Raw genomic sequence first — 72,089 nt, 5'->3', positions numbered from 1 at the left:
CGGAAATAAAAAAAACAATAACTGACTTGCAAATAGAAAAGACACATACAAAATCCAAGCTGAACTATTGGACAATTTATTCGGTCTCACTGCCCGCTGAACTCCGACATAAAGACAGTTTTGCCCTCTGTCACAACAAAATGCAAAATTATATATTTTTATAAACACAACCCAACACATACAAGGTAGTAGACTAGAAATAGATAGATAACCTTAAGAAAATGCAGGTGTCTCCTACCACAAGACTCTTTGCACTCACAAATTTACCCCAACCAGTAGTTAGTATATGTCGCTTTGGCACACCTGTAAAAGAAAATTATCCAAGAAAAAAGTATTAATGCAAACAAAATCATACTACTTTACTGCTAATGCTCATTAATTGTCAGATCAACTATAAATGGAAGTACTCTACAAAAAAATAGTTGCAATCACATAAGAAAGTAAAAGAAAAATGGAATCATATTCACAAATTGTATCAAAAAGTATTAATTACCACGACAGATGTGGTGAAAGTTCCATATTTTGCCATGAAGATCTTTGGCGAATAGTTCTTGAGATGGTGCATCCTGACTCATGTCCTACAACAACTAGAACAATGGGAAAATGTTGACCAACGAATAATATAAACTTTCAAAATTTATAAAATTTTACAATAAATAAAATATTAATTCTAGAAAAATACGATACTTTTCTATTTGCAAAAAATGTCAACATAATGATGTAACATGATGAAACACAGTATCTGGCAATTTTGCAAAACAATCCTTACTCTTTCCCGATACTTGCAGCAGTAGGAGCCCCACCAAATTACAGAGCCAATACTCGCGCCCAACCCATGCCTATGTTCAATGGCCCTTTCTATTCTTCTCAAATGATACACCCTTCCCAGATTCCACAACCACCACCACCCCAACAGGCCCCACATGCTCAACCTCAAAATCACCACCCTTCTCAGCCACAGGAAATCCTACAAACCCACCAGAACAGCAGCGGATCAACCTCCTCACATAAACATTGAATCGGAGCTTTTATTGTTGTTTCCCTATCATGAGTCAATACCCCTGTCGTTGTACCATGTTTTGCATCCTATAAATTAGTATTAGAAAAATACTATCAAAACATATAACTCAAAAATATAGATATAATTAGGTAGATTTTTGAAAAATGAATTATTGAACAAGATTACATACCACTGAGACTATGAATGTTGTGTAAAACTTCTCTTCATTATGAGTTACCATTAAAGGAAGTTGCAATCTTTCAAGATCTTCAGCTTTCATGCTTACACAAACAATGAAAGATGGCAGGCAATTCACTAAAAGACATGAATACTTCGTTTGGCAAATTGGAGAAATTTCAGGGCCAAGATTTCAGACGTTGGCAAAAGAAGATGCACTTCTGGTTGACCACTTTGAAAGTTGTATATGTTCTTTCTACTCTAAAACCTGAAGAGGTTGAAGATGCAAGTCTGGAACAGATCAGAAGGAGGAGCAAATGGGAGAATGACAACTATATCTGCCTTGGTCACATTCTGAATGGTATGTGTGATTCCCTCTTTGACACTCATCAAAATATTGAAACAGCAACTATATCTGCCTTGGTCACATTCTGAATCGATGTGGCATATGCCTAGGGCCTATGTTTATGTTATAAAGAAACTAATAATTAAAATTTTAGAAAATACCAAAACTACTTTGGTTACCAAGTGCATGCATACATGCATGAGTAATGTATAGAAGGTTATTATCGTAGTTTACCTTGGCATTTTGAATGAGGGATTGAAGGCTCTTAAGTTTTCTATGAGGCCATCTGTTTATGTTTAGCTCTCTGCATCTTTTCTTCAACAATGTTAACCCTATCCCTAGTTCCTTTGCTACCATGATTATCAGCATCTCAAAGTACTTCGCTATCTCTTCAAACTCCAATGGTCTCAATCTATTTGCCACCTTCCGGCCACCGTGATCAGTGGTGGCAGCACTAGAACTACCTGTAGCCTCACCACCGGATTTACAGTCTTCACTGAAACTAACCAATGGTAAATTACCATCCTCCCAACAATCCCATAAGCTTATGTCTTCAAGGGGATCAAGATCATGAAACTCATTTCTAGAAATGATTTTTTGATCTTTGTTAAGTACTGTGGAAACATTCTGATCGAGCACTTCATGCGATTTTTCCGACAACTCGAAATCCTGATGGTTGAGCAGGTCACCACTGTAAAAATCAAACCATGTTTTGATCAATATAAACAAAATCACTTTTCTGTGCGAAAGATGGTGTAATGAGTGACATTTATATATACCTGAACAGATACTGATGATCAAAGTACTGAAACCGATCGAGGTCATCTATGGGGTTTTGATGATCTGCAGGCGGATCCATTTGTGAGGGAGAAGTTAAAGAGTCGCGGTAAGAATGTGCTGATTTATATAAGGGAAGTGGGAGAAGTAACGAATAACAAATAAAGAGGAAATGAATGGTCTTTGAGCCGTAACCTTCTTCTGTGATGATTTATATAAGGTAAGTGGGAGGAGTAATAAATAAAAAATAAAGAGGAAATGAATGGTCTTTGAGCCGTAACCTTCTTCTTCAATTCACACACATATACGTATATATTGCTGCAAATTAGGACTTTTGTGCCTCATGCATTTAATGCATCACATGCCTACTGCATATTCTTGACTTTGAAGCTACGTACCAGTTTCGAATTTCCCCAGTAGCACACTTTTCATTAGAAAGTACTCCAAGTCTTCTCACATGCAAATTATGACTTGAGTGTCGCTATAGGTAACTAATAAAACTTTATTTTTTTTAACCCCTTAAATATCAGTACAAGCATCTAACATCGACATTTAAATTCTAAATTTCTTTTTATTACTAAAACTAGCATCTATTCAAGTCTATAAACCATGAATCTTGGGAACACGGCAAAACCCAAATAAGTCTTATCATCTATGTAAAAACTCAGGGTTTTTACCAGTGAATCTATCAGTAGCGGAGCTTGAACAATTAACTTGGGGGAGGGGGCCGAAAATATTATAAACTGAAATTAACAAAAAAAAAAAAAAAAAAATCAAAATCAAAATTTGAACAATAACCAATAACTCATTTAACAATAACCAAATCTATAAGTTCATAACTTGTAAATCAAATTGGAAAATCGCCAAATCACAAATGACAGCCAAATTAAAAAGAAACTCAGTAAGACAGTAGTAACGCATAAATAGGCAACTGATTGACTGAAAACAGCAGCAGCAGTGCAATACGCCAACACCAACAATCAACAATCTTGCAATCAGAAAAGAAAGAACAGCTGAACAGGATATGTGTCTCGGGATTACATACCTGATTTCTGTGAAGTGTGAATAGGGATTTGGGCATTAGGCGATGGCGATTGGCGAGAGTGAGACCAGGCGACTGACTTAGCGAGACAGCGAGAAACGAACAGCAGGCGAGATAGGCAGCGAATTGGGCAAATAGGGATGAATCGATTTTGATTTCTTGATATCGGGCTTGGTAACACTTGCCTATAACCCAAGTGGGGTAACAAAATGGATGTTCATTTGAGTTGGCCCAGTAGGCAATGTGGGCCTGAAGAGCCGAGGCATGTTATCTATCCACTGTCGAGAGAGAAGAGTTTTTGCAGCTTTGTGAAGCCAGCCTGACGCATTGCCTCTTTCTCTAAGACCCAAGCCTAAGCTCAAGCCACATGAATCAACTCTCGACTTGGAGCGGGCAAGAGTATTGGACCATTCTGATTAGGAATCGGGAGGGGCCAAAGCCCAAGTTTGAAGATAGCAGGCTTATAACAATTTTATTTTGAACTACAATTCCTACTCCTGGCCCCAATAATACTACGCCCCTGGAATCTATGATGGCTAGTGTAAACGTTATGGTCATATATCATTAAGATTCTATGGACTTAGAATGTGTGATTCCGCCTCATTCCCTGTTCCTTGTTTGGTTGTGGGCTTAAGGCGGGGTCACCCATCCAAAATGCCCTTGCAATCTTAATGATATACGACTAGTTTACGCCAATCGACTATAAAAGAACTAGTAGGACTTATAATGCAAATTTCGTCAAAATTTGTTGAAACATTCGTAATGATGGAACTCGCTAACTATAAAATATTCATAGTGGTAATACCAAGGATAAAATAGGGAGTATAAAAGCACACATAGAATACTCTATCATCCTAAAACAATAAACTCCTTTTAAATTGACTCAGCTCAAGTTACAATAAGAAATTTCCAAGGTCGTCATGTGACATCAGGCAGGTTGTTCCTCGCCATAATCAATTTCTTGTACTACGAGAAGTTTTCCACATCTTTTTCCAAACTCTTGAAGTCCCAGTCAAAATGCAAATTTCGGGACGAAATTCCCTCTAACGGGGGGATGATGTGACAACCGTCAAATTTCGCTCAAGTCAAAGTCAAACAAAGTCAACAAGTCAAACCGGTCAACTCTATTAACCCTTGTATGTTAGGGTTTACATTATACAATTCGCTATTTCAATGAGAAAACATCATTTGAAAAATTCATGTGTTTGATTTTCCTTAGCCTTAACAGTGCTAAACAACAAACCAAAGCGATAAAACACTATTGCACAATCATCGGGATTGTGTAAGACACTAAATCATGGCTTAACGGGGTTTATGGACCTTTCGTTGCGAAACCGGACACTCAAAAAGATCACAAACGAAACCTCTCACAATCTCTTTCACTCAACCTCTCTCTATTAAAATCTCTCCCAAATCTCTCCCGAATCTCTCCCAAATCTCTCTCAAAAGTTCCTTTAATTTTTTTTGTAATCATTCGGGCCATCCCGACCCTTAACTGGGTCAAAAACCACTTGAAACGGGGTAAAAACGGGTAAAATAGGCTTAAGGACCCAAAACTGAAGCTTCAGGACCGAAGTCCCTGTCATAAAGGAAGACGACACACATTTGTCTGTCGTAACCTTACGACTCGCGTGTTGATGACATGCAATGAGTATCAAAGAAGCCCCTGTCATAAAAGAAGACGACATGCATGTTTGCGTGTCATAATTTTTCCGGTTTTTCGACTACGACTTCGTTTTAACTCCGTTTTTCATTATTTTAACGTGGGATTTTCACCCAAAACTTTATTTTATAAACTAAGGCCCCAAAATATATAAATATCCAGGGTTTTTATAAAAATGTATTAAAAGAATTGGTGGTTGGACTAATTATTGAGGGAATATTTGTTTTTCCTTATTTTATGACAAAAGCAAGCCACCACCACCTCACTCTATGATCATCCACTCTTTCCCACTACTCCTTGTCACCTTAGTGGACCTTTACACCCAATCTCCAGCTCTTCCCATGTTCTAAGAGCTGGAGGATTGATCCTCTCTCCTCATTCTCCATAAAGTTCTTTCATTCTACACTTAGCAACCAAAGGACACTCTCCAAAATTCTCTCATCTTTTCTCTCAATTTCAAGAACTTCAAGGCTTTCTCCAGGGATTTCTTCCTTTAATTAGTAAGTATCTTCATCATTCACATAATTATTAAACTCCATTCTACTCAAATTATTGATATCTTACACAAATTCCATCTTATTCGGTGTTAGATTCTCGAATCATCAAGACATCTTCTTAGTGTTCTTGGGTTGAACACTTCCTCTATCTCACTTTCATCTACTAAAATCACATAAGGTGAGTTCATACCCCTACATTTACATGTTTTTCTTAAGTTTTAAGGGGGGAATACAAGTAAAATCATCAAGAACACAATTAAACTTTTTCTAACAGATTACATCAGAAAAGATGGACGTTAATCACGGACTGTTTTGGTCAACTTAAATATTTTAGTTTTCAAAACTGTTCCAGGTGCACGTAGTTCAAACTCTTAGCTTTAAAATGGCTACTTGCACATCTCCATATGATTTTTCTACAATTTATGGTGATTTTTACAAAACTGTCTGTCATTTCAGAGGCAAACCCGGACCAGTCTGTGATTATGAACATTTTCACCTCTGTTAGAGATCACTAAAAATCATGGTAAAATTTACAAACAAACTAGACTCATATTCCAAACTCTCAAAATTTGCGGATTTGGATTTAGAGCTTTGATGATTTTTTTATAAATTTTCTAAGAACAGTAACAGAAACTGTTTTTCAACGAAAAGTTGCTGTTAATTTCATTTCACCTTGTAATATGTTGAGCAAGGTGTATATCTTTATGTGATTATATGTTATTGCAATATATGACATTTTATCTTAATATTTAGACACACATCAGTTTACAAATGGATTTGGTCATATAAAATATAAAGAATAACAAGTGATTATAATCAAAGTACAATCGATACATTCAAACATTTAATAAACTATTTTGAATATAGTTTGCATACATTACCACGTACTACCCTTGGTTGATAAACTATAATAGGTATAGTTTATGATACATTACATAACAAATACATTTAAAAAGGGTACATTTATACAAAGGATATTTTCATTAAGCAAGGTACGGCCATACGGTACCAAGTTTTCATAACACGTAATTCCGTTAATGACTTTGTGAGACATTTACTTCAAATTACCATTAAGTCCTGTATTGTAACCAGAGTCTCCTTGAGGGAGAGCGTGATACTTGTGTATAGATCTATATTGGGTTTGACAAACCCACACCTAAGCTGCATGCAACAGCTAGACCGGCAGGTCTGGGGTGACAAATGTCATAACATTTCCGACGCCTGAAGAACGTCGTTTCAGGCCAACTAGGTCATAGCATGGTTATAATAACTCACATAAAGTATTAATAAACGTTGGAATTTATGGGAACTTCATTAAAATTTAACGAGTTTATGTCGATTTAAACTTGCATTGTTTTACTATAAATATGACAAATTACTTGTACATTTCGGTCTTTGGGTTTTAAGACTACATTTACACATTAAGGAAAATATTGGATTTTCTAACACAAATACTACTTTCACAAACGAAAGGCTTTTAATAATACCAAACAAAAGCTTATGAACTCACCAACCTTTGTGTTGACACTTTTTCAAACAACTTGTATTCTCAGGAAATCATTAAACAGGTAATCAAGTGCTTTTGAGGATGGGACGCTAAGGCGTCTACTATTTCATATTTTGTCAACATATTGTAATTGATTCGTAAACATGTAATTCATACAATGATGTAACTTTTTTAATTATATATATGTTGGTTGTGTTTGCTTGAATTACTATTACAATTGTTGTTATGATACTATACATGAAGTCCTCCACCCCCGGACGTTTCCGCCATCCTTGGTTTGGGGGTGTGACAGATTGGTATCAGAGCACATTTTATAGTGAATTAAGTATATCAAACCACATAAGATATACAAACTATAAACACAATTGGGACTAATAGTCTCTGATTTGTGCATTTTTCAAATAAATATACTTTTAGAAAATAAATGATTTTTTATTAAAAGTATAAATACATGCATACATGCTCATATAGTGTCATAACTAGAAGAACATAAAATAAAAGAAGAGGAGTTGTACATTATGGGTATGCCTTGGTATATGTAAATCAAGTCTGGGAAGGATATAGCCTGATCAACTATATCTGTCCGAAGAGTGACTTACATATACTGGGTGATAGTCATAATGGGCAACAAATCTATCAACCTAACTACACCCTACAGAGAATACTTTAAGAATCGAATCTAAACAGCTAAAAATACTATATGAGTATTTGGTGATACTATAACCAACTTATGTGAAAACTAAAGACCTCTATTAGTACGCCTATGATAACTGAGTGCATACGCCAAGGTTATACATAATTAAAGATATTATAGACTCAGAATCTATGACTATTGCTCTACTTCCTGTTCCTTGTTTGGTTGTGGACTTAGAGTAGAGTCATTTATTCGAAAGTCTATTCTATCTCAAATTATGTATAACTGATATGCACTACGTGATTATAGACGTAACTAATAAGGATCACCCCTATAAGTAATTATAGGATTAGGCGTCTATTAATTATCTCTTCTACCCCTATTCTCGCAGGAGCAACATGATGTGTAAATTTTAACGCCCGTACAAAACCTACTTCTACCCACTACCATAACTCCATCTCCAAGACGTTAACAGAAACACCAAGAATAGTTCACTAAAGTGCGAAAATATACATGTGTATATAAATGGTAAGGATATTTACTAAAAGGTTTATCAATGAAATAGGCATGCATTTTATTTCATTGAATCTCACTACTTGGTATTACAAACAATTTACAACTGGTAACTCTAAGATTCTTTAGGTGTACCTCGAAGTTATGTGTAATTAAGGAATGATTGACCTAGAAATGGTGAGTCCGCCTTAGGACCTGTTCCTTGTTTGGTTATGGACTTAGGGTAGACTCATTAGGATCAACAGTCTAATAAAATTTTAATTACACATAAATGGGGGCATGTCAAGAGAATCTTAGGAGTGGATCAGACATGGAACAAATCACAAGATTATAATCAAGTTATTCCTACTAAATTCATAAGTCTATTTATATAGACCTCTGGTATAGAGTCGTCGGCGTAGTCGTGTCGGCAATCTAAAATATGGCTAAATACATAATACAAACTATAATACCCAAATTATACAAAATTTTCTGCATTAAAAATCAATAGACAAATACATAAAATGAAACTAAAAAAAAAAGAGTATCAAACTATCAAGAGAAAAACACATACAATGTAGATTAAAATCCACTAATGATAACAAAATGGCTAAAAGAAAAGGTAAGGACTAAGGATTGTTAAGTCCTCTCTTCTTATAAATAGCTATGAAGCAAGCTAGCCTAAGCTTCTTTGTTCTTTCTGTCAGTTCCATACCTGGCAATTTCTCCATCATCTTCTTGTGCCCTGCTAACGTCTCTACCTCCTCCTTTAATCCCAACTCCTAGTTTTTTTAGGTAGATGCAATATATTTTTCGTGTGAGTTCATCAAATTTACAATGAGTTAAGTTTATGTAAATATAAATCAGAAATCGTAGTAAAACAATTGATTCGATGTGGCATATGCCTAGGGCCTATGTTTATGTTATAAAGAAACTAATAATTAAAATTTTAGAAAATACCAAAACTACTTTGGTTACCAAGTGCATGCATACATGCATGAGTAATGTATAGAAGGTTATTATCGTAGTTTACCTTGGCATTTTGAATGAGGGATTGAAGGCTCTTAAGTTTTCTATGAGGCCATCTGTTTATGTTTAGCTCTCTGCATCTTTTCTTCAACAATGTTAACCCTATCCCTAGTTCCTTTGCTACCATGATTATCAGCATCTCAAAGTACTTCGCTATCTCTTCAAACTCCAATGGTCTCAATCTATTTGCCACCTTCCGGCCACCGTGATCAGTGGTGGCAGCACTAGAACTACCTGTAGCCTCACCACCGGATTTACAGTCTTCACTGAAACTAACCAATGGTAAATTACCATCCTCCCAACAATCCCATAAGCTTATGTCTTCAAGGGGATCAAGATCATGAAACTCATTTCTAGAAATGATTTTTTGATCTTTGTTAAGTACTGTGGAAACATTCTGATCGAGCACTTCATGCGATTTTTCCGACAACTCGAAATCCTGATGGTTGAGCAGGTCACCACTGTAAAAATCAAACCATGTTTTGATCAATATAAACAAAATCACTTTTCTGTGCGAAAGATGGTGTAATGAGTGACATTTATATATACCTGAACAGATACTGATGATCAAAGTACTGAAACCGATCGAGGTCATCTATGGGGTTTTGATGATCTGCAGGCGGATCCATTTGTGAGGGAGAAGTTAAAGAGTCGCGGTAAGAATGTGCTGATTTATATAAGGGAAGTGGGAGAAGTAACGAATAACAAATAAAGAGGAAATGAATGGTCTTTGAGCCGTAACCTTCTTCTGTGATGATTTATATAAGGTAAGTGGGAGGAGTAATAAATAAAAAATAAAGAGGAAATGAATGGTCTTTGAGCCGTAACCTTCTTCTTCAATTCACACACATATACGTATATATTGCTGCAAATTAGGACTTTTGTGCCTCATGCATTTAATGCATCACATGCCTACTGCATATTCTTGACTTTGAAGCTACGTACCAGTTTCGAATTTCCCCAGTAGCACACTTTTCATTAGAAAGTACTCCAAGTCTTCTCACATGCAAATTATGACTTGAGTGTCGCTATAGGTAACTAATAAAACTTTATTTTTTTTTAACCCCTTAAATATCAGTACAAGCATCTAACATCGACATTTAAATTCTAAATTTCTTTTTATTACTAAAACTAGCATCTATTCAAGTCTATAAACCATGAATCTTGGGAACACGGCAAAACCCAAATAAGTCTTATCATCTATGTAAAAACTCAGGGTTTTTACCAGTGAATCTATCAGTAGCGGAGCTTGAACAATTAACTTGGGGGAGGGGGCCGAAAATATTATAAACTGAAATTAACAAAAAAAAAAAAAAAAAATCAAAATCAAAATTTGAACAATAACCAATAACTCATTTAACAATAACCAAATCTATAAGTTCATAACTTGTAAATCAAATTGGAAAATCGCCAAATCACAAATGACAGCCAAATTAAAAAGAAACTCAGTAAGACAGTAGTAACGCATAAATAGGCAACTGATTGACTGAAAACAGCAGCAGCAGTGCAATACGCCAACACCAACAATCAACAATCTTGCAATCAGAAAAGAAAGAACAGCTGAACAGGATATGTGTCTCGGGATTACATACCTGATTTCTGTGAAGTGTGAATAGGGATTTGGGCATTAGGCGATGGCGATTGGCGAGAGTGAGACCAGGCGACTGACTTAGCGAGACAGCGAGAAACGAACAGCAGGCGAGATAGGCAGCGAATTGGGCAAATAGGGATGAATCGATTTTGATTTCTTGATATCGGGCTTGGTAACACTTGCCTATAACCCAAGTGGGGTAACAAAGTGGATGTTCATTTGAGTTGGCCCAGTAGGCAATGTGGGCCTGAAGAGCCGAGGCATGTTATCTATCCACTGTCGAGAGAGAAGAGTTTTTGCAGCTTTGTGAAGCCAGCCTGACGCATTGCCTCTTTCTCTAAGACCCAAGCCTAAGCTCAAGCCACATGAATCAACTCTCGACTTGGAGCGGGCAAGAGTATTGGACCATTCTGATTAGGAATCGGGAGGGGCCAAAGCCCAAGTTTGAAGATAGCAGGCTTATAACAATTTTATTTTGAACTACAATTCCTACTCCTGGCCCCAATAATACTACGCCCCTGGAATCTATGATGGCTAGTGTAAACGTTATGGTCATATATCATTAAGATTCTATGGACTTAGAATGTGTGATTCCGCCTCATTCCCTGTTCCTTGTTTGGTTGTGGGCTTAAGGCGGGGTCACCCATCCAAAATGCCCTTGCAATCTTAATGATATACGACTAGTTTACGCCAATCGACTATAAAAGAACTAGTAGGACTTATAATGCAAATTTCGTCAAAATTTGTTGAAACATTCGTAATGATGGAACTCGCTAACTATAAAATATTCATAGTGGTAATACCAAGGATAAAATAGGGAGTATAAAAGCACACATAGAATACTCTATCATCCTAAAACAATAAACTCCTTTTAAATTGACTCAGCTCAAGTTACAATAAGAAATTTCCAAGGTCGTCATGTGACATCAGGCAGGTTGTTCCTCGCCATAATCAATTTCTTGTACTACGAGAAGTTTTCCACATCTTTTTCCAAACTCTTGAAGTCCCAGTCAAAATGCAAATTTCGGGACGAAATTCCCTCTAACGGGGGGATGATGTGACAACCGTCAAATTTCGCTCAAGTCAAAATCAAACAAAGTCAACAAGTCAAACCGGTCAACTCCATTAACCCTTGTATGTTAGGGTTTACATTATACAATTCGCTATTTCAATGAGAAAACATCATTTGAAAAATTCATGTGTTTGATTTTCCTTAGCCTTAACAGTGCTAAACAACAAACCAAAGCGATAAAACACTATTGCACAATCATCGGGATTGTGTAAGACACTAAATCATGGCTTAACGGGGTTTATGGACCTTTCGTTGCGAAGCCGGACACTCAAAAAGATCACAAACGAAACCTCTCACAATCTCTTTCACTCAACCTCTCTCTATTAAAATCTCTCCCAAATCTCTCCCGAATCTCTCCCAAATCTCTCTCAAAAGTTCCTTTAATTTTTTTTGTAATCATTCGGGCCATCCCGACCCTTAACTGGGTCAAAAACCACTTGAAACGGGGTAAAAACGGGTAAAATAGGCTTAAGGACCCAAAACTGAAGCTTCAGGACCGAAGTCCCTGTCATAAAGGAAGACGACACACATTTGTCTGTCGTAACCTTACGACTCGCGTGTTGATGACACGCAATGAGTATCAAAGAAGCCCCTGTCATAAAAGAAGACGACATGCATGTTTGCGTGTCATAATTTTTCCGGTTTTTCGACTACGACTTCGTTTTAACTCCGTTTTTCATTATTTTAACGTGGGATTTTCACCCAAAACTTTATTTTATAAACTAAGGCCCCAAAATATATAAATATCCAGGGTTTTTATAAAAATGTATTAAAAGAATTGGTGGTTGGACTAATTATTGAGGGAATATTTGCTTTTCCTTATTTTATGACAAAAGCAAGCCACCACCACCTCACTCTATGATCATCCACTCTTTCCCACTACTCCTTGTCACCTTAGTGGACCTTTACACCCAATCTCCAGCTCTTCCCATGTTCTAAGAGCTGGAGGATTGATCCTCTCTCCTCATTCTCCATAAAGTTCTTTCATTCTACACTTAGCAACCAAAGGGCACTCTCCAAAATTCTCTCATCTTTTCTCTCAATTTCAAGAACTTCAAGGCTTTCTCCAGGGATTTCTTCCTTCAATTAGTAAGTATCTTCATCATTCACATAATTATTAAACTCCATTCTACTCAAATCATTGATATCTTACACAAATTCCATCTTATTCGGTGTTAGATTCTCGAATCATCAAGACATCTTCTTAGTGTTCTTGGGTTGAACACTTCCTCTATCTCACTTTCATCTACTAAAATCACATAAGGTGAGTTCATACCCCTACATTTACATGTTTTTCTTAAGTTTTAAGGGGGGAATACAAGTAAAATCATCAAGAACACAATTAAACTTTTTCTAACAGATTACATCAGAAAAGATGGACGTTAATCACGGACTGTTTTGGTCAACTTAAATATTTTAGTTTTCAAAACTGTTCCAGGTGCAAGTAGTTCAAACTCTTAGCTTTAAAATGGCTACTTGCACATCTCCATATGATTTTTCTACAATTTATGGTGATTTTTACAAAACTGCCTGTCATTTCAGAGGCAAACCCGGACCAGTCTGTGATTATGAACATTTTCACCTCTGTTAGAGATCACTAAAAATCATGGTAAAATTTACGAACAAACTAGACTCATATTCCAAACTCTCAAAATTTGCGGATTTGGATTTAGAGCTTTGATGATTTTTTTATAAATTTTCTAAGAACAGTAACAGAAACTGTTTTTCAACGAAAAGTTGCTGTTAATTTCATTTCACCTTGTAACATGTTGAGCAAGGTGTATATCTTTATGTGATTATATGTTATTGCAATATATGACATTTTATCTTAATACATTTAAAAAGGGTACATTTATACAAAGGATATTTTCATTAAGCAAGGTACGGCCATACGGTACCAAGTTTTCATAACACGTAATTCCGTTAATGACTTTGTGAGACATTTACTTCAAATTACCATTAAGTCCTGTATTGTAACCAGAGTCTCCTTGAGGGAGAGCGTGATACTTGTGTATAGATCTATATTGGGTTTGACAAACCCACACCTAAGCTGCATGCAACAGCTAGACCGGCAGGTCTGGGGTGACAAATGTCATAACATTTCCGACGCCTGTAGAACGTCGTTTCAGGCCAACTAGGTCATAGCATGGTTATAATAACTCACATAAAGTATTAATAAACGTTGGAATTTATGGGAACTTCATTAAAATTTAACGAGTTTATGTCGATTTAAACTTGCATTGTTTTACTATAAATATGACAAATTACTTGTACATTTCGGTCTTTGGGTTTTAAGACTACATTTACACATTAAGGAAAATATTGGATTTTCTAACACAAATACTACTTTCACAAACGAAAGGCTTTTAATAATACCAAACAAAAGCTTATGAACTCACCAACCTTTGTGTTGACACTTTTTCAAACAACTTGTATTCTCAGGAAATCATTAAACAGGTAATCAAGTGCTTTTGAGGATGGGACGCTAAGGCGTCTACTATTTCATATTTTGTCAACATATTGTAATTGATTCGTAAACATGTAATTCATACAATGATGTAACTTTTTCAATTATATATATGTTGGTTGTGTTTGCTTGAATTACTATTACAATTGTTGTTATGATACTATACATGAAGTCCTCCACCCCCGGACGTTTCCGCCATCCTTGGTTTGGGGGTGTGACAGGGAAAGATGGTGATGGTGGTGGCAGTGGGTCTCATGACCAATCTGCAACCAAAGGTCAAGTTACTTTTGATCTTGTAAGTTCAGTACCTAATGTTATTCTACTAACTCCTGAAGTTTCTTTTGTACAGGAGGTTAATACAGATTCATGGTGGCTTGATACCTGTTCTACACATCACGTGTGTAATGACGAACGATGGTTCACGAAGTTGAAGATAGTAAATAAAGGTTCTGTCTTACGCATAGCGGATGAAGGATCAAAGCCAATTTTAGGAACTGGTGTTTTTAGTATTACGTTTACTTCTGGAAAAACAATTAGTTTGTTTGATGTATTGTATGTTCCAAAGGTTCGAAAGAACCTTGTGTCTAGTGGTTTGTTGAATTGTATGGGTTATAAACAAGTTATCGAGTCGAACAAGTATGTGTTGTCTAAATGTGGAATATTTGTGGGATTTGGTTATTATTGTGATCGTGTTTTTAAGTTAAATGTTATAAGTTGTTTTGCATCACATGTCAAATCTACTTTTATGACTTCTGCACTTACTCTTGATAATTCTATGTTATGGCATAATAGATTAGGACATGTTCATGTTAAAAGAATGGTTGAAATGTCAAAATCCGGATTGATTCCAGCTTTTGACATTAATTCTGAAAAATGCAAAACTTGTATGTTAACTAAAATCACGAAACAACCATTTCCAAACATTAAAAGAAAATCAGAAGTGTTGGAATTGAGTCATAGTGATATATGTGATTTTCATGCTACACCTTCCTTGGGAAATAAAGAGTACATTGTTACTTTTATTGATGATTCAAGTCGGTTTTTTATGTGTATTTGTTACATTCAAAAAATGAAGCTTTGGAAAAGTTTAAAATATACAAAACCGAAGTCGAATTACAATTGGGTATTTCGATAAAATGTCTTAGGACGGATAGGGGAGGAGAGTACATGGATTCTGAATACTTTCAATTGATTGGAATCATTCATGAAACCACAGCTCCTTACAATCCACAACAAAATGGTGTTGCTGAACGGAAAAATCGAGTTTTAAAGGAAATGGTAAATTCGATGCTTTCTTTTTCAGGTTTAAGTGAAGGCTTTTGGGGTGAAGCTATGCTCACAGCTAATTATGTGCTAAACCGGGTTCCTAATAAACGGAACAAAGTTACTCCTTATGAGCTTTGGCATAAGAAAGCACCAAATTTGAATTATTTTTGAATTTGGGGATGTCGAGCAGTTGTGAAATTACCCGAACCTAAAAAGAAAAATTTGGATGAAAGAGGAATTGACTGTATATTTATTGGATATGCAGAACATTCCAAAGCTTATAGGTTTTATGTTATAGAACCTAATGAGGCATATTCCGTTCATACCATTATAGAGTCGCGAGATGCGATTTTTGATGAGCTGAGGTATTCTTCAATTCAAAGACCAAAGGATCTGATTCCAAGCACAAGTGAGGTGCCTAAATCAGATGGTAAGGAAGTTATTTCAATTCCAGAAACACAGCAACTTCGTAAAAGCAAACGAGGTCGAGTCGCGAAAAATTTTGGCGAGGACTTTCAACTATTTTTGGTTGAAGGATCAAGGGATAAAGTGGAGAAACAATACTCATATTCCTCTCATCTTGAGACTGATCCAAAGACTTTTAAGGAAGCTATGGAGTCTCGAGATGTTGCGTATTGGAAAGAAGTGGTTGATGAAGAAATGTCATCCATTATGGAGAACAATGTTTGGGTGTTATCTGATTTACCTCCTGGTTCTAAACCTTTGGGGTGTAAATGAATTTTCAAGAAGAAAATGAAGGTAGATGGAACCATTGATAAATTCAAGACTCGTCTGGTCATACAAGGTTTTAGACAAAAGGCCGGTATCGATTATTTTGATACGTATGCACCAGTAGCACGGATTTCTACCATTAGATTGTTACTTGCTTTGGCAGCTATTCACAATCTAGTCATTCATCAAATGGATGTTAAAACAGCTTTTTTGAATGGCGATCTTGACGAGGAAGTGTGTATGAAACAACCAGAAGGTTTTGTTTTGCCTGGAAATGAACAAAAAGTGTGTAGACTTGTGAAATCATTGTATGGACTTAAACAAGCTCCAAAACAATGGCATTTGAAGTTTGATGAAGTAATTTTGTCGAATGGTTTTTCTTTAAACCAATCTGAAAAATGTGTTTACAGCCGTTTTGATTCATCTGGATCTGGTGTGATCATTTGCTTGTATGTAGATGATATGTTGATTTTTGGCACTGATCAAAATCAAATTAATGCAACAAAGAATTTGTTGTCTTCAAAGTTTTCTATGAAGGATATGGGGGAGGCGGATGTAATCCTTGGAATAAGGATTAAACGGGTGAACAAGGGACTTGCTATTACACAATCACATTACATTGATAAAATTCTCAAGCGGTTCAATTATAGTGATTGTACACCCGTTAGCACCCCTATGGATTCAAGCATGAAATTGATGCCTAATAGAGGTATATCAGTTTCTCAACTTGAGTACTCGCAAGCTATTGGCTCTTTGATGTATGCTATGACTAGCACTCGTCCTAATATAGCTTTCGCAGTGGGAAGATTGAGTAGATTTACTCATAATCCTAGTACTCAACATTGGCAAGCGGTTCATCGTGTTTTCAAGTATTTGAAAGGAACCAAGGATTATTGTTTGTGTTATTCAGGATTTCCTTCGGTTTTGGAAGGATATTCTGATGCGAGTTGGATATCCAATAGAGAAGATCATTCTTCTACAACTGGTTGGGTATTCTTGCTTGGTGGAGGTGCTATATCATGGGCATCTAAGAAGCAATCTTGTATAACAAGTTCAACAATGGAATCTGAGTTTATTGTATTGGCTGCTGCAAGCAAGGAAGCAGAATGGTTAAAGAATTTGATTTATGAGATTCCATTGTGGAGGAAACCAATTTCGCCATTATCTATCTGCTGTGATAGTGTTTCTACTTTGAGTAAAGCTTATAGTCAAGTTTATAATGGTAAATCGAGACACATTGATGTTAGACATGGGATGATTAGAAATCTAATAATGGATGGTGTGATTTCAATTGAGTTTGTAAAATCACAACAAAATTTGGCGGACCATCTCACTAAGAGTTTGGCGCGAGACTTAGTGCACAAGTCTGTTATAGGGATGGGCTTAAAGTCCTTATGAATTCTTATGAATGAGACACCCAATTCCCCTCTAATACAATGTTAGAGGTTGAATTCAATGTGGAAAGCTTATTTATATGAATTGGAACACACATTATAACCATCCCAAGGTACGTGTGTTTGAACCTGTAGAGACCAGGATGAATTTGAGTTTTTAATGATTCTTTTGATAAAATGTATACAGGTACATGAATAAAAGAATCACCTATATGATCGTGAAGTGTAGCCGTACTTCAAAGAGCTTGGGACTTGGCTTTTATACGATCAAGAATGGATTGGGACACACGGCTTTATAATTAGTGTCAAGTTATTTTGTTTTAGATGATTGTAAAACTAATGTGTATATTATCTTTAGATATTCAAACGAGTTGATTGGTTCAATCTTTAAGATACCTTGATTTCTCGAATGTTTGAAATGTGTAATCTACTAACATGAAAATTCAATCGTCTCGATATTTTCATTTATGCATTAGTTTCGTTTCATTTGTTTTTAAGTTAGTTAATTCAAGGTTACACTAAAATAGCGGAGGATTGTTGGTGATTTTATCACCAAATATATTTTAGTGTAATGGACTTAACAAGTGTTTCAAGAATAATGTTTTAGTTATAATACAAGTTAGGAGGTGCGGGAGTGCACACTTGTATTTACTAAACATTATTAGTACTGAACCCTAATCTAATTTGTCATTCTTGAAAAGACATTACAAGGTCTAATTTGTAATTCTTAAAAGATGTAAATTGTTGTGACTTATCCGTTGATTGGATAAGTCTGTGAAAAACGGCTATTGAAACATATACGAAAACACAGAACGATTTTCACTTCATCTTCTTCAATCGATTCTGATTTTGTGCCTAAAATCGGAATTGTTGCATCAAGAATTATCCCAAGTTTGGATTTTGTGATACCCAAGGCATATAGGGTCGAAATCTCAAACAAGGAAAGTGTTTACACGATTCCTGTTTGTGATCCAGATTTTTCCAATAACCCTATTTCGAAATTCCCCAACAGTTCCATGCTTAACAAATAAAGCCATAGCCTCAGGTGTCACACTTGATGCTGCCATTATTAGATCCCCTTCGTTTTCCCTAACTTCATCATCTACAACCACCACCATATGTGACATAGGCCAAAGAGTTTGCCAGAATCATTGAGGCAAAGCTATCACCATATGATGACAGCACCTCCAGTTGCCCATTCTCAACAGAAGAAAGATTTCAGAATATCGGAGGAAGCTACCCGAGCAGCCGGTGGTCATGAATCCTCTTCAAACGCAGATGAAGACCGAAAGGGCAGTTCAGGTTTGACCGAGTGGATGATGAGACGACCTAAACGGAAACGCCACCGCATTTTGTGCCTAAGAATTCATATTCGAAGGATCCTGCATTTCAATGATCTGCGTAGGGTCTTCACCTTACTTGATGCAATGAATAAGGAGACAATTGACCGAAGAGACGATGGATTTCGGACTCTGGTTATCGATTTCGAGTCGACACCGCTATCGGTTTGGTGAGTTCTGGAATGCGATGAAGATGAGATTTATGTGATACCAAAGGAATACAGGTAATCAAATTTACAAAGATCCATTAATAAATCATAAATAAATAATCAAAAGATAATCAACGATTTCAAAATAGCTTCAAGAAACATAATCAACATGAGGCATTGGATTCTAATTGAGGATTAAAAGACGAACCTGAGTTGAATTACGATTGCTTCTAATTGATGTAATGCATAACAAATTAACCAAACTAGATTGATTTAGAGGAAAGAGATCGACCAGAGCATTCAAATCGAAACAGAAGGTGAGAAATTGATTCTGGAGGCGATCGGATGAGATGGAAGCAGTTGGTATGACGATGCGATACACGGATGCTACAAAGACGATGGAAGCCGATACGTACAGACATTTTCATCGGGATAGAGCAACATTTGTGTTTCCTATAATACCCTTGCACTTTTAAGTTAAGATACCCCCGCCTCTACAAGTTTCTATTTATTTACAAAAATGCCACAATGCATCTTGGCCATCCTTTTTTTTCGATCAACGCTCCACTTTTAGTTCTCGGGTTATCGGGAAACTATGAGTTCTCAAATGATCATTCCTATATATATATATATATATATATATATATATATATATATATATATATATATATATATATATATATATATATATATATATATATATATATAGAGAGAGAGAGAGAGAGAGAATGGGGTGGGTGTGGTAATTTCTTTTTCTTTTTCTTTTAAATAAAGTAATAGGAAATTAAATAAAATAGAATAAAACAAAATGAAAAAAAAGATTGAATGATAAAAAAGGTCCTTATATTATTTTATATATTTCAAATTTATTCAAGGGTAAATTCGTCATTTCATATGGCCGTAACCATTCTTTTTATATTATTTTATATATTTCAAATTTATTCAAGGGTAAATTCGTCATTTCATATGGCCGTAACCATTCTTTTTAACGGAGTTAGTCAAAAGGACTAAATGCACTTGATTTTGAAACCACAGGGACCACTAGTGTTACCCTAATGAAAGAATAAGTTGAGAACCACATGGACCATTTAAATAATATGAATAATATATGGAAAATCATAATGTGAATAATATATAACCTAAAGGAATTATAAAATAAAATATATACGTAACCCTATAAAAATATCAGTTTAGAACCACATGGACTATTTAAACAATCTATGATTTTTTTAGTAATCACTGTTCACCAGCGATGGTCCCATGGTGGGTGGCGGTCTGTATGTAGATGAGGAGGTGGTAGAGGGTGGGCCGGAGAGGGTGGGTGGGTGAGAGGGAGGGGTATTATTTTTTAGTTTTCTAAATAAGAAAAAACAATACTCAAAAATGGTCTCTGAGGTATGAAAAGACTATTATGTCGTCAACCCTAATTGACTTAAGGGCTAAAAACTAACATAGTTAGGGTTAAGGATCATTCATTAAAAGTTTTGAAACTACATGGATGTTTTTTGAGGATAAAAAGTTAATGAATGAAGTCGATTTTTTTTTGGAACCATAGCGGCCATTATTGTAGTTTAGTTATTTATTTTTAATTTCATACTTTGGCCACAAAAGTATCTTATATTGGCATATTTGGTCCTTAGACTTTCGTATACTGATAATCCCCCTCCTTATTTTGTAGGATGATGTTTTCCACCCTTTATTTTGTAAAATGACACTTTCTGCACTTTTATTTTGTAAAATGTCACTTTCACCCATTGAAATTTGAACAACAACAATTTGCACCGCTTCAACTTTTGTATATTGAAATGTTTGCATGTTTGGTCCTTAGACTTTCGTATTTTGGCAAGTTTATTCCCCTCAGAAATTGTTCACTTAAAATGATAAAATGATGAATAATAGTACTTTTCTTTTGTATGATTAGAAGTTTAGAACATAGAAAGCAAAACCTCATCTACCCCATGTGAAACGGGGAGGGGCAATTTCTAGTTAGTGATGAAGTGTAATTCCAAGTTAGCAAACCAACCGTACAAGAAAATAGAATATTAAACCAACTGTATTTGGTGTTTGGTGTTGATATGATGCCTTAGACCAAGTAGTTGAAGGTTCAAGTCTTGTCATTTCTTGAAGACGGACTTTAATTTAAAAGTAGATTAGGAAGTATGTGTCGTTTTAATTTTTTTTACCTAACAACAAAATGCCATTACTTATAAGGTGGTAAGAGTTTTTCAATTAACGTAAAAGGATCTTTATATTTAATTAAAACACTTTCACCATATTAATTAATATTTTTTTAATTAAGTAATAGTATAAAAGAATAAAAGAAATTAATGAAGATAAACAATTTTTTTACTTGATAAAGTGTGAGAGGACTTGTGCATTTCATTTTAAGTTTTTACAACTTAAAATGGAATGTGAGAAGACTTACCTAGGGCTGGAAACAAACTGAACGTTCAACGAACTGTTCATGAACCATTCGGCGGGAAGTTCGTTTATGTTCGTTTATTTAATAAATGAAAGAACATGAACACAAATTCCCGTTCGTCTAGTTAAACGAACGAACATGAACAATGGTCTTGTTCGTTCGATTACGTTTGTGAACGTTCGTTTATGTTGTTTGTTTACGTTCGTTTGTTTATATAAGTTCCTTTTATGTTCATATATGCTTAATTGTATTTGATTACATTACTATATTATATGTTCATTTATGTTCATATAGGTTCAATTATGTTTATTTATCTTTGTTCATTTATGTTCGTTTGTTTATGTTCGTTTAGCACGTTCACGAACATAAACGAACGAACATGAACAATGTAATTTGTTAAACGAACGAACATGAATAAGAAAACCCGTTTGTTTATTCGTTCATGTTCGTTTATTTGTTCAGCTAACTTAAATGAACGAACATGAATAAGCCCCCGTTCGTGTTCGTTCGATTCGTTTACAGCCCTAGACTTACCTCATCCTCCTTTAACCCCAATTTTGATTTTAGATTTTACAGCCTTTGCTTCGTCATCGCTTCCATCTCCCATGCTTTGATGGTCTCCACTTTTCCATTTCCATCACTGTCCCAAGATGTCTTCGTCGTTCCTCCCTCGGTCTCTTCGGTCTCTTCCATCAGGTAAGTTGACCGACCATCTCAGGTACTCTCCATTTTTCTCTAGAAACCTGCTGTGAATAAGTTTGAAACCTGCCCCACCTCACAGCTATATTGGTTATATTGGTGCAACAAGGCTATATTATCCTACTTTGCCTGGTTTGTCAAATTTTCTCAATTATAGAGAAAACCCACGATAAGGTAGCTGGTCCACCAATATAGACTTGTTGCACAACTCTCCATTCTTTCGCCAGTGAGTCGAAAGAATGGAGAGTTGTGCAACAAGGCTATATTGGTGCAACAAGGCTATATTATCCTACTTTGCCTGGTTTGTCAAATTTTCTCTAGAAACCTGCCCCACCTCACAGCAGTCCTGAGAATTATTGAAGCCAGCTGTGAATAAGTTTGAATAATAGGTGGACCAGCTACCTTATCGTGGGTTTTCTCTATAATTGAGTTGTCCACTTAAAATCTTGTATAAATAAGTGTGTTTATCTTCCGATAGAGAGGCATCGAAAAGCATATACACTTCTCTCTCTATCTCCCTTGTAAGATTCAACCCAGTCATCCAAGAGCTTAAGCAACAAGGCTATATTGGTGAAGAACCGTTGAAACACTGGCGAAAGAATGGAGAGTTGTGCAAAATTGATATCATTAACCCTGATATCACAATACAAGACAAGCCTCTCAAGCACGTGACACCGGCCATGGAAGACGCCTTCAAAAGGCACATTGATGCTCTACTACAATTAGGAGTTATAAGACACAGTTCAAGTAGACACAGGACCATGGCCATGTTAGTCAACTCAGGCACAACAATCGACACCAAAACTGGTGAAGAGATAAAAGGAAAGGAACGTATGGTCTTCAATTATCGAACATTGAATGACAATACGTACAAAGATCAATACGTTGCTACAAAGAATCGGGAGATCCAAGATTTATTCCAAATTTGATTTAAAATCAGGATTCCATCAAGTAGCAATGGAAGAAGCATCCATACCATGGACTGCTTTTCTGGTACCAGGAGGATTATATGAATGGCTAGTTATGCCATTTGGGCTAAAAAATGCCCCAGCAATCTTCCAACGAAAAATGGATCGATGTTTTAGAGGAACAGAAAATTTTATCGCAGTTTACATTGACGATATTTTGGTCTTCTCAGAAAACGAAGAGCAACATAAACACCATTTAAGGATATTGGTTCAAAAGTGCAAAGAATTTGGCCTCGTCCTCTCTCCAACAAAAATGAAGATTGCAGTAACAGAAATAGATTTCCTCGGAGCAGTCGTTGGAAGGCAGAAGCTTAAACTCCAACCACACATAATTAAGAAAATTGCTGATTTCAATGAAGAAAATATGAAGACAAAAGCAGGCCTACGATCATTCTTAGGAATTCTTAATTATGCAAGAGGATATATCCCAAAGCTTGGTATCTTACTTGGACCCCTATATGAAAAAACAAGCCTGCATGGAGACAAATGGCTCAAACCTTCAGATTACGAACTGATAAAGAAGATAAAGAGGCAGGTTCAAGAGTTACCAGACCTTCAAATCCCACCAAAAGAAGCCTATTTAATCCTAGAAACGGATGGATGCATGGAAGGATGGGGAGGAATTTGCAAGTGGAAGAACAAGAAAGGAGACCCAAAGTCTCAAGAACAAGTTTGCGCCTATACCAGTGGGAGGTTTAAAACTATACAATCCACCATTGACGCTGAAATCAATGCCTGCATAAACACACTGGAGAAATTGAAGATCCATTACTTAGACAAGAAGGAAATAACCCTCAGAACTGATTGCCAGGCAATAATTAGTTTTTACAACAAAACTAATTCCAACAAAGCCTCAAGAGTCCGGTGGTTAAAGTTTACAGATGCAGTTACAGGAACTGGAGTCCAAATCAATATCGAACATATTGATGGGAAACAAAATGTTTTAGCAGACTCCTTATCACGAATGGTAACCTTTTGTTTGCAGGATCACGAGAAGCAGCCAGAGGCCAAGATGATAATGAAAGTAGCCGAAGAAGCAATCCAGGATAAGGGAATTAGTAAAGACCAAAGGATGGAAGAACTCAAGCAAATGCAAAGCCTTTTGGAAGAATTGAAGTTACTACCAAAACCCACAATCAAAACCAAGGACCAACCGCAGGAAGTTACTTACCCTTTAGCCCAAAGATTTACTCAAGAAAGTCCTTCAACCTTAAAACCACAAAGCATGGCAAACATGAATCTGGCCCAATTTCATGAAGCCCATAAAAAGGAGAAAAATTGTAAAACCCAATGGTATGAAGCAGAAACCCATGACGACAGCGGAAGATGGGAATGGTATGGAGCACGTTTTGGAACATACTCAATACGGGCTAATAAAGTTGAAGCCCAAAGCCAAACCAAAGCCCAAGGAAAAGAAATCATAGATCAGGCAAAAAGAACCCAAAGGCCTAACAATTCCCTGTCAATCAACTGCATAACTGAGGAAGAGGAAAAGCCCATTTTCAGAAACAACCCGGTCCATGCATACAAGCCTAAAGGAGACTTGATTGGTGAATCACAAGACACGAATAAAAAACTAGGCCCATATGAAACTCACAAATATTATCGTACGGGCCTCAGATACGTAAGGGATGACGATTCCACAGGAGACAATAACAAAGAGGAAGAATGTAACTGTACCAGTTACATTCTTGAAGATGACGGATGGGATGACGCTATACTCCGTACACTAGGCCTTCTTTCGAAGAGAACCAATATACGTGGAGCCAGATACTGTCGACTCTAAAACGCAACGTGTTCGGACCACTTTACAGCTGTTTGTCTGTTTGTTTAAATTATTATCCTACTTTGCCTGGTTCGTCAAATTTTCTCTAGAAACCTGCCCCACCTCACAGCAGTCCTGAGAATTATTGAAGCCAGCTGTGAATAAGTTTGAATAATAGGTGGACCAGCTACCTTATCGTGGGTTTTCTCTATAATTGAGTTGTCCACTTAAAATCTTGTATAAATAAGTGTGTTTATCTTCCGATAGAGAGGCATCGAAAAGCATATACACTTCTCTCTCTATCTCCCTTGTAAGAATCATATTGTGTGAAATATAAGTTGGAAGTTCCTAAACCTTTTTTTCAAGTAAGTTTTATGTGTTTGAATATTCTAAGATTTAGTCTTTGTTCTTAGAATAGTAATACTTTCCTGGTAAATATTGTAATACTTTCCTGGTAAATATTTTTCCTGGTAAATATTTTTATTTGGTATCAGAGCTTATGAACAAAGCGTTTATAAGCATGGTAGGTTAAAAGCCCATTCAAGGTTTGCAGGAAAAGGATATTTGTACCTTTCTTCTAGTTTTGTTTAAAAATCTTTGGTTATTTAAAGTAATATCGTCTGTATTATCCTAAACGGTTGTTATTGGATTTCTTATTTATGTGGGTCCTGTTTTCAAAAACTAATGTAAAAGCCAAAGTACACGCGATCAAGTACCCAGAAAGGGGAATTATGTGTGGAAACGTGAACATTTTTCAAAGAATTTTAGCATCCACAAGTCTAATAAGAATAGTAACTCCCTTAGTATAAATACAGAAGTTATTATTTTCTATGACTGATCGTTTTGAACAAGATATAGCAGATTGGTATAAACATTCCCGAACTGCTAACCTTGAATATCTCAACCTTGAAGAAACTCAAAAGGTCAAGCTGCCAGTTTTAAGTAATAATATTTCCTGTATTCATGATAAACTACTTTCACACGCAAAAGTTTGCATCAAACGTTTTCATCAGATACTTGAAAATCAAAAGGAATTACAACTTCGTTTAGAAACCTGTGAGGAATTGATAAGAAAAACCCAGAGTGAAACCAGAAAAAGCCTACAACAAATCTCGTTTGAAGTACATCAATATCAACCCCTCACTAAAAGTCAAGTTCTCGATCTAGTTCAAAGAATAGCCGAGCAACCAAAATTGGTTGAGAAAGAAGCACTCAAACTCACGGAAGACCTTAATCAGAAGATCCAGAAGGTTGAACGCCTTCTGCATGAAGTAAGAGCCTTCTTAACCTCATGAGCCTAGCTAGTGTCAGAGCTAGTTCGGACTATCAGGAAGCCGTCGGTGCAACAGAAGACTTTGATTCACCTGCAGTTGGATTTGCAAAACCATCTGATTACAAAAGTGGTGTAGCAGCGCAAAACGCAGCCATAATTAAACAAAACAACACCCTATTATATCTAGTAATAAAGCAAAACCAGAAGCTTTTAGAAATAGAAGAAAAGGTTGAAAGACTACAAAAGGAAGTCAGTCGTGGAAAAGAAGCAACACCCGCAGACCTTGAAGAATCCATCATCAGCTTATCCAAACGGTTAGACAAAGTTTCAATTACGGAAAAAACAGTCACTTCAAGAAAACAAGATCCTATATACTTTTACCAAGATCCCAACATAATATTTAAAGAAGAATACAAGAAAGACTCGAGAAAATGAGCCGCAGGGCAGCCGTTCTTAACAGAGAATCTGTAACCCAGACTCAACCACCAACACAAGAAGATCAGATACGAGGATATCAACAGATTCAACGACTTCAGTACAACACAAGAAGAAGTCTTCAGAGGACGTTTGGAACAAGGTACAACAGGACCTTAGAATCCATGGTTAGCCCAGAAAGACAACTAGAACTTTCAAGAAGCAGAAGGGCAAGTCTCGTTCCGGCAGAAGTCCTGTACTCCAACAACAGAACCACAGTTCGTCACAGAGTGTATCAACACTATTCAGAAAGAAGGATACTGGTAACAGAAGGGCAACAGACAAATATAAGGCTCTGTAATGATCAAAGTTACAGACAACTTCAAGAATCAGGGTTGCAACATGTACACATGGGATTAATTATGATCCGCATACATGCACTCCATAGGAGAGGAGCAGGGACTATGGCACTAGCAGTACTCCGTGATACTAGATGGGAAAACAGTACAGCCATCATAGGGACAATGGAAATAGACTTATCTGCAGGAACGCAGTTAATCTATATGGTGCCAAATATGATGATAAGCACATAAGATTTCCATAACCACATTGAAGTTGCAATCCAAACTCATGGCTATGAAGCGTGGCAAGGAGGAGAAAGCAACCTCCTGGTAACCATTAATCTCACCGGAAGATTATCAAACACCAGCTACATGGGCTTTGAATATGAAGTCCAAAATGCAGTAGACCACCTGGAAACAAGCGGAATCATAGCAATTCCAGGCGAGAATCTAAGCATATCAGACCTTGAGGGAAGAAGTTGGCACCTTCAACCATCAACTCAAGCAACAGTCAGAGTTCCAATCGGAAAAATATTTACCAGGAAAGTATTACAATATTTACCAGGAAAGTATTACTATTCTAAGAACAAAGACTAAATCTTAGAATATTCAAACACATAAAACTTACTTGAAAAAAAGGTTTAGGAACTTCCAACTTATATTTCACACAATATGATTCTTACAAGGGAGATAGAGAGAGAAGTGTATATGCTTTTCGATGCCTCTCTATCGGAAGATAAACACACTTATTTATACAAGATTTTAAGTGGACAACTCAATTATAGAGAAAACCCACGATAAGGTAGCTGGTCCACCTATTATTCAAACTTATTCACAGCTGGCTTCAATAATTCTCAGGACTGCTGTGAGGTGGGGCAGGTTTCTAGAGAAAATTTGACGAACCAGGCAAAGTAGGATAATAATTTAAACAAACAGACAAACAGCTGTAAAGTGGTCCGAACACGTTGCGTTTTAGAGTCGACAGTATCTGGCTCCACGTATATTGGTTCTCTTCGAAAGAAGGCCTAGTGTACGGAGTATAGCGTCATCCCATCCGTCATCTTCAAGAATGTAACTGGTACAGTTACATTCTTCCTCTTTGTTATTGTCTCCTGTGGAATCGTCATCCCTTACGTATCCGAGGCCCGTACGATAATATTTGTGAGTTTCATATGGGCCTAGTTTTTTATTTGTGTCTTGTGATTCACCAATCAAGTCTCCTTTAGGCTTGTATGCATGGACCGGGTTGTTTCTGAAAATGGGCTTTTCCTCTTCCTCAGTTATGCAGTTGATTGACAGGGAATTGTTAGGCCTTTGGGTTCTTTTTGCCTGATCTATGATTTCTTTTCCTTGGGCTTTGGTTTGGCTTTGGGCTTCAACTTTATTAGCCCGTATTGAGTATGTTCCAAAACGTGCTCCATACCATTCCCATCTTCCGCTGTCGTCATGGGTTTCTGCTTCATACCATTGGGTTTTACAATTTTTCTCCTTTTTATGGGCTTCATGAAATTGGGCCAGATTCATGTTTGCCATGCTTTGTGGTTTTAAGGTTGAAGGACTTTCTTGAGTAAATCTTTGGGCTAAAGGGTAAGTAACTTCCTGCGGTTGGTCCTTGGTTTTGATTATGGGTTTTGGTAGTAACTTCAATTCTTCCAAAAGGCTTTGCATTTGCTTGAGTTCTTCCATTCTTTGGTCTTTACTAATTCCCTTATCCTGGATTGCTTCTTCGGCTACTTTCATTATCATCTTGGCCTCTGGCTGCTTCTCGTGATCCTGCAAACAAAAGGTTACCATTCGTGATAAGGAGTCTGCTAAAACATTTTGTTTCCCATCAATATGTTCGATATTGATTTGGACTCCAGTTCCTGTAACTGCATCTGTAAACTTTAACCACCGGACTCTTGAGGCTTTGTTGGAATTAGTTTTGTTGTAAAAACTAATTATTGCCTGGCAATCAGTTCTGAGGGTTATTTCCTTCTTGTCTAAGTAATGGATCTTCAATTTCTCCAGTGTGTTTATGCAGGCATTGATTTCAGCGTCAATGGTGGATTGTATAGTTTTAAACCTCCCACTGGTATAGGCGCAAACTTGTTCTTGAGACTTTGGGTCTCCTTTCTTGTTCTTCCACTTGCAAATTCCTCCCCATCCTTCCATGCATCCATCCGTTTCTAGGATTAAATAGGCTTCTTTTGGTGGGATTTGAAGGTCTGGTAACTCTTGAACCTGCCTCTTTATCTTCTTTATCAGTTCGTAATCTGAAGGTTTGAGCCTTTTGTCTCCATGCAGGCTTGTTTTTTCATATAGGGGTCCAAGTAAGATACCAAGCTTTGGGATATATCCTCTTGCGTAATTAAGAATTCCTAAGAATGATCGTAGGCCTGCTTTTGTCTTCATATTTTCTTCATTGAAATCAGCAATTTTCTTAATTATGTGTGGTTGGAGTTTAAGCTTCTGCCTTCCAACGACTGCTCCGAGGAAATCTATTTCTGTTACTGCAATCTTCATTTTTGTTGGAGAGAGGACGAGGCTAAATTCTTTGCACTTTTGAACCAATATCCTTAAATGGTGTTTATGTTGCTCTTCGTTTTCTGAGAAGACCAAAATATCGTCAATGTAAACTGCGATAAAATTTTCTGTTCCTCTAAAACATCGATCCATTTTTCGTTGGAAGATTGCTGGGGCATTTTTTAGCCCAAATGGCATAACTAGCCATTCATATAATCCTCCTGGTACCAGAAAAGCAGTCCATGGTATGGATGCTTCTTCCATTGCTACTTGATGGAATCCTGATTTTAAATCAAATTTGGAATAAATCTTGGATCTCCCGATTCTTTGTAGCAACGTGTTAATACCTGGCAGAGAGTATTGATCTTTGTACGTATTGTCATTCAATGTTCGATAATTGAAGACCATACGTTCCTTTCCTTTTATCTCTTCACCAGTTTTGGTGTCGATTGTTGTGCCTGAGTTGACTAACATGGCCATGGTCCTGTGTCTACTTGAACTGTGTCTTATAACTCCTAATTGTAGTAGAGCATCAATGTGCCTTTTGAAGGCGTCTTCCATGGCCGGTGTCACGTGCTTGAGAGGCTTGTCTTGTATTGTGATATCAGGGTTAATGATATCAATTTTGCACAACTCTCCATTCTTTCGCCAGTGTTTCAACGGTTCTTCACCAATATAGCCTTGTTGCTTAAGCTCTTGGATGACTGGGTTGAAATCTTTTGAGAGATTTAGACTAATCTCTGGTATAGCAGGTGAAGTTACATATGCTTCCTGTAACATTTGATGAGCTTCATCGTCGTACCAGTCCCATCCTTGAACTTCTTCGACTGCAGCAACCTCTGCCTGGGGGAAAGATCTTATTTTTGTAACCCTTTTGTACAAGGTTATTTCATCCCCTTCAATTCGAATTCCTCCATTCATGGCTCTTGTGAAATTCGTTCCGATGAGCATTTGTATCCCATCACTTATGCTCATATCAAGAACATAGATCAGGTACTCATTCTCGATCGTCTCTATTCTCAATTTTTCTTCTTCCTTTTCTGTTGAATGGTGTTTCTCTATTTCTTTTTTTTTTCTTTAAAATTTTGAGTTTTGATGTTGAACGGTGTTTTTTATTTCCATTGAGAAAACTTTAATTGATTCCACAAATTAAAGTTCTTTCTGGGTTTATGTTTATGTTGGAAGTTGGAACTTTTCTAAATGGTATCATAAATTTGTTTAGGATATTAAATCTGCTTAGGATTGGAAGAATTGTGTCAATTAGACATAAACATAAGTTGTTTAATAACTGAAAGGGAAGATGAGATGCATGAAATCTTGTTAAGTTGTGGTTTAATTTAATGTTTGTGAATATATACAAGTTGTTTGCATTCTGATTAATTGGTTGGGGAAACGATGCTTTGGAAAAGGTTTTGCTCTCTATAGGAAAGAATTCATATGATATTTCCTAATTATGTTGACTAATGGTAAGATTACAATGCAAGTTTGCTTTGACAAATGTCTTCTACAACATCATGTGGTCATCGTTTCTCAACTCCTTCAAAAACTACAAGACCAGGACGACAGTTATGGTAGTTTTTGACAAACATATTTAAGTCTCATGGTCGTATATTTTAAAGCAATTTTTAGTTTAAAATTACAATAGTTCTCAAATAAACAACAACTTCCTATTCTAATTCCACATTACTTTTAGATACAAGGGTAAAATGGCCATTTGCTCTTATTCGAACGGTTCATTCAATCCAAAATACAAAAGCATTTAGTCTTATTTTATCCAAAACATTATCTCGACACTCATCATTTATCACTCAGCACTTAGTCCCATAGGGGCTGATTTTGTTTATTTTGTGTTGTAAAATACGACGGATCCAAATTGACTTAAATAATATTAGCTCAATGCGGAATGGGATCAAAAATTATCAAAGCGTAATAATCACAACGTAATACGAATAAAATAAATAGAATAGAGACACAGGAATTTACGTGGAAACCTAAATCGGGAAAAAACCACGGGCGGAGGAAGCCGAGAAACAATTCACTATAATTTGCAGTGTTTACAGGGATTATGAAAGAGATTACAAATAGAGTGGGAGAGCTAAAATACACGGTGGTGTATAAGTATATATATTTAATGCTTTTCTATATATACTTCGATTTTGGTTCGTGTTCTACGCTATTGTTCTGCTGCAACACAGATATTTATAGGGAGAGTAGCCGTAAAGTTTCTTCCAATTAACACCAAATTGTCGTAATGTTTGACAACTTTCTTACCGTCCAAATTTGCCGTCCATTGACAATAATAAACAATTGTTTAGCAAAACAATTATTTGGCCGACTGTTGCGTAGTCAAAGAATTCAATTCAAATGGAGCCGCCATTTTTGACATATCAATATATATGTCGTCCATCAATATTCAATTACCATATATATTACTATTCATAGTCAAACTATGAATAGTAAATGATAAGTTACTGAAATAACCCCTGAACTATTTGCCACTTGCTAATTTTGGAGGTAACTTTTCCATAATCTCCACCTTGACATTAAAATTAAGCAAGTCATGCTTTACGATTAGTCAAAACCTATAGCTCATCAAACTCTAAAACTTCCATAAGAACCTGCAATTTTATATAGAGAAAAAATAGTTTCCGTAAAATAAATAATACTTCCTCCACCATGAGCCTTCAGGCTCAACTGCGATCAGAAACACCCACCATGTCCAAACATAATTTGAACTTGGCTATAGGAAGACTTTTGGTGAACATATCAGCGGGATTATAATCTGTATGAATCTTGTCCACAACACAATCACCTTTTTCAATGATATCCCGCACAAAATGATAACGAATATCAATATGCTTTGTTCGGTCATGAAACATTTAATCTTTACTCAAGAAGATAGCACTCTGGTTGTCACAGAAAACTGTGGTCACCTTTATTCTATCATCGAGTTCTCCAAATAACCCCTTCAACCAGATATCTTCCTTAACTGCTTCTGTAATCGCCATGTACTCTGCCTCGGTAGAAGACAGGGCAACTGTAGACTGTAACTGGGCTTTCCAACTAACAGCACAACCATTTAGAGTAAACACATACCCTGTAATTGATCTTCGTTTATCCAAATCTTTGCCATAATCTGAATCAACATATCCGAACACCCCAGTGTTAGATTTACCAAAACGTAAACACATAGAAGACGTACCGCGTAAATAACGAAAAATCCACTGTACTGCTTTCCAGTGTTCTTTCCCCGGGTTCGCCATGTATCTACTAACCATGCTAACAGCATAAGCCAAATCAGGGCGTGTGCAGATCATAGCATACATCAAAGATCCAACAGCACTAGAGTATGGAACACGTGTCATGTAAGCCATATCAGTCTCATTAGTAGGACTCAAAGCGGATGATAGCTTGAAATGAGCTGCAAAAGGTGTGTTGACAGACTTTGCTTCGTGCATACTGAAGCGTCTTAGGACTTTCTCAATATAACTTTTCTGAGAAAGATGCAAGATCCTAGACTTCCTGTCACGAATAATTTCCATACCTAAAATCTTTTTGGCAGCTCCTAAGTCCTTCATTTCAAATTCAGCTTTCAACTGGTCTTTTAACTTCTGAATCTCCTTCATATCTTTCGCTGCAATCAACATGTCATCCACGTACAAGAGTAAGTAGATCTTTGAACCATTGTCACCTTTCTTAAAATAAACGCAGCTATCATAGGTGCACCTGCTGAATTTGTGACTGGTCATGAAAGAATCGAACCTCTTGTACCATTGTCTAGGAGATTGCTTGAGGCCATAAAGAGATTTGTTCAACTTGCATACGTAGTTCTCCTTTCCAGGAACTACAAAACCTTCAGGTTGTTGCATAAAAATCTCTTCCTCAAGCTCACCATTTAGGAAAGCTGTAGTGACATCAAGTTGTTCTAACTCAAAATCGTTAGAAGCAACCAACCCCAACAATACACGAATGGAAGTATGTTTGACAACTGGGGAATAAATGTCAGTGTAATCAATACCAGGAATCTGACTGTAGCCTTTAGCTACTAACCGAGCTTTGTATCTTGGTTTATCATTTGGGTTGACAGGTTCCTTGAGCTTGTAGACCCACTTGCATTTAACTGGTCTCTTCCCTTTCGGAATAGGAACTAAATTCCAAGTACTGTTTCGCTGCAAGGATTCCCTCTCATTTTGCATAGCGAGCATCCAATCATTTGAGTCTTCAGATTTGATAGCCTCGTCATAATTTGCAGGCTCCGTTGCAGACTCAATATTATCAGCAACAATAAAAGCATAGGCAACCAAATCAGATTCAGCATACCTCTTCGGAGGAATAATCTGTCTTCTCGGTCTATCTCTTGCAATGCTTGGAGTAGTAGCTTGTGGTTGTGAAAGTGTTGAATCTTCACCAACAACATGCTCATCCGACGAAGAAGAATCTTGATGCTGATTTGTACTCTGATTAGTGGTAGGTGAAGTAGGAAGCTCCACCTCCATTTGAGCATTCTCTTTATTTGCTTCGGATGATACATCTGATGCATCTGCTCTTTTAGAAGAGTCAGCAACTGGTTGAATTATAGCAGACTCATCAAAAGTAACATCTCTTGAGATGATAATTTTCTTCAAATCAAAGCTCCATAACTTGTAACCCTTTACACCTTGATTTTACCCAAGAAAAACGCATTTGATTGCTCTTGGTTCTAGCTTCCCATTGTCAACTCGTGCATACGCTGGACATCCGAATGGTTTTAAATCTGAATAATTGGCAGTTTTACCGGACCATAACTCAAACGGAGTTTTCTTCTCGATTGCTCGTGACGGTGATCGGTTGATAACATAGCAAGCAGTCGAAGCAGCCTCCGCCCAAAAATACTTTGGCAATTTGGAATTAGAAAGCATACACCGGACCTTCTCCATAATGGTGCGATTCATCCTTTCAGCTACACCATTTTGTTGAGGTGAATGGACTACTGTGCGATGTCGAGTAATGCCTTCCTTTTGACAATAGACATTAAACTCTTCTGAGCAAAACTCAAGTCCATTATCCGTACGAAGATACTTTACCACCAGACCTGATTGCTTTTCAACCTGAACTTTCCAATTTCTGAAGGTAGAGAAAACGTCTCCTTTATTTTTTAAGAAGAAAGACCACACCTTCCTGGAGAAATCATCAATAATAGTGAGCATATAAATAGCTCCACCTTTTAAAGCAACTCGAGCCGGTCCCCACAAATCCGAGTGAACATAATCAAGTGGTCCTTTCGTTGTATGGATACCACTTGCAAACCTTACTCGTTTTGCCTTGCCATATACACAGTCTTCACAGAAATCCAAATCAACAATCTTTTGTTGACCAAGTAAACCTCTTCGACTCAATTCTGACATGCCTTGAAAACTCATATGGCCGAGTCGAAGGTGCCAAAGACGGGACTGATCTGGATCAGAAAAAGACTTTGACACAACAGCAGCATCACTCGAAATTGTTTGCCCGTCAAGAAAGTAAAGATCTGAGGTTTTTCGTTTGGCTCTCAGTTTGTCGGAACCGTCTTTGAATACCCTGAGAACTCCACCTTTACCAGCAAACTCGTATCCCTTTTTGTCAAAGGAACTGAGAGACAACAAGTTTCTTCTGAGGTCAGGAACATATCTAACATCCCCTATGGTTCGAATAACTCCGTCAAAAATACGGATCCTGACTGAACCATGTCCAAGAACTGGACATGTAGTATTGTTACCCATCAACACATAGCCCTGGTTAACCTTTTCAAATGTGTAAAACCAACTTTTGTTGTGACACATATGAAAAGTACAACCAGAGTCGAGTATCCAATCACCAGTGGAATCCAGTTTATCTGAATAAACTGTCAAAAGTTCTCCAATACCTTCGACCTCAGCTAGATCGGCTTCACCCGAAGTGCTAGCTTGTTTACCATTTGCTGTCGTCTTCTTTTTTTCTTTGTTCTTCAACTTGAAGCATTCTTCAAGCACATGTCCCTTCTTGTGACAATAGTTGCAAAACTTTCGTTTGCCTTTTGACTTGGATCTGGTTCTGTTGGAAGATTGAGAAGTTCTACTTCTCTCTGTTGTTCTTCCTCTGGCATTCAAACCTTCGACTTTAGCATCACTTGAACCACCACCAGTAATATGCTTCATCTTCTCTTTTGAATCCAAAGCTGTATAGACTTCATCTAAAACTAGAGTGTCACGGCTATAGATAATAGTATCACGAAAATGGCTATAGGATTCTGGCAACGACGATAGTAAGAATAGAGCCAAGTCTTCATCTTCATACTGAACATCCATATTCTCTAAGTTATTTACTAACTCTTTAAATGTGGATATATGTTCAGTTAAAGAGCCTCCTTCAATCATCTTGAGATTGAACAACCGTTGCTTCAAATGCAACTTGTTTGGTAAGCTCTTGGTCATCAACAGTTGTTCCAACTTTAGCCATAAAGAAGCCGCTGACGTTTCTTTTAGAACATCTTGCAAACATCGTTTGACAAGTGCAAACGAATTTGGGATAAAGCCTTCAGATCTTTCATCTCCTTTTCTTCTTCGGTCCATGTATCGGGCATCTTATTGAAACCCAAGAGCGCCTTGTGTAAATCCATCTGAATGAGAATGTCTCTCATCTTTACTTGCCACAACGGAAATCGGGTGTTACGATCCAGTAGTGGAATATCGTATTTTACCGAAGACATGATTAATTACTTGATAAAATGATCCCAACGAGCTAATATCACAACCCGGATGCTCTGATACCAATTGTTGTAAAATACGACGGATCCAAATTGACTTAAATAATATTAGCTCAATGCGGAATGGGATCAAAAATTATCAAAGCGTAATAATCACAACGTAATACGAATAAAATAAATAGAATAGAGACACAGGAATTTACGTGGAAACCCAAATCGGGAAAAAACCACGGGCGGAGGAAGCCGAGAAACAATTCACTATAATTTGCAGTGTTTACAGAGATTATGAAAGAGATTACAAATAGAGTGGGAGAGCTAAAATACACGGTGGTGTATAAGTATATATATTTAATGCTTTTCTATATATACTTCGATTTTGGTTCGTGTTCTACGCTATTGTTCTGCTGCAACACAGATATTTATAGGGAGAGTAGCCGTAAAGTTTCTTCCAATTAACACCAAATTGCCGTAATGTTTGACAACTTTCTTACCGTCCAAATTTGCCGTCCATTGACAATAATAAACAATTGTTTAGCAAAACAATTATTTGGCCGACTGTTGCGTAGTCAAAGAATTCAATTCAAATGGAGCTGCCATTTTTGACATATCAATATATATCCCGTCCATCAATATTCAATTACCATATATATTACTATTCATAGTCAAACTATGAATAGTAAATGATAAGTTACTGAAATAACCCCTGAACTATTTGCCACTTGCTAATTTTGGAGGTAACTTTTCCATATTTTGTTTACTTAATAGGCTTAATTAATAAATTAAGCACTTGATTTGGATAATATCATGTTGACTTAACATGAGAACCAAAAGATATCACAAGATGAAAAAAGATATGTATAGGAAAAATACAAATTTACAAGACCTGAAAGTCTTTGAACATCTAATTTGGGGCAAATTATTTCAATTCTTCATGTCTAATTTGTCTTATAGTTTGTTTATATTTCAAAGGAAAATAAGGATTTTATGGCCCACACGATGTATAAGTCTTTGAACGTTTGATTTGGTTCAGTTTATTTTAATTTGTTTTTCTAATTTGTCTTATAGTTTGTTATATTTCAAAGGAAAATAAGGATTTTATGGCCCACACGAAGTATAAGTCTTTGAACGATTTGATTTGGTGCATTTTATTTCAATTCTTCTTTTCTAATTTGTCTTATAGTTGATCTATTTGAAAGGAATATATGGACTTTATGCTCGAATTACAACTCACAAGATGTGTGTACACTAAAGAAAGATAATTCTTGTGAAAATTGGTAGGAACAATTTTATTTTTTCTTTCTTTATATTGATATCTTTTTTAGAGAATAAAAATAATAAATTTTAGTATATTTTTTCAAAAAGAATATAGTTGTAAAAATGAGAAATAATAAACCATTTGTTGATGAATATGCCTCCCTTCCTCCCTCCCTCTCTATGTGTGTGTAGTTTAAACTAATATTTTATGCGTTGTAATTTCACTTGGCTGGATAATATTTTATCTTAATTTTTAAATAAATGACCAACAAATAGGTGTGCAGTTTTTTGACGCCATATATCCACTTGAATCCTTCATTTTCACAGTTTGCAGCACTATATAAAGCTGCATGGGGCATCTTCAAATTTTCATCAATACAAACAAAAGAAATCACCAAGATTTGCATTTACATCATGCATCCTTGTGTTTTTATAATATTCTCACTTCTCTTGCTATGTCTTGAGACTACAACTGCCAACCAATTGGCAGTAGTGGGAGGAGGAGATCATAATGTCTCTGTGAAAAAGTGTTTTGAGAAGGAGAAAGATGCTCTCCTTCATTTCAAAGCTCTTCTTCAAGAACCTTCTGATTTCCTCTCTATGTGGACAGCTGAACAAGACAATTGCTGTGAATGGAGTGGAGTGACGTGCGACAGCAAAACAGGTCATGTCACAGGGCTTGGTCTGATGTCCTGTGGTCTTGTAGGTGAGATTAGCCATTCATTGGTTAACTTAACCTACTTGAATTATCTTGATCTTTCCTTCAATTCTTTTCATGGAACCATTCCTGCGATCATTGGTACGTTGACTCAATTAAGGTACCTTCTCCTTAGAAACAATAATCTTAATGGAACCATTCCCAGGTCCATTGGTTCCTTGACTGAATTAAGAGAGCTTCACCTTTCTTTTAACTCTCTTTATGGAACCATTCCTCCAGAGTTCGGAAACCTCACCAACTTGGAAGGGCTTTACCTTTCAAATGTTGGAAGGTGTAGAGTTGAGAACCTAGACTGGTTGTCTCCTCTATCTCATTTGGAATGGCTTTTTATAGAGGGGATTTCACTAGCCAAAACAAATCATTGGGTAGATGTTATTCTGAGTCTTCGTAAACTCTTGTGGTTAAGTTTATCGGGATGTGAGCTGTCACAGGTCATGTATCCATATTCTTCTTCATTTCTCAACTCTTCTTATTCCTCATCTATTGAATACCTTTCTCTTAGAAACAACAGTCTCACCTCATCCATGTATCGTTGGTTGTTCCCATTAACCAGCAATAAGCTTTTCCATCTTGATCTTTCTAGCAACATGTTAGATGGGATATCCAAATATCTTGGTAACCTCTGTAGTTTGGAAACTTTGTTCTTCGATAATAACCCTGCTGTTGTCACATTTCCTGATTTTCTCAACAACTTGTCTGGATGCACATCGCTTTCATTACAACGGTTGTATGCTTCAGGAAGCCAATTTACAGGGTCATTGCCTGATGACATCCAAAAGTTTACATCCCTAACAGGTCTGTCCCTCTCTGAGAATCAGTTAAAAGGAACTATAAGTAAGAAACTGTGGGAACTGCCCAATCTTACATATCTTGAACTTTCTGAGAACTCACTCCAAGGATTTCCTTCCTCAGATTATATGTCAAACCTTCCTGATATAGAATATATTGATCTGAGCTCTTGCAAGCTAGGGCCTCGCTTCCCCAAATGGATTCAAAAATTTAAAAATTTTACCCGTATTAAAATTGCAAATAATGGTATTTCAGAAACAATTCCTCACGAATTTTGGGACTTGTGGCCTTCCCGGCTAACATTCTTGAATCTTTCTTCCAACAATATAAGCGGGAAAGTACCAGATCTGTCATCAAATTTTGACAACAATTCAATGATAGATTTAAGCTCCAACAACTTTGATGGTCCAATAACTAATGTCTCTTCCACTCTGCAATTACTAATTCTTTCCAGAAACAAATTCTCTGGAGGAATCTCCTTCTTATGCAAGATTGTCCATGGCTTTTTAGTTATTCTTGACCTCTCCCATAACCTTCTCAGCGGACAACTTCCAGACTGTTTGTGGCATTTCAAAGAACTAAAAGTTCTTAATTTAGAACACAATAATCTGTCTGGAAGGCTTCCTGCCTCTGTTGGATCTATGATTAAGCTCGAGGCATTGGATCTGTACAAGAACGATTTCTCTGAAGAATTTCCTTTGTCTGTTAAGAATTGCACAAGCTTAAAGTCATTGAATTTGGGGGCCAACAAGTTTTCTGGTAATTTGCCTGTTTGGATTGGGGAAAACTTATATGGGTTGTATGTTCTTACGTTAAGATCAAACAACTTCTCCGGAAGCATCCCTTTACAATTCTGTCAATTAGCAAGTCTTCAAATTCTAGACTTGTCGGTGAACCATTTCCATGGAAGCATCCCCTCATGTTTGAGTAATCTTACGATCATGGTGCAACAAGGATTCTCTCAAGCACAGAATTTAGATCCTAACAATCCATTAATAATATATTCATATAATGTTGACCATGTGATGATCCAGTGGCAAGGAACTGAACGTGAATTCATCAGAAGTAATATGAAGTTGTTGAGGAGCATCGACCTGTCAAGCAACAACTTAACAGGGGAAATCCCATATCAGATCACCAATCTTGATCAACTGATTGCACTGAACTTGTCAAAGAATGCTCTTCTTGGAAAGATTCCATTGAACATCAGTCAGATGAAAAATCTTTTAACTTTGGATTTATCTAGAAACAAGTTTTCAGGAGAAATACCATCAAGCATATCTCAAATGACCTTATTGAGTTACCTAGACGTGTCATGTAATAACTTGTCAGGGAGAATCCCATCCAGCACACAACTTCAGTCCTTTGACCCTTCAAGATACCAAGGGAATTTAGGGCTTTGTGGACCTGCCCTTACCAAAAAATGTCCACAAGATGAAGAATCGGAAATACAACACATAATTGGTGAAAGTGAGGGTGAAGGTATAGACGAACTTGATGTATGGTTCTATATTGGTGGGGCCATTGGTTTCACTATTGGATTTTGGATAGCATGTGGTGCTTTACTCCTCAACCGTCGTGGAAGATATGCTTTTTTTATGTTTCTTGATAGCTTCAAAGATTGGGTTTATGTGAAGGTGGTGGTGTTCATTGCAAATTTGCAAAAAAGATGAACATAGATAGTCATGTAAAACCATGTTTCATTTTTGTATTTAGCATGGGTTTTTAAGTCCCATTTATCAATAAAATTGCCACCAACACCACGGGTGGCCATTTTTCATCGCTGTCCCATTTGGTCATTTTTCAGTCATTTGTTTTGTACACATTTGACCAATAAACTTGGATTAATCAACAAATTTTCTAGGAAATATAGTGCTCAAAAGGATGATCCATCCATATACATTGCTTTTCTTTAAGACTATAATTAATAATATATTTTACCTTATGTTTCCTAGGGCCTTATGTAAATCAATGTTCAACTCAGAAAAACAACATTATTATATTAAAATAATACCCTACCTAAGTTAAATGTCATTACTTAGCATTAACAATTCATCATTTATTACAAATTCCACCAACATTTGAGCATGTTACATAAAACGGAAATGAAAACATGCAATATAGGTAATGGGAAATGAACTAAAATGATGATTATTTCAAAAGCTTAGAACCAGAAGTTGATTTCTATTCTGAATATAACTTGGAATCATTAATTGCACTCCATCATAAAACAAATATATTTCAGAAAATGTTTCATATCAACCAGTTGAAAAGAAGAGTGTACCAAAACTGTGCATTATAATGATGAGCCGGGTGTCTAGAAGAGGGAAAATTTTCATCAACCCGGAAAGTCAAAGTTAATGAGTCAAAGTTGTTAGTTAACTGGCCATAAATGGGAGGGAAATTCTGTTAGACTTGGATGTAAAGAGTATAAAGGGAGGGAAGTCGAGAAGCGTTAATTTTGTAATATGCATCAAGTGGTATAAGAGCAGTTTCGATTCACCATGGAAATAAGATTAACAAACAATCACATGGAGGGAAATGAAGGCGGAATAACAAAATTACAATCCACAAAAGCAAAGCAAATGCGTGAATCCACAATCAAGGATAGGTTCCACATTTGAATCCATGGAATTGGAGGGAATGTTACAAGAAATTCTGCAACAATTTACCCATCTCAATCAAATTCAAGAAGAATCAAATAGAAGAGATAGATCACCATTTGAAGATGGAGAAAGATCAAGAAACAGAGGACCATTTAAGAACCAAAACTAATTTCTGCTATCTTAGGTAAACAATTAGAGATATCTATCTTTGATGGCTCTTGGATTTAAAAGTTGATCAATATGTTTCCCTAAATCGATTGTACAATGATGAAAGTTTGGAGGTTGCGATGAACTGAGCACAATAGAAGATCGATTTGTAGTTGGGAAGATTTAAAACAAATGATCTTGAATCAATTTCGAAAAACAATGGACATAACATTTTGTGATCAAGTGTTGGTGGCAAAACACGATCGTACAGTGAGGTTAGAAGAAAAATGAAGAATTAGAAATCAAGATCAAACACATGAAACAAATTTATTCTTAGCAATCAAATTCTTGAATCTATTCACTTCTTTTAGACATATCATCAAACATTTGGAAGGTGGACTGACCTTTTGAAGATAATTCTTTCTTTTCATTCAAATGACACCGACTAGAGATACAAACCTGCAATGGAGTTCAAGAATAAAAGGAAAGAAATAGAGAAATTGGGATAGAAAACAATGTAGATGAAGTCGTGGATGGTTTAATTCTTGTCCGAATTCGAGTGCATCCGAAGATCTTGCTGCCGAAAAAAGGTGCTAGCTAAGAAAAGAGTCAATAAAAAGCATTGTGCGTGAAGAAGATGGGAAGCTAGTTGATTCAGAGGGCGGGGTGGGTAATTTAGTTAAAAAAAACATAATTCATGTTCAAGGTACAAGTCATTAAGCCTAATAATCCTTATATTAATTTTAGCTTTTTTATTGACGTTGAAGTTGAAGAAAGGGAGACATGCTTCTTAGGGATGTTAAAATGGTAATATCACAAGGGTGCTCAACAATTATAGAAAAGAATGTTGCAATCAACATTGTTGATGGTTTAAACTTTAATGGAATTTTACAACTTCGGACACGGTTTGGGAATGGTCAATTACTCGAGGCTCAGTTTGTCCATCACTTGCAAATGTTTCAACGTCAAGCAGGGTTACTATTTGATAGAGGATATAAACACAAAAAGTTTTTTTTTCATGAACTTCAACTTAAGGACAAGGTGATAGTTTTGAGGATAGGTATTCATGACTGTCTAGAAGTAGAAAAATCAAAGAAGTTAATCAGGAAAGTCCAAGTTAAATGAGTCAAAAGGAAGGAAATCGGGTAACATTAGATTCATTCGGTCATTTTGTAATCAGTAACAAGTCTTTGGGAGAGACTCATCTCTCAAGTGTGGAAAATCAATCCATTCAAGCTTTAATTCCACTATCACTTTTGATTTCCATCAAATTTTTGTGACATAACTTCATTATAGTTTGATGAAGTTGTAACTCTTTGTATTGATGTTATGTGCGGTGTGCTACATCCTCTTCAAGATTATTATTATTATTATTATTATTATTATTATTATTATTACTATTGAATAGTTGAATTTTATAAAGAACCATTACCAAGAAGCTAGAAAATTACAAAAACAAATCTAAGAAAGGGTTTAACAACCATTGAACCCATCTAGCGGAAACATTAGAGTTTCTTTGCTGCATATTCTTCCAACATATATATATATATATATATATATATATATATATATATATATATATATATATATATATATATATATATTAGTTGCGAGACCCGTATGCTATACGGGTTCATTAAAATAAAATATTAAATACGAAGGAGTAAACAGAAGTTTATGTGTATTTGAAATTTGAAAAAAAATGAAAATTATGAGAAAAAAATTAAATAGTAAAGAAATAAAAATGCGAAAAATTAAAAAATTAAAATTACGTGTTTAGTTGTTAGATCCGTGTAGTAAACGGGTTAATTATAACAAAATGTTAAATACGAACGGTTAAACTATAATTTATTAGAATTTGAAATTTAAAATTTGAAATTTGAAATTAATATAGTTATTATGGTATGTTTAATTTATAGAAACTAAATTAATGATATATTGGAAAATGAAAAATGAAGTAATGACAAGTGGAAAATGAATATCTCTAAATTACTATAAATTAACATTTGGCAATTGAAAGAGAGAATGACATGTGACAATAAGATTTTTATTTATTAGAGAGGATATATATATATATATATATATATATATATATATATATATATATATATATATATATATATATATATATATAGAGAGAGAGAGAGAGGAAAGATAATTTGAGAACTAAAAGTTTCCCGAGAACTAAAAGTAGAGCGTCCGATCAAAAAATTTAATGGCTTAGATTAAAAATGGCATACTTGTAATTATAAGTAAGTATCACGGCATTTTAGGTTTTTAACTTTTTATCAATGAACATTAGGGGTAAATTTGGTATAAAAAATATTCTTTCAAAAATCAATAAAATAAAAATTACTAATTAACCTGAAATCCATAAATTACTCTCTCTCTCTCTCTCTCTCACCTCTTCTGCACATGACCGTCTCCCTCCTCCCTCCTTCTACCGCCTCCTACCTCCCTCCATTGATCACCGTTACCTTTGTCACGGATCAACGCATATTTTCGATCCTTACTCGTTAATCCTTATATCATCGATGGAGATGATTTATTCGTTAACTCCAGCGTCAACAATTATCGATTTAGTTCATCGGAAGAGAACAGATCTGGCGTCTGATTCGCATCTCCTTCTCATCTCCGATGATCGATTAACATCTCCGACGACCGGTTCGTGACTCTGCCTCATCTCCGTTCACCGATTCAAAGCGAGAAAAACCACAAGTGCTTCACAGGAGACCGAAGTTGAAGTCGACAAGCCTTTTGGCCTCACTTTAGGTCCTAAAACTAGTGCTGGTGGTGGCGTTGTTATCACTGTACGTCGATTTCATTTCCAAATATCTCAATCTCTCAATAATTTTGTTAACGCTTTTTCTCCAATTTTGAGCGAATTGATATTTGAATTCAGGATGTGGAAGGAGGCAAGAATGCTGTAAAAGCAGGGTTGAAGGTTGGGGATCAAGTCACATACACAAGCACCTTCTTCGACAATGAACTTTGGCCTGCTGATAAGCTTGGCTTCACCACAACCGTCATTCATGCGATGTCGGATTCTGATTTCTTTGTTGTTGGCAGGTTCTCTCTCTTAATCGCTTCAATCATTACTGAAATCAAATTTGATTGAAACAACAACCATAAACGATGAGTGATTTTGATTCAGGTTCCTAATCTTTGAACTTTCCTTCATGCCAGTAGCAAACTTTGAATCAGTTATCTGTTTGTTATTTCCTGAAAAATTTCATCTCTTGCTGTAGCTCGCACATATACCAATTGGAGATTGCATACTTGATCTGGTTGTAATCGGTTGTGGCCCTGATCTTCCTTTTACAAACAATTATGTTGTTTGGCAGGATGAATTTATAGGTATAGATATCCTTGATTTCCACTTTTTGTATGCAGTATTATCTGATTTTAATCTCTAAACGCTACCAATTACCATATTTCTTTCAGGTCTTGGACTTGAAGGATGCATTGAACATTCCTGGTAAGATACTCTTTCCTCCAGGTGATTATTCTAGTCTCACCTTCATCAATATCACTTATAGCGTATTTGTAACATCCCGTTTAAAATAGAATAATTAATATTAAACCCGGAACCCCGAGAAGTGACTTTTATTATTATTTATTATTATTATCATCCAAAATCAAATAATAATTGGTGGGGTGTTGGTTTTGGGAAGCCACATGACAAGATCTGAATCTCTAGGGGTTAAAGTGTGATTGTGGGACTTAATTTGTAAAGATTTTCATAAGTCAAGGGCTGATTGGTAACATTTTGGACTTGAATTGTAAGGATTTCCGGAAGGAGGGGTTAAATGGTAATTTATGGATCTTAATTGAGAATAATTTGTAGAGGAGGGGTTGTTTTGTAATTGTTGGACTTGTATTGAAAAGAATTATCAGAGCAAGGGTTTAAAGGCTAAATTAAGGATTTGTTTTGAAAGAAAAGGGAGGAGAGGGACTATTTCCGTCAATATGGATCATAGTATGTATAGGACGGGTATAACTGTTCCATTGCTCATACCCTAACCCTAACAACACCATCTCCAGCCGCCACCTTCACCACCATGTCTCTCCAGCCGTCACCCCTCCATAACCGCCGATGTGAGTCATCGGCCATCCAACCCATAGTTGTTTCCGCCGCCGACAAGGACCACAAACCGCGCCGTGTTTCTATCGCTGCTGTGAATCGCCGAAGTTCGTTTGGAGCTGTGAACGCCGATGTCAGAACGCCACCATCCTCCGGCCGCCAGCGATATCGTGAACAGCAAGGGTTTTCGCCTGGGTCGGTGGAATCCATGAGACGGAGCCGGTACCACTACTGTTGTTGTGTTATCCTTCCTCCGCGTTTTCTTCTTCCCCTCTCTATATTCTCCGTTCCTTGCCGTTGTTGTTGTCGATTCGAAGCACCCATCGACGTGGGGGAGTTCTGCCGCCAAGGGCCGCCGCGGCTGCCGTTTTCTTGTGCTAATGTTGTCGCCACCCACTTTAATGGGTGTTGGGTTTATTGTTTCGGACAAGTATGTTTGTTATCTGCTGTCGTATGGTGGCGATCTTGTGTTGTGTGTGTGGGTTTCTGTCGAGTAAAGTTGTGAAGAACCACCATGGCAGCCGGCCATGGTGGCTGCTGTCGTTGCCAACCGCCACCAGGAGGGTGGCTGGGTCCGTTTGCAAGCGAGAAGGCATGTGGGTGTCTGTTTCTGTTGTAGTGTGTTCTCGTGAGTGTATGTGTGTTTGAATATCGTGTTGTAATTTTGTAATCCATTGGAATAGTAAAGAAAATCCGTTACCACCACCGTTAGGTGGTGGTTGCCGCCTCCTGCCGCCACCGGCCGCCGTGTCGGGTGTCGGTGTGCTTTGATTGCGTTTGGACCTCGTTTGTGGGATGTTTGGACAATGTGGGACCAATGAAACTTTAGTGGGCCAATGGAACCCTAATGGGCCAATAAGGCCCAATGTGACCTAAAAGCCCAACCAATGGACTAATGGGCTAGTATTGGGTTGGAAAACCTTAATTAGGGTTTGGAAAACCCTAATGGCATAAAACCCTAATTTTTGAGAATTAATCGGGACACACACGAGATTATTTAATAACTTGAAATATTAAATAATAATCATTGGCAAATTAGCCTAAGTCAATATTAGACTTAATGGATTAAGTCCTTAATGGGTTAAGTGAGAAAAACTTAACCCTAATTCTCATTTTATGTGAAACCCTAATTTGACTTGGGCTTTGTGTTGGGCCTTTTATTGGGATTTGATAATTGGATTATTAATGGACCATCCAAGAATGATCGTATAGAATAGAATATGTTGATGGGCTTTAGGGTAAGGCCCATATGAGGGGTTAGGCCAAATTTGGAAAATTGGGCCATAGATGGGCCATAGTTTGGGCCTTTATGATTATGTGATATTGGGCCATGGGAATTAGATTGGAATAATTGGATGGGACTTAAGGAAAGACCATGAAGAGGTCTGGGCCCAATTTGGAAAATTGGGCTATATGTTGGGCCTTGACCCATTATTGGACTTTTGGGCTTTTGTAGTGTGAGTTGGACCTTGGGCTTGGAACCCAATTATTAATTGGATGTTGTTTGATGTTGACAGTTCAGGAACCTGTCAACCAGCAGCTGGAGTTTTATCAGCGGGACTTCAGCAATGCCAGGTGAGTTATCCTCACTATATCAACAGGGTCTAAGGCACCAAGGCCGGCCCTTTATGGATTATATTCGGATTATTGCATGTTATACTTACTGATTTACATCCTGGTAGTTAGGATGGTGATATGCTATGCTTTAGTGACCCGGTTGGGTCGGTATCCTGGTATATAGGATGATGTTATGTTAGTGACCTGTTAGGTCGATATCCTGGTTATAGGATTGTTGCTATGCTTTGTGATCTGTTAGATCGGTTTGACTGTTATATATATACATGCTAGTGTTATATGATATCTATGTGCACATGATTGTCCTGGTTATAGGATGATGCTATGTTAGTGACCGGTTAGGTCTGTATCCCGGTTATTGGGATGTTGCTATGATTGGTGATCTGTTAGATCGGTTTGACTGTTATATGAAATGAGCTAGCGTATGATATTTGTATGCACATGTTTGTTTGGTTGGGGGTTGGGTTGAGGCGGTCCTGCCTTGTGCTGTAGGCCAACATACCCAGGGCGGTCCGGATAAACTGAAGGCCCTGCAAAGGGATTCAGTCAGGCCGAAGGCTCAGAGAGCTGTCCAGATAGACTGAAGGCCTGCGAGGCGGTCCAGTCAGGCTGACGGCTAATTATGCATGTTGTTATGTATTTGTTATATGATATGGTTATATGTTTATGGCGTTGGTATTTTAGGGGTAACTCACTAAGCTCCGGGCTTACAGTTGTTGATTATGTTTCAGGTACACCAGATGATCGTAGGAAGGCAAAGGCGTGATCGTACAGCTCCTCCTATTTCATGGTTTTATGAATTGGTTATGGGAATACTCTGATGTTTAATCTATTTTGAAAACAAATTGTAATCACTCAATGGTTTTTAAATGCATTAAAAAGTTTTAAATTGGCTCGAATTTTTGGGATGTTACAAGTTGGTATCAGAGTCTTGGTTTGAGTAAATTGGAGGAACACTTGTGTGAATCCAGTCTCAAATCAAGGAAAGGATTTTAAAATGGATTTTTAAATGGTTTTCAAAATAAGTAAAGGAGGATGCACGGTGTACGATCAGCCAGAGCCAGTAAGTAGACCCCAAAATACCATACAGTTATTTGATTATGTGATATGTTAGAACAGCATGCTAGTACTAGGCTAGGGATCTTCAGGAATTGCATGATAGAATTGCATGATTACATGATGCCTGCTAGCCTAGGGCTTCCTTATATGAGATTGACATCATACTGTAGTTGTTTAGTGTATGCATCACGGCTGTACATAACTAAGATCTTATAGCCCAAGAATGTTTGATTTGGCCTTATGTTCTGTTCTTATTGATTGGGGCTTAGGGTAAGGTTGGATATTCGAAAGTCTATAGGGTCCAACGTTATGTTTGTCTAGCATACACTAGTGCTATAGGGTTGGTGGAAGTTTCATGGATGGGTGGGTTATGTGGGACCAGTAGACTAGTTATGAGATATTTGGCATTCCTCTAGGGGTGAGGGTCGAGCGCTCACTATGTTTATGTTTATTGTTAGGGTGTTGTGGTGATACTTGAGACAAATATGGGTAGGTGTGGAAGGTAGTATGGGCGCGTACTACTGAAAGCACATGACCCATACGCGTAGCGAGGAAGTCACAACCCCTAGGGTTTTGTTGGGAGTAGGTCCCCTATCATTATATGGGTTATCAGAGACCTTTCTGGTGTCTTACCAGAATGGTGGTTACAAGACTTCTTGAGACCGGATCCAGGTTAGGATCGCGTATTGTCAGAGGATCGTGTTAGTGAGATCATCTGGGAGGAGGTGATCGAGTTTGTCTGGGGACAGTTAACGGAGATGTGTGGGTCTATTAAGACCGCCATGGTTGAGTATTTCGACGAGCGCTATGCAGCCATTGTTGAGACGGCTGCCGCAGCAGCTTCAACAGCTGTAACGTCGGCAGGGGGAAGAGCCAGTCGGGCTTTCCAGTATCGGGACTTTGATAGCGCGAAGCCCCGACCTTCGGTAGGGTTTAGGACCCGGTTATAGCCATGAGGTGGCCATATGATATGGAGGGATGTTGCTTCACATGTTCATGTCCTACTGACCAGAAGGTCAGGCACGCTCTGAACCTGCTAAGGTTCGGGGCGAAGGACTGGTGGGAACTTGTTACTGGGACGTGATCTGATAAGCAGAGGGCTGCAGTTATCTAGGATCAGAAAGATGATCTGTACTCATTATATTTCTGTGGGTTGAGCGGGAGAGTCTAGCACATAAGTTTCTAGACTCGAGGTTTCGGGGGTTTTGCTTGAGGCCGGAATGTGAGTCGCAAGGACTCCGGAAAGGAGTGATGTTTATGTCCAGCTGGGGTTTCGCAGCTGGAAGTAGAATGGTTAATTGGTGGTTTGGAAGGTCGTTTTATAAGGCAAGGATTGTGCCCTTTCAGTTTTTGAGCTCGAAGGAGTAAGCAAACTTGGGACCCCAGGATCAGGTTGTGTTCCAGCTACGGTCGGTTAGTCGCAGGGGTTGGCGACAGTATTTCAGCGCTGGTGGATCGATGTGGCATGAGTATCTTGTGAGGCGTACGCGATTACCGTTCCGACCCATAGGATCTACGATCCGATTCATCTTGGATCTCTCGCATCTTACGGTAAGGATTGATTGTGCGATCCATTGCACTTCTGGGGATTAGAGACTATGTATGGGAGTAGTTATAGCCCGGCTTAGGGCAGAGGTTGTTTTTGTTATTGCAGTTCAGCTATGCATGATCAAGCTGGTGAGTGAGTCAGGGTGCGAGATCCTGAATGATATGATTTCTAGAGCCGAGAGCAGGAGATTTGTTGGAGCACCTTGGGAAGAAGGGTATTATATGGGAGGTCTGCGGACAGGGTCTCACATTATGGTTATTCAGCATTGTCAGGATTCAGTGGTTTTAGTAAGCGTTATTGATTGGCGGAGGAAAGCGCCAAGGGAAGTAGCTCGCTGTTGAGACATTAGTTGGAGTATCTATCTTTGGACTTCAAGATTTGGGAGTGGGATCATTCGAGCATTGGGGACTGTTGGTGTCCATGGGATTCAGAAAGTGTTCATCTAGTTATTAGAAGCGTGCGATCATATGGGGTTGGCTAGTAAAGGAGTATTAGTTGGAAAGGTCTGGTTGTCATCAGATCGATCGTTGGAAAGTGAGAAGGATTGGAAATTTCTCAAATTTTCATGTACGATGAAGACTTAGTTGAATCTAAGCGGGGGAGAATCGTCCCGGAATGCAGAAGCAGGATCGGTTTTGAAATGGGATAAGTTTCGCATCGTTGTCAGGAAGGAAGACAACCCAAGTGGTTGTTTGGTTTGAGGGTTGTGTGAGTTGGGAGTTCGGTAAAAACTCCCCAGCATAGGTATCACGTCTTCTCGGTTGGTGATAACAGGAATTGGGGAATCAGGTTGGAGTTCTATTCATGAATTGAGTTCAATTCGAGTAGTCGGTCTAGGGTGTGCTTGACTCTGAAGGTTTTTGGATTGATAGATTGAGGGTTTTGTTAGCTGCCAGGGCTTGGCAATACTTTCAGCACGGGTGTGCGGGTTATTAGCATATGTGGTAGACACGCGGGTCAGGGAACAGACCAAGGATTTCCGAGAGGATGGACGATCGACATGAGGCCTAAGGCTAGGCCGGGGTTAGAATCCACGAAATGGATCAGGAGTTCGGAACCCCAAGTGGGTGAAAACAGTCCGTATTGGAAAGATCACCAGGGGGTGGTCCAAGGAGATGCTCAACAGTTTAGAGTGGTCCAGATGACTGAAGGCCTAGTGAGGCGGTCCAGTCATTCTAAAGACTCTGTATGTGTTTGTAGATTTATGTACGGGTATTGAGTATGCTGTTATGCTATATCAATCAGTAGGTCTGTTCCCAAGTATTGAACATGTCGTTGGAGTAGGCTAAAGACTCCGGTGTATCTTGGTTTGATCGGAAGTTGTTATTAGAAATCGGATAAAGTACAGAGGATCCTGGTGATCTCATCAGTTCGTGGTATCTCATAGGATTAATCTGCTTGGATCGGGTAATACTCCAGTTGAGGACTGGGAGTAGATCTGAATGGATATCCGTCAGTTTTGGGAAGGCTTGGGATTAGAATGTTCTGTCGTTCAGGTTCTGGGAACCGGATTAGACCTGGTTAAGCTAATAATAAGACTGTAGGAACTCCACAACAGTTATGAGACTAAGGAAGCAATGAATTGCTTAAGGTTGTGTGTGATATAAGGCTACCACTGGTCATGTAGCAATCGCTTTTAGCCATGGGTTGGTAGCGACGGGATTCGACACATGGATCCGATTGGTTGGATCAGGAGGTTATTAGAGCCTCAGTGACATGATAACTAGTGGCAACTAGTTCCAGAGAAGGATTTCGTTCAGAAGTCGTGTGAGACGACTTGGTGGGAGCCCTTTAGCTCAGTGATCGGGCCGGAATCTGGTATTTCAGATGATTGGCGAACGAGATGAGGCCAGGCAGGCCTCGGTAGATTTTAGAAAGCAGTCATGTGGCAGCATACTGCTTCAGGCAGACCGGTGTGCGGGCAGTTTCCGCTTTTGGGCAGTTTTGGTTTATGTGTTGGGTTGCAAATACGGACGGAATAATAGATTGCTTGGGTTGGGCTAAGTGACCTACAAGGATAATTGGGTCTGTGACTACAATCTTCATGCCGGGAGCCCAAAGCGGACAATATTGTGATACATGCAAATGGGGGATGTTACAGATGATTCAGTATGAGCAGTCTGTCAGGAAGCCAGAGACTCCAGATTTCGAATTGAGTAAATATGATCATGTTTTAAGGGATTCGTTTATTTTCCTGGTTTTAGAACCCTACAAGGGTTGGTTACGATTGCCTTGGAAGGGCTAGGGTTATGCTCGGGATCGTAGTTCGTGGTTGTTTGACATGTAAGAAATGAGAAGAAACGATTTCGAGGACGAAATTAAATTTAAGTGGGGGAGAATTGTAACATCCCGTTTAAAATAGAATAATTAATATTAAACCCGGAACCCCGAGAAGTGACTTTTATTATTATTTATTATTATTATCGTCCAAAATCAAATAATAATTGGTGGGGTGTTGGTTTTGGGAAGCCACATGACAAGATCTGAATCTCTAGGGGTTAAAGTGTGATTGTGGGACTTAATTTGTAAAGATTTTCATAAGTTAAGGGCTGATTGGTAACATTTTGGACTTGAATTGTAAGGATTTCCGGAAGGAGGGGTTAAATGGTAATTTATGGATCTTAATTGAGAATAATTTGTAGAGGAGGGGTTGTTTTGTAATTGTTGGACTTGTATTGAAAAGAATTATGAGAGCAAGGGTTTAAAGGGTAAATTAAGGATTTGTTTTGAAAGAAAAGGGAGGAGAGGGACTATTTCCGTCTATATGGATCATAGTATGTATGGGACGGGTATAACTGTTCCATTGCTCATACCCTAACCCTAACAACACCATCTCCAGCCGCCACCTTCACCACCATGTCTCTCCAGCCGTCACCCCTCCATAACCGTCGATGTGAGTCATCGGCCATCCAACCCATAGTTGTTTCCGCCGCCGACAAGGACCACAAACCGCGCCGTGTTTCTGTCGCTGCTGTGAATCGCCGAAGTTCGTTTGGAGCTGTGAAAGCCGATGTCAAAACGCCACCATCCTCCGGCTGCCAGCGATGTCGTGAACAGCAAGGGTTTTCGCCTGGGTCGTCGGAATCCGTGAGACGGAGCCGGTACCACTACTGTTGTTGTGTTATCCTTCCTCCGCGTTTTCTTCTTCCCCTCTCTATATTCTCCGTTCCTTGCCGTTGTTACTGTCGATTCGAAGCACCCATCGACGTGGGGGAGTTCTGCCGCCAAGGGCCGCCGCGGCTGCCGTTTTCTTGTGCTAATGTTGTCGCCACCCACTTCAGTGGGTGTTGGGTTTATTGTTTCGGTCAAGTATGTTTGTTATCTGCTGCCGTATGGTGGCGATCTTATGTAGTGTGTGTGGGTTTCTGTCGAGTAAAGTTGTGAAGAACCACCATGGCAGCCGGCCATGGTGGCTGCTGCCGTTGCCAACCGCCACCAAGAGGGTGGCTGGTCTGTTTGCAAGCGAGAAGGCATGTGGGTGTTTGTTTCTGTTGTAGTGTGTTCTCGTGAGTGTGTGTGTATTTGAATATCGTGTTGTAATTTTGTAATCCATTGGAATAGTAAAGAAAATCCGTTACCACCACCGTTAGGTGGTGGTTGCCGCCTCCTGCCGCCACCGGCCGCCGTGTCGGGTGGCGGTGTGCTTTGATTGCGTTTGGACCTCGTTTTGGGGATGTTTGGACAATGTGGGACCAATGAAACCCTAGTGGGCCAATGGAACCCTAATGGGCCAATAAGGCCCAATGTGACCTGAAAGTCCAACCAATGGACTAATGGGCTAGTATTGGGTTGGAAAACCTTAATTAGGGTTTGGAAAACCCTAATGGCATAAAACCCTAATTTTTGAGAATTAATCGGGACACACACGAGATTATTTAATAACTTGAAATATTAAATAATAATCATTGACAAATTAGCCTAAGTCAATATTAGACTTAAGGGATTAAGTCCTTAATGGGTTAAGTGAGAAACACTTAACCCTAATTGTCATTTTATGTGAAACCCTAATTTGACTTGGGCTTTGTGTTGGGCCTTTTATTGAGCTTTGATAATTGGATTATTAATGGACCATCCAAGAATGATCGTATAGACTAGAATATGTTGATGGGCTTTAGGGTAAGGCCCATATGAGGGGTTAGGCCCAATTTGGAAAATTGGGCCATAGATGGGCCATAGTTTGGGCCTTTATGATTATGTGATATTGGGTCATGGGAATTAGATTGGAATAATTGGATGGGCCTTAAGGAAAGACCATGAAGAGGTCTGGGCCCAATTTGGAAAATTAGGCCATATGTTGGGCCTTGACCCATTATTGGACTTTTGGGTTTTTGTAGTGTGAGTTGGACCTTGGGCTTGGAACCCAATTATTAATCGGGTGTTGTTTAATGTTGACAGTTCAGGAACATGTCAACCAGCAGCTGGAGTTTTATCTGCGGGACTTCAGCAATGCCAGGTGAGTTATCCTCACTATATCAACAGGGTCTAAGGCACCAAGGCCGGCCCTTTATGGATTATATTCGGATTATTGCATGTTATACTTACTGATTTACATCCTGGTAGTTAGGATGGTGATATGCTATGCTTTAGTGACCCGGTTGGGTCGGTTTCCTGGTATATAGGATGATGTTATGTTAGTGACCTGTTAGGTCGATATCCTGGTTATAGGATTGTTGCTATGCTTTGTGATCTGTTAGATCGGTTTGACTGTTATATATATACATGCTAGTGTTATATGATATCTATGTGCACATGATTGTCCTGGTTATAGGATGATGCTATGTTAGTGATCGGTTAGGTCTGTATCCCGGTTATTGGGATGTTGCTATGATTGGTGATCTGTTAGATCGGTTTGACTGTTATATGAAATGAGCTAGCGTATGATATTTGTATGCGCATGTTTGTTTGGTTGGGGGTTGAGTTGAGGCGGTCCTGCCTTGTGCTGTAGGCCAACATACCCAGGGCGGTCCGGATAAACTGAAGGCCCTGCAAAGGGATTCAGTCAGGCCGAAGGCTCAGAGAGCGGTCCAGATAGACTGAAGGCCTGCGAGGCGGTCCAGTCAGGCTGACGGCTAATTATGCATGTTGTTATGTATTTGTTATATGATATGGTTATATGTTTATGGCGTTGGTATTTTGGGGGTAACTCACTAAGCTTCGGGCTTACAGTTGTTGATTATGTTTCAGGTACACCAGATGATCGTAGGAAGGCAAAGGCGTGATCGTACAGCTCCTACTATTTCATGGTTTTATGAATTGGTTCTGGGAATACTCTGATGTTTAATCTATTTTGAAAACAAACTGTAATCACTCAATGGTTTTTAAATGCATTAAAAAGTTTTAAATTGGCTCGAATTTTTGGGATGTTACAGTATTATTCCTCTCAATATCCTTTTAAAGTATCAACTATCGAAAGCTTGAATGATTGGTAGTAAAATGGTGTTGACATACAAGAGAAAGCAGTTCTCTTTAAGACCTAGTTTAGGGTTTGAAAATGACTGCCCTGATTAATCTCCGGGATGTCAAACTTTACAAGTACTGAAAACATCATTTTAGTTCTCTTGGACCAAAAGGCATGCCAAAAACGATGAGCAATAATAAGCCCTAATAACATCAGTCTAGAGTGTGGGTTTCCGTTAATCTGAAAATGAGCACAAGCATTTTTGAATGTCTATAATTTTACCTGGAACAAATTATTTCATGTATTTTTTATCTTGATTATTTTATTTGGGTTTAAAGGACGAGTGTAATTATTTTATTAGTGCTCTTTATTAAGATGCATACCAATTGTTTGATGGAATGCCTTGAAAAAAAATTCCATTTTCAACCTTTGAAGCCACTTATTTTTTTACCAATACTAAAATACAGTCCAATGAAACTCTAGACTGATGTTATTAGGGCTTATTTAGTCTTTTACACTCAGTCCCCAGTGCTCTTCTTTATTGGCATGCCTTTTGTTATACTCTTGATTTTATATGTAAATCACACGTGAATCACATATGAATCACACGTGAATCACACGTGAATCACATATGAATTACATGTGATTCACATGTAAATTACATGTAAGTCACATCTGAATCACGTGTGATTTACATGTAAATCACGAGTGAAACACATATGAATTACATGTGATTCACATGTAAATAACATGTAATTCACATATGAATTACATGTGATTCACATGTAAATCACATATAATTCACATATGAATCACATGTGATTCACATGTAAATCACGAGTGAAACACATATGAATTATATGTGATTCACATGTAATTCACATATGAATTACATGTGATTCACATGTAATTCACACACACACACACACACACACACACATATATATATATATATATATATATATATATATATATATATATATATATATATATATATATTACATGTGATTTACATGTAAATCACATATGAATCACATGTGATTCACATGTAAATCACGAGTGAAACACATATGAATTATAGGTGATTCACATGTAAATCACATGTAATTCACATATGAATTACATGTGATTCACATGTAAATCACATATGAATCACATGTGATTCATATGTAAATCACAAGTGAATTAGTTGTATATGCACACATGCATTTTGTGTGAGTGTTCTTCGTTATATTTTTTATTTAAAGTTTTCTTGTGAATTTCACATTTGAATCTTAAAAGATACATTTGCATGTGAATATCACATTATATAATCACATGTGAATCTTACATGATATATACATATATATTTTTGTGAATGTTCTTGCATTAATCAAATTTTTTTTTTGATTTTCTTGTAGATTTGGAAGAATTTGTGGAAAATTTTGAAGAGGTGAAAAGTGATAAATTGAAGAAAATATGTAAATATTCACATGAAGACTTGAAAACGCTTTAAAATTTTGTAGCATATTTTCTTTTTTTATTTAATTTTGCATCGAATAAAATACTTGTATAATTGTGTTTATAGATTAGTAATAAAAATGGCTTTTTTATGATTTACTAATGAATATTATAGTATAAGAAATATACATATATGCACTTGAAAAAATATGTATATATATACGCCTAAAATGTTGATTTTTTGGTTAAAAAAATAATAGTTTTTTTTTTTTAAAATGTTCCAGTTTTCTTTTTTTTTTAATTTACTGTTTTAAAAAAATTGCAGTTTAAAAAAAATTTCAAGTTTTTTTTTTATTTTAAATTCACGTTTTGTATAAAAACTTAAAAAATCTGTATTTTTTTTAAAAAACGAAAATTATTGTTTTTTTAAATCCGAAAATTAAATTAATTATGATAGTTTTTAGATATTTTTATTAATATTTCTAATAACACAAAAATTAAACATTAAATGAGATAAATAAGATGACGATCATGTCCCTAATGAATTTATTTTGATCTAACGCTCCACCATTAGTTCTCGGGTTCTCGGGAAACTATAAGTTCTCAACGGATCTCGCATATATATATATATATATATATATATATATATATATATAGTGAGTTCCGTTGACAACTTATAATTTCCGAGAACCTGAGAACTAAATGTGGAGCGTTAGATCAAAATTAACTCATTAAGGGCATTATCGTTATCTTATCGATCTCATTTATTGTTTAATTTTTTTTTAGAAATATTAATAAAAAGTTCTAAAAATTAACATAATGAATCAAATTTCGGATTTAAAAAAAATTGATTTTTTTTAAAATGGAGATGTTTTAATTTTTTTTGGAAAAATGAAATTTAAAAAAAAAATTGAAAGAAAATATTTTTTCTAAAAAAAACTACAATTGTTTCAAAAAAACTGCCATTTTTTATTAAAAACTGCATTTTAAGATTGATTAATGCAAGATCACTCACAAAACTACACATGTATATATCACGTAAGATTCACATGTGATTATATAATATGATATTCACATGTGGTTGTATATTTTAAGATTCAAATGTGAAATTCACAAGAAAATTTTAAAAAATAATTAACGAAGAATACTCACACAAAATGCATGTGTGCATATAGATGTAATTCACTTGTGATTTACATGTGAATCACATGTAATTCATATGTTATTCACTTGTGATTTAAATGTGAATCACATGTAATTGATATGTGATTCACTTGTGATTTACATATGAATTACATATAATTAATATGTGAATTAGATGTGATTTACATGTGAATCACATGTAAATTATATGTGATTCACTTGTCATTTACATTTGAATTACATGTGATTATATGTGAATCACATGTAATTCATATGTGATTTACATGTGAATCACATCTAATTCATATGTGATTCACTTGTGATTAAATGTGAATTACATGTTATTCAAATATGAATCACATGTAATTTGTATGTGATTTACATGTAAATAATATCTAATTCATATGTGAATCACTTGTAAATTTTCATTTGAATTACATATGATTCATATGTGAATCACATATAATTCACATGTGAATTACATGTGATTCATATATGAATCACATATAATTCATATATGATTCACTTGTGATTTACATGTGAATCATTACACACTTATAGTCTTGTTTCGAATTAATTTCTAAAATATTATGCCAAATTCACATAAATTCTAGCAAGACTAGATTTTGACCATGGGCAACAGGGGCAACAAATGTTGACATGAACATCCATACAATAATTAAGCAAACACCAAAAACAACTACAATTATTGTTATAGGACATGATGACTTCTTTCCATCAACTCGGGAGTATTTTCCTCGTGGCATGTGTTAGAAAACGGTGTTTCTAATGAATACCTGAAGGGGTCAAATGGAATTTGTATATTTAGTAGGAACTCACAGAAGTTCATGCATGATTTACAAAAAAGTCCACATTTTTCCCACAAGAAAATTAAGTGAGAAAAAATAAATAGTTTAGGAATGAAAGATAAGGGTCAAGAAATAATGCATGGATAGTAAAAGAAAATGGCATAATGGAATCCTTTTATCATGTCATACTGTTGCAAAAAAAACATGGTTGATTGTCAATTAATGTTTGAACCACTAAATTGAAAACAAGTGGAATCACAGTAATCCTAAAACTCGAAGTCAAGTATAAAAAAATGTAATGCTTTTAATGATTGGAATAAATGAAAACATGAAAGGACTAGAGTGATAGATGCATCAAATAGCAAATTTAGAGCAATATTGTTCTTTATGATTGCTGTATAATGCAAAATAAAACATGTAAACACCAAATATCAACTAATTTAATGAATTAACAATTAGTCTCATGTTGCCAAATAATGCATTTAATCTAAACTAGATTAGCGAAATTTACTACGAAGATACTGTTTTGGAATTCATCATAGCCCCAACATGCAACAGTAATTGATCTATATGCCAAATTCCTAAACTATCAAATCAAAAATAAAAGCAAAAATGTCTATGCTCCAACAAGCTTTAGAGCTCATTAAAGTGTATGCCAGCGGTGAAAATTTAAGTATTATTAAAAGCTTATTCGTACCAAAAGTTTTGTTCTTGCGTATGAGGCTTACGAATCATAAATTTAGTAAGAGTGAGGGTTTTACCTTTAGGGTTGTTCTTGAGGATCTGACAGAAGAGTTACCTTTTGAAGCTCATCTCCTTCAAGAATGACAGAAAAAAGTAGTACGAATGAGCAGAGGACATATACGGAAGAGAGCAAATAAAATAGATTGTGGATTCAATTTCGAATTGATGAGGAAGACGATTGAGACAGTGTGAGGAACATGACCTAGATTTATTGATTCGTGGATTAAACGTTTGCGACTTGGAGATTAGAGAGTGCAAATGCTAGAAGGAAGCCATAGATTCCCGACGACGATGTTGGAATTTTGCGAGCGATTGACGAGCAAGGCGAGAGAGGAGGGGGTTTGGTGAGGACGACAAAGGATTTTGGGGGGTGATCTGTAGGTTGCCTCATATTTAGGATAAAAGATTTTTCTACCGAGTTTAACCCCATGATTATTTTTAATAAACCTGATTTGCCTATAAATGTTTTAATATTTACAAATTGTGCCACTGATCATCTAATCCATACAAATAATTCATTCAACGCTCCACTTTTAGTTCTTGAGTTATCGTGAAACTTTGGGTTATCCTTCCTGTGTGTGTCTATATATATATATATATATATATATATATATATATATATATATATATATAATAAATACCTCTTTTAAACGCCACATGACATTCTATTAAACCCCAACTATGTCACGTGTCATTACAACAAAAATCCTTTGACTGTTTTTCCCGCCTATATCTTTCATCTTTACTTTATTTCGTTCTTAAAAATTAGGAATCAAATTAAGGATTGGATATTATCACTGAATAATTAATAAAAAAAACTTACAAAAATAAAACCATTAATACAATCTGTTAACAATACGTTTCACCACCAAACCATATCTACTCATCAGTTTATTCCCTAGATCACGCGTCTGTTTCCTTCAATTCCGACTTCTTTGTTTTGGAAATCGCTTCAAATTTAAAATACTTAAATCATTTATCAAATAGAAAACTTCAATTCTACCTTGTGGTTCAATGATTTACCGGTCATCTCTACCGTGCAGATGATCAACTATGATTTTTACTTCAACGCACCTTATATAGCCGCTTGCACTCATCTTCCTTCGTTGATTGTTTATTTGATGTTGCAGTGAAAAAGAATGAACCTAATATTAGCAAGCGATCCCCTTCCTTGGATTTCAGGTAATAACCTTTAGTTTCTCCCTCTTGACCCTAAAAGTTACAGTTAACCTCAATTTTGGACCATTTTTTTCAAAACCCTATGAAGATTTTAGTTTTTAATGACTCAAATTCATTTATTTTTCTCTCACCCAGTTGATTCATGTTAATGTTCTAATTTTGTTTGTTCCTTTTTCAATTTTTTTTAGTTATATCAGGTTTATAGAGAATCGTGTTTTTGTCATGACAGATGTCGATGGTCAAGAAAAAAAGAGTTTTTGATGTTCATATGAGAAAACGTCATTTGATAGTAGCCATTGTGTTTTGAGAATGAACCGGTAACCCATAACCCAAATCTTCATCTTTTATTATCGTTATGCAGATATTTAGTTGAACAAATATGCAAAAACTTGTGTTATGGTTATTACTTTGGTGGCTCGTATGTATTTATTTGCTACCAGATTGATCTTTTTATGCCAGCGAAAGTTCACAGTTGATAGTTGGTATGTATTTCTGAGACAACTCTGTTTATGGAGTAAAACACAATTGTATTATCTTCAACCATACATCGGTCCTCTCCTTTCCATCAACGGAAAGCCCCTGTTAAAAAGTAAGACTTCCATTGATATGTATTGTTTTTCACATCAGATATATTGTTTCTTGCCATCAAGCAATCCTTTATGTTTCGAGCAATCCAAACTCATCAGTTTTTTTTGCAAGTCTTTAGATATGCCCTCCATGTGTTTGATATTTTATCACCTTTATTTTTTTCTTTGTAGACGTGGTGGTTTCATCTTTTGTTAGTAGCAGGGGTATTCAAGATTTGCAATGTAGTATCTTGGTTTGGTTTGTATTTTTTTTCAAATGATTTTTATATATAGTTAATTGAAAAATTGCCCTTATTTAATTTTCTAAAATAAAGTATAAACTAATTTAATTCTAAATTGATTGTTTATAAAAACATGTTTCAGAGTGTCGGTTATTGTTGGATATGAAGATATAAGATTAGTTTATTCTATTATGAGGGACAATGGGTAGGGTTGTAAAGTCGAGGGTGGGATGTGACAATGATGGTTGTATTTATTTGCTACCAGATTGATCTTTTTATGCCAGCGAAAGTTCACAGTTGATAGTTGGTATGTATTTCTGAGACAACTCTGTTTATGGAGTAAAACACAATTGTATTATCTTCAACCATACATCGGTCCTCTCCTTTCCATCAACGGAAAGCCCCTGTTAAAAAGTAAGACTTCCATTGATATGTATTGTTTTTCACATCAGATATATTGTTTCTTGCCATCAAGCAATCCTTTATGTTTCGAGCAATCCAAACTCATCAGTTTTTTTTGCAAGTCTTTAGATATGCCCTCCATGTGTTTGATATTTTATCACCTTTATTTTTTTCTTTGTAGACGTGGTGGTTTCATCTTTTGTTAGTAGCAGGGGTATTCAAGATTTGCAATGTAGTATCTTGGTTTGGTTTGTATTTTTTTTCAAATGATTTTTATATATAGTTAATTGAAAAATTGCCCTTATTTAATTTTCTAAAATAAAGTATAAACTAATTTAATTCTAAATTGATTGTTTATAAAAACATGTTTCAGAGTGTCGGTTATTGTTGGATATGAAGATATAAGATTAGTTTATTCTATTATGAGGGACAATGGGTAGGGTTGTAAAGTCGAGGGTGGGATGTGACAATGATGGTTGTATGGCGTTGTCAAGAGTGGTTGTAGGTAACTAGAGGATGAATGCAAAGACAACAATAGTGGTTATAATGAGTGCGACTGGTGGAGTCAAACAAGTGAAAGAATAGCAATGAGGCATTTCGTCTTTAGCAACTTACCAAATAAAAAGGATATATGAGAGAATTTCAACCGACCATGTTGTGTGTAAAGACTTTCCTAGACGGAAATTAGACGACTTCCAAAAACTAACTTTTTTTATATGATAAATAACATTGTCATTGTCCTTATTCAGTCGTAGTTCAATAGGGCTGAAGATGCAGTTGGTGTAGCTAATAAATATGAATTCTGGAAACCATGCCCTTACAAATGGTAGTTTGACATCCAATGCAAAAGAAGCACGATTCACTAAAGGTATTTGGTAAAAATCATAGCATGTCACTCCAAGTTTTCTTCTTTACCTTTTATGTTCTTTTTTAAAAGCTATTTTGTTTGTTTCATCAACATATTTGTTTTACTGATTGATTTTTGTTTTTTTTTAGATTAGGAATTGAATTTTTTTAATAGTTATGATTTAGGAATATGGTGTGATTTAGAAGATGAATATTATGTGATGAAGTTAAAATGAAGGAAGGTGTGAGGGTATGATGGATAAAATAAATATTTTAGTGGTGAAAGTTTTTTTTTTAAATTGTGTTGGTGTGTATCTAAAGTTTTTTCATCAGTGTTGTTTTCTTTTTTCGAGTGGCAACATTAATTGTTTATATGTATATGAAATTTATTTCATAAAAGTGTTTCCCATTCCTAAACATTGGAGCTTTCACATGAGTGGCTGTATATTCAAAATTTTGGAACTACAATTTTTAATAGTCATAATTTACGTTTTAATGCTAATGTTTTTTTATATATAAAATATAATTTAACTCTCACCTTAAATGGGATTATAACTGAGCTTTATGCATTATATATGAAAAATGTCATGAACGGGTAAGAGTTCATTTTAGGGATTCTACTTTAAAATGATATTTTTATGCCTAAGAAATAATAAAATGCAAGAAAGTATTGATGCAAGGTTCTATTTTTAAATGCAAGAAAGTATTGATGTAAATTTTTATTTTTTGAATAAATTAAGTATATTACCATGCTTTAAGAGACAAATGAACGGAAATATTGATGCAAGTATGTATTTTTCATGTCTTATTGAAATTTGTTACAGTGATTTAATAACAAAACATGAAAGTAGGATGTTTAAATTTGCAAATTAATAAAAGTATATTGTTATTTTGCAAATGTAGTATTAATTATAACGTCCAATAACTAATTAAAGTTGTTTTACATATTCACCCGTGTAGTACACGGGTTATATAACCTATTATATATATATATATATATATATATATATATGTGGGCTTAGAGAATATGTGGTTGTCATGTACCTAAGTTTATATATAGAACCCTCCAAACAATGTAGTTTTGATCCATTTATATCCAAACTAATCATGATATCTCTTTTACTATTCTTCCTTAATCATGTGACTGACTAAATTGATCAAATTTATGTTCTTTTTCTTTATTGTGTCTAAGAACTTTAAGCATTAAAAATCGTGGCCATTTAATCAACCATACTAAATTTTAAATGAAAACTAATAGATAAAAGATAGAAGAAGAACATGTGATAACTCAATCAAGCTTTTCACAAAATAATTTGATATAGTTTTTCAATTGAAAGACAAAACGCTTGGGTTATATTCATTAAAAAATATTGCTTTTTTATTTTCTCTATAAACTTCAATAATTATTTGCAATAAAAATATATGTAATTGATCTTTTTCATTCCATAATTGAGCTTAATTCAATGATATTCTATTAAAACAAAACTAAGAGAAAATGAAATTGGATTTATTTTGTTTAAAACTACGTCGTTTATAAGGTTATATACCTAATCTTAGGTACATAACAACCGCATATTCACTTTTCCTCTCTCTCTCTCTCTATATATATATATATATATATATATATATATATATATATATATATATATATATATATATATATATATATATATCAATTGCCGTAAGAAAAGAAGGAATCACATACCGTGATTTTAGGAGTAAATTTGGGTACTTTGTTTAGAGCAACTCCAAACTTAACACTATAATCTACACCATTTTTATGTAAATTTTACACCAAAGTTTTTTTCAACTCCAACCAAACACTAAAATTTACACTAAAAACATATTTTAATATCATAATCACTTTATCATGATATACAATCACTATGGTGCAATTAATCGTCACTATATTTGGGGCTCATAAAACAATTCAATGAATAAAATAATAACTTAAAGGGTTAATGACTTAAAAGGGTAACTAAGTTTCAATTTTGTTAAAAAAAACACCATTTAAGTATATCCTGTTAACATTGACAAAAATACCATTGAACTTAAGATTTCGTTCACACAATACCATCTAAATTGACTTTTTGTTCTTTTGTTCCCTTGTCTAACTGGTTCTGCCGGTTTTGAGGTATAGTTTATCGGGAAAAGAAATAACATTTACTACATGGAATTAATGTAACTTGGGTATGGCTGGAAAAAGCCATCCCCATAGACCATTTTTTTCAAGATGGGTTAGTTTGGAACCGAAGGGAAGGAGCGGCTAAGGAAGTCTTGGGTCTCGGCTGAACCAACGAAGTGGTGGCGACGGAAAAGAGTGGTGACAACAGGTATCTAGGTTCGATGGTGGTGAGGTGGTTTTCGATGGTTGTTCCGGGTGTTGGGTTCTCGGTAAAGACGAATAAAGAAGCTGCAGATAAAGATTGAACAGGTGATAATTGGATTCTCTTGTATTTTCTTTTTGTTCAAGGTTTTCGATTGGAAAAGATGAACAGTAGCTTCGGTTCTTGATTCTGGTTAAAACAGGTAAGAGGTGGTGATGGTGTTTGAGTTTTCGAAGCTAGTATCCCGTGGATTTCAAGGTCTCCGGTTGGACTGAAACGAAGAAGGAAGCATGTGAGTGTGTTTGGAGGTGGTGCCAGAACGAGGAGGTGCAAGGTTTACTAAGGTTTGAATATGGCTGGAAAAAGCCATCCCCACAGGGGCTGGAAAATGGGTTGGTTTGGTGATGTATCTTGCAGAAAAGCAAAGCAGCAAGAGGTGGTTCCGACTTCTCAGTGAGCAGAAACATTTTTTTTGTTGGTTCCTTTTATGATTTTTGTTGCAGGTTTTTAGATGGAGAGGACGATGAATAGTAGCATGTGAGGGGTTGTTTGGTTGTCGGCTCGAAAAAGGCATTGCGCAAGGGGGAGGTACAGCAGGTCTCTAGTTAGACCTGGAATGGAAGTCAGAAAGATATGGACATGGGCGGAGTCAGAATTTTAAGATAAGAGGGGCTTATATTGTAGTTAGATATTGAAATATTTTTATATCCAAATATCATAATAGAGTATGTATAATTCAAAAAGAAATTAATACAAAAAAATTCATTTAAATAAGAACTATATTCATCTTTGTAAAAAACAATCTTTAAAATTTTCAAACGATCAAAATCATATTTGTCATCTATTAACCTATTACTATTAAAAAGAACCGGTTAGAAAACAGATAATATTATATTATGTTCCATTTTAAAAGAATGTTCCATTGTAGAAGAGTGCAATTAAATAAAATTTATAAAAATATACAAAGTAGTATCTGACTTTAAGTTCAATTATAATTAAATTATTAATATCAAGTTAAAAAAAATAAAATATATAATAAGGTTTAAATTTTTTTGCTTTTATTGATTAGAGAATTAAATTAAATAACAATATAGCCAATAACTTCATATTTGACGAATTGACATAAATAAGGTATAAAATCAATAGACTATTAAAATAAAAATATTTGGAGCAGTGGCAGTGTCATTTTTGACAGACGTGGGCCTCAATTAGTCATAATTCTCACAACTTCATTCTTTTCACATAAAACAATTGCTTTTATAAAAATAATTGGGAAGGGCTTACTTTAATAGTTACCTATGTAAGATAAATATTTACTCATGCTTATTTTACATATAAGGGAGCTATTCTTTTAAAAGAGATTGAGGGCCCCTGGAGATGGAGAGGACGATGAACAGTAATTATTTATTTTTTTTGAGTCATCTTTACCTCATAATCGGTAGAACCAGATACACAATGGAATATAAGAAAGAAAAGTCAATTAAGATGGTATTATGTGAACGAGTTGTTAAGTTGGTTGATATACTTCAATGGTGTATTTTGTACAAAATTGAAACGTAATTACCGTTTTAAGTCATTAACCCTATTTTATTGTAACATACACGTTTTGAAATCATGTTATGTAATTTGAAAAGTTAATAATATTATGAAATATTATGTGAAATTGAGTGTTGAGCTCTAACATATAGTTTTTACTAGAAATGAAGTAAAACTATGTTTAAAATCACTCATAAAATATTGGAAGTCTTATGAGATTCCAATTAAAAGCCAAATAGTGAAATTTAGCGAAAATATAAAATTTGAAATAAGTAAAATTTTATTATAGAAAGTTGTAGATAATCTCTTTAGAAACATTTAGGCGAAAACCTTATCGAAATCCGAGTTATAACGAAGAAGTTATGACCAGTCGAAGATCCGGGACAAAACCGGCACGGCGCCGAATGACGTAAAAAATGAGTTTTTGATCTATTTTTTATCCTTAGTGATCTAAATGAAAGTCGTAGTATTCGTTAAACTGAGAATTTTGATAAAAAGAACGCCAAAATCTGACTTCGTATGAGGAAGTTATGATTTTTTTCTAAGTTTCAGCTTAGCAGTAGACAGCCAAAAACTCGAATTTTAGATCGAGTGATTTTTAGCCGACACAACCTAAATGAGAATCGAAGGTCTCGTCATTAGCAGTACAACGGTAAAAAGTCTGACGAAAACGGATGTCAGATGAAGAAGTTATGAATTTTTAACGGATTTACCAGTCCCGGTCTGTTAAAAATAATAATATAAAAATAAAGTCACAATTTTCCGACGAAGTCTAAACGAAAGTTGTAGAGCATAACTTTCCCTACGCGTGCATATAAAGAACGTCAAAAACGGAGCCCGTATGAGAAAGTTATGGATTTTAGAAGATTTGGGCTCATTTTCCGAGGAATCTCGCATGGATAAGCCTTATCCAGAACCGACCATGTCACCCTCTATCCGAGTAGGCCGCGTGTCCGAAGCACCTTAGTCACCCGATGCGATGTGCGTCCGAACGTCTGACGCGTGTTGCCTTCTGATTGAACCGAAGGCGAAGCCTATCCCCGTCCGACGCGCCTCGCCCCGTGTCGCGTCCGAGTCTCACATGCGCGCCAGCTCCTCTCGCTTCGTGACCTTCGCTCCAGCAGCCGCGTGTCCCCCTTCTCGGCCGACCTTCGGACCTCACCCCTATAAATAGGAGACTTGCGAGATTACCCGGGTAAAATGGGATTTTTGCCATTTTTCACCCCTAAATCCATATTTTTATTATTTTGATATCCCCCGAAGCCCCAATATCATTTTTAGCACCTGAAACACGCCCCGAAGTGCCCGTGAAGCTCGAGAAATTTATCTTTTCGGTTTGAAGCTCTACTTTCGCAGAGCCCGGTTTTTCAATAAATCTCCCGGTTTTCAACAAATAAAGTCATATTTAGAGCCGAAATGCTGCACAAATTATTATTTTGACCCCCGGTTAATTCAAGGTGAGTTTAATATATAGGAACAATTGTATGTTATGTGTTATATGTGCTATGTGCTTTTTCATGTTATCATCTCGTGTTATTATTTCTGCTATTTTTATAGTAAGGTTGTACCTCTGACCACGAAGTGTATGACATAGGCATCACTTGGGTATTGGTATGAACCGTTGACCATGAAGTGTATGACATAGGCATCACTTTGGCTTTGGCAGTATGCTACGATAAGGCTGAATGCCTGAATATTCTAGCAAAATGATATTCCTGAGTATCTTCTGTGCCATTCGGGCCAAAGCTTTATTGATGTATATCAAGTATGGAAATTGTTATGTCTCATTGATTTTATATCTTTGAATTAAATCAATGATTGATATGGAAGGTTTGTCACATGATTCACATATGCATTTGTTGTTCCTTGTTCCTCTTTTGCTTCTGCCATATTGAAGTATATATATGGCATAACGTTATATTGTATCTACTAGGTGTAAAACTCGTGTATTACACGGGTTGATTAAAAAAATTAAATATTAAAATGTAAACATTAGGTATTTTTTTAAATAAAATTTTGAAATAAGGAAAGAATAAATGTATTAATTAGAATTACTATCATATTTAATTATTTATTACATTTAATACTTTGCATGTATAAGTATTATGTAAATTTTTAATTTTAAGAATTAGAAAAACCTAGAAATTGACATGTGGATATTATTTAATTTCAAAAATATCATAAAATGACAAGTGTCAAAACTCATGAGAGATTGACATGTGGCAAAATGGATCTTCATTTATTATAGTTGATTATTGAACTCACTAAGCGTCACCGCTTACCCCTCTCAGTGTTTAACAATTGCAGGAAATAAGTAACCAGTATAGTCATATACTGTTGGAAGATTTAGAATAGTGGTAATATTACTTTTGGTATTTCGGTTTATGTTTGTATAAATTTACAATATCCTGGGTAGTTATGTAAAATCTTAAAACATAGTATGTTTGTATCCAATCTTTTGTAATCACTTTATCGATGTAAGATATTGTTTTATAAATATGCATGTAGCATGTTTTGGAATAACTATATTGTCAAAGTATGAAAGTTTAGAAAAGGGTTCTTTCAGTTATAATGTAAAAATGATTTTGTGTAGTAATTGAGCGACCGCCATATTTAAAGGCCAAAAGTTTTCAACACAAAATTAATGTCTCATTTGGCATGCGATTGGAGTGATTTGGACCTCTATCCCACGATAATAGTAATAGTGGTTGTTGGAGTCCTCTTAGTGCCTATTATTTTCAACACAAAATTAGTGTCTCATTTGGCATGCGACTAGAGTGATTTGGGCCTCTATCCCACAATAAGAGTAATAATGGTCCTTTGGAGTCCTCTTAGTGCCTATTATTTTCAACACAAAATTAGTGTCTCATTTGGCATGTGATTGGAGTGATTTGGGCCTCTATCCCACAATAATAGTAATAGTGGTCTCTTATGGAGTTCTCTTAGTGCCTATTATTTTCAGCATAAAATTAGTGTCTCATTTCGCGTGCCATTGGAGTGATTTGGGCCTCTATCCCACAATAATAATAGTGGTCCGTTGGAGTCCTCTTAGTGCGGCACTAATTCTCTTTATGGAGCCATTCCTCCGGAGTTCCCAGGTCCATTGGTTCCTTGACAGAATTAAAATACCTTGACCTTTCATCTAATTCTCTTTATGGAGCCATTCCTCCGGAGTTCGGAAACCTCACCAACTTGCAAGTGCTTTACCTTTTCGAGGTTGGAAGGTGTAGAGTTGAGAACCTTGAGTGGTTGTCTCCTCTGTCTCATCTGGAGGGACTTGCAATGGATGGGATTTCATTGGCCAAAACAAATCATTGGGTAGATGTTATTCTGAGTCTCCGGAAACTCTCTGTTTTAAGTTTATCGGGATGTGAGCTGTCACAGGTCATTTATCCATATTCTTCATTTCTCAACTCTTCTTCCTCATCTATTAAATACCTTTTTCTTGGAGACAACAATCTCACCTCATCCATGTATCATTGGTTGTTCCCATTAACCAGCAATAGCCTTGTCCAATTTTATCTCTCTGGCAACATGTTAGATGGGATACCCAAATATCTTGGTAACCTCTGTAGTTTGGAACATTTTTTCTTGGAGACAACAATCTGTCTGGAAGGCTTACTACCTCTCTTGGATCTATGATTAACCTTGAGGAATTGGATTTATACAAGAACAATTTCTCTGAAGAATTTCCTTTGTCTGTTAAGAATTGCACGAGCTTAAAGTCATTGAATTTGGGGGCCAACAAGTTTTCTGGTAATTTACCTGTTTGGATTGGGGAAAACTTATCCGGGTTGTATGTTCTTATGTTAAGATCAAACAACTTCTCTGGAAGCATCCCTTTACAATTATGTCAATTAGCAAGTCTTCAAATTCTAGACTTGTCCGTGAACCATTTACATGGAAGCATCCCCTCATGTTTGAGTAATCTTACGATCATGGTGCAACAAGGATTTTCTCAACTACAGAATTTAGATCCTGACGATATATTAATAATATATTCATATAATGTTGACCATGTGATGATCCAGTGGCAAGGAACTGAACGTGAATTCATCAGAAGTAATATGAAGTTGTTGAGGAGCATCGACCTGTCAAGCAACAACTTAACAGGGGAAATCCCATATCAGATTACCAATCTTGATGAACTTATTGCACTCAACTTATCAAAGAACGCTCTACTTGGAAAGATTCCATGGAAAATCGGTCAGATGAAAAACCTTTTAGTTTTGGATTTATCTAGAAACAATTTTTCAGGAGAAATACCATCAAGCATGTCTCAAATGGCTTCACTGAATTACCTAGACGTCTCATATAATAACTTGTCAGGGAGAATCCCATCCAGCACACAACTTCAGTCCTTCGACCCTTCAAGATACGAAGGGAACTTAGGGCTATGCGGACCTCCCCTTACCAAAAAATGTACTCGAGATGAAGAATCGGGAATACAACATAGCATTGGTGAAAGTGAGGGTGAAGGTATAGATGAACTTGATGTATGGTTCTATATTGGTGAGGCCATTGGTTTCACTGTTGGATTTTGGATAGCATGTGGTGCTTTACTCCTCAACCGTCGTGGAAGATATGCGTTTTTTTATATTTCTTGATAGCTTAAAAGATTGGGTTTATGTGAAGGTGGTGGTGCTCATTGCAAATTTGCAAAAAAGACGAACATAGATAGTCATGTAAAACTAACCATGTTTTGTTTTTGTATTTGGCATTGGTTTTTGAAGTCCCATTTATCAATAAAATTGTCACCAACACCAGAGTGGCCATTGTCCAGTGTTGTGTGAAATAAGGCATCGTGAAGAGTTTATATTTTCTATTTATATTTAAGAATTTAAAAAATAATAATAATAATAACCACTAAGGGTATAATAAAAAGAGAAAATGACTTATGCGGGTAAGTATTTATCACATTTGTTCATATTTGGTCAGCTTTTTTGTGCACGTTTGACCATTAAAAATACCATTATGACCAGTAATTACATTATAACCGGCGTTGCATAACTCATAAGTTCCAATGTCTGTTTTATTGAGGGCATAATTTTTAAATTTTCTACTAGGCAGGGACAATTTTTCTAATTTTTTAACCATTTGCTGTAGAAAAAATTCTGCTCATGGACTTTGATAATCATGTTTCTACTTTGAAAACTCAATCCAGAAGCATGACATACCAGTTAAAGTAATAGTTGCATTTCTAAAGGCAATGTACTTTGAAAAATCTATCCAAATGTGAAAATATTTCAAAATACAATGTTTTATTAAAAAAATTAGTTTTTTTTCCCTAAAACACACATACACTGATACACACAGGCCGCTGAACACCAACCATGTATGCACCTTCATCTTCATCTTTTGCTAGTAATGTCACTTGTTAAGTAATTGTTTTAGTTAGCTTTACCTATTAGTTA

The 72,089-nt window shown here is 36.3% G+C and overlaps 2 protein-coding genes and 3 long non-coding RNA genes across 5 annotated transcripts; 4 read left to right on the top strand and 1 right to left on the bottom strand.

Moving 5' to 3' along the window:
• The first annotated feature begins 12,829 nt into the window (after positions 1 to 12,829).
• LOC145118758 (uncharacterized) lies at positions 12,830 to 14,343 on the top strand. Its single transcript, XR_013713438.1, has 3 exons — positions 12,830 to 12,916; positions 13,007 to 13,091; positions 14,270 to 14,343. It is a non-coding gene; the product is annotated as an uncharacterized LOC145118758 (long non-coding RNA).
• A 12-nt stretch (positions 14,344 to 14,355) lies between these two features.
• LOC145118757 (uncharacterized) lies at positions 14,356 to 14,999 on the top strand. Its single transcript, XR_013713437.1, has 2 exons — positions 14,356 to 14,569; positions 14,644 to 14,999. It is a non-coding gene; the product is annotated as an uncharacterized LOC145118757 (long non-coding RNA).
• A 22,835-nt stretch (positions 15,000 to 37,834) lies between these two features.
• On the top strand, positions 37,835 to 40,803 carry LOC145122225 (receptor-like protein EIX2). The gene has a single exon (XM_079057861.1). The coding sequence runs from the start codon at positions 37,931 to 37,933 to the stop codon at positions 40,694 to 40,696; it is 2,766 nt and encodes a 921-aa protein (XP_078913987.1). The 5' UTR covers positions 37,835 to 37,930; the 3' UTR covers positions 40,697 to 40,803.
• Positions 40,804 to 58,622: 17,819 nt separating this feature from the next.
• Positions 58,623 to 59,990, bottom strand: LOC145120872 (uncharacterized). The gene is made up of 2 exons (XR_013714406.1): positions 59,595 to 59,990; positions 58,623 to 58,821 (listed from the first exon to the last, which is right to left on the bottom strand). It is a non-coding gene; the product is annotated as an uncharacterized LOC145120872 (long non-coding RNA).
• A 10,323-nt stretch (positions 59,991 to 70,313) lies between these two features.
• LOC145121839 (receptor-like protein EIX2) lies at positions 70,314 to 71,282 on the top strand. Its single transcript, XM_079057536.1, has one exon. The coding sequence runs from the start codon at positions 70,314 to 70,316 to the stop codon at positions 71,280 to 71,282; it is 969 nt and encodes a 322-aa protein (XP_078913662.1).
• Positions 71,283 to 72,089: the final 807 nt, after the last annotated feature.

The sequence above is a fragment of the Lactuca virosa genome, chromosome 6 (assembly GCF_052849685.1).
Source record: "Lactuca virosa cultivar CGN04683 chromosome 6, Lactuca_virosa_CGN04683_v6, whole genome shotgun sequence".
NCBI classification, from domain to species: Eukaryota; Viridiplantae; Streptophyta; class Magnoliopsida; order Asterales; family Asteraceae; genus Lactuca; species Lactuca virosa.
This window is presented reverse-complemented; position numbering and strand designations above follow the sequence as displayed.

Excerpts from the sequence above, each read along its gene's own strand:
- LOC145122225 (XM_079057861.1), top strand. The coding sequence starts at position 37,931 with ATGCATCCTTGTGTTTTTATAATATTCTCACTTCTCTTGCTATGTCTT.
- LOC145121839 (XM_079057536.1), top strand. The coding sequence starts at position 70,314 with ATGATTAACCTTGAGGAATTGGATTTATACAAGAACAATTTCTCTGAA.